Genomic DNA, 72,089 nt, shown 5'->3' with positions numbered 1-72,089 from the left:
AAACATATATAGATAGAGACACTAACTACATCAATGTAGACATCCATCCAGATTCTGACATTTGGTTCGTAAAGCTTTCATAGACAGAGACATTAAATTCATCAATGTAGAAACTCTAGTTGCTTTGACAATGAACATTTTGAATTCTTATATTAATAATCATGCCACTCTGGCACAAGGACTAACCTATTACCTATCAACAGAAGTGACTCTCTTACAGCAAATAGCAGATGTTTGGCAAAGTGTACAACTCTAGGCAAATTAGAGTGGCGATCAATAAATGTTCACTAGTTTCCAGGATTAAAACCAACAATATAAAATGGGAAAAAAACAAGCAAACTCAATCTAAACTAAGATCAACATAATCAAAGGTTAACAGTAAGGCAGCTACCTCCATCATTCCTGTGTGAACAACAGACACCATTAAAGGCTGGATGGGCAATAATGCTGCAGATGCTGCCATCAGGAACTTAGGGTTCTCATTTCTAAGAGCTCTAGACAAACACTGCAAGAGAAACCTCGGTTATTAATTGATTCTAAAAGAGAAACTGCAAATGCTTGAAGAAAAAGTTAAGGAGGTGGTGGCAAAGGAAGATCAGAAAAACTGAGCAACACAACTACTATAAAATCTATTACAAAGTTACTTGATTTATGTACATTAACAAAGCCATTGTGAAGAATTGATATTTTAAGGTGCAGTTTACCATGAAGTGATCCTCTGCCAGAAATTGAAATAAAAAAATTGTATGATAACAAGAAAATATGTGGGGTCAACATGGTAAAATTGCTGACAACAATATCCTAGAAATTATCATTATTCAAAGCCAAAAATGAATTTATCATTGTATACACTGTGCATGTTAGTGGAAGATATCCTTGTGCAAAAGTATCAAATCTAGTTTCAGAAACACTTTTCAAGTTGATAGCATATTCTCAGATATTACATAACAATAGCCTTGTGCAAGTTTTGTTCAGACAAAAAATTATTTTAGATAATTTAGTATTGCCGCTGTGGCTTGTATAACCAAACCATCTCAAGAACTCCTGATTTTTCCTCTTGAAGATAAAAACTTGAAACATTGTTCAAGTTTGTCATATATTCTCAAATATCACACATAACAATAACCTTGCGCAACTTTTATTTAAAAAAAAAGTTATTTTATACTACTTACTATTGTTGCTGCAGCTATCATTGTGTAATCAAACCATCTCAAGTACTTCCTGATTTTTCCTCTGGAAGAATGATACAAACTTGAGGCAACTCCAACACCGATTAATGAGTTAGCATACAACTTAGTATGCAGGTTCTTCCTGTATGCAAAGTAGAGCAATTTATCAGATATAGAAGTAAAATATTGTTCACATTGTCATGAAAGGAAAATATTACCTTGGAGCCTGGAGTCCTAAAGCAATAAAAGGAAGTGATGTAAGCACGTTTGCTGCTGTTTCTGCAAGATTCCTATCACCTGATGAAAGTACAAGAGATTAGAATGCACAACAAACGCCTGAATGGACAACCAAATCTTAAAAAGGCATTTCTCTTCACCATTGACACAGCACTTGATGGGCCTCAAACACTCCGGTATTTGTTCCCATACTCTCCTGGATAAGACGTATATAATAAGTTATTTTTTTATGACATTTTTCCTATTTAACATGAAGAAAAAAGAGAACATAAATGGAAACATAAAAGCTATTAGGAAGAGGAACAAATTGTTATATTCATTCTAATGATAATATAACATTTCAATTATCTGTGGATGGACAGGATTTAAACATACTGCAGTAATAGCTGCTGATTCTCCATATTAAGTAAACTTCCACATGTTGATTGAGAGAAGTCCCCTTGTTGAGTAATCTCTTCCAAAGCAAATGGTGAGTGAGGCACAACATGGATCCCATGCACACCCTCCAGAGCTTTACTAGGATTCATTGTACTCTGGGGGTTCATAATGTCGAAAAATATAATTGCCAGCAAGATTGCTGCATCAAATGGAAAATGTGAAAAACAGCACTATCACTATGCACAAAGGGAACATGTTCAAATGCCAACGAAAATAGACAGGGTGAAATTGTTTGAGGAGAAAATGATTACGATCATATAACCATATGAATTGAATTTTGAGGTCAAATTTGTTTATGCTACATGAGCAGCTACAACCCAGGCGACATGATTTAGTTGTTGAGCCATAATATCCAGACAAGGAGAATATCTGTGGCAATTGCTGTGAGCTCCACAGTTACTAAATAATTTGTTGGTAGGCTCTGCAGTTTGTACTAGACCTAGGAATCTAGTTCTGCCTTCAGTATGTTTTAAGGAATTTACAGATAACCTTTTTTTTTTTTTTGACCTGTCCTTTGTAGCAGAAGTTTTATATAACTAAACTGAAGTTAATAAAGCTTTAATCTCAAAGCAGTTAGGTCAGTTACATGAATATTTTCCCTACATTCTGTTCCTCAAGGCCAATTCACTAGAGATTCTTAGCAATCAAATCTAATTTCATTTCAGCTCACTACATTTTTGCATTCCTATCCATAATTAATGTAATCTCCTCCTACAGAGAAATTTACTCATTTCTGAAAAGCTAGAAGCTTCACTGCTAAAGCATAAATGGAAAGAGGTAATTATTTTTCCTTAGGCCTATCATTCACAAAGAAAATCCTAATATCCTTACTTCAATAGCGTGGAACTATCCACTCTTAACACCTCCACTCACTGTAAGCCCAACAAAATCTAAATTAAACAGAAAAAATGAAACTGCAAGAAGAGTTCAGCACACACCAAAATTGATCTTTGAAAATAACCATTGGATAGAAAGGTTTATACAACTTAGAAACCAAATCCAATCTAACAAATGTGAGATTCACCCAATCTAACACTCTGATGCTTACCATAATCAATGAATATGAACAAGAAGATCATAAGGTCAGTCCCTTCTACAGAAAAATCTAGCTTTATTAACTAACAAAAGCATCCCAATCCATAAAAGGAGTAAAGTTAAACAAGTAGTATTGCATGTTATACACATTGGATAGTGTCGAATCCAAATTCATATATTATTCAATTCCGAATAGATAGGAAATCATTGAAGAAAACCCGAGAAACTCCTAGCAAAACGCCTAATTGGAAAATCTGATCACAACAAGAAACTGCTTCAAGAAATTACGCAGAATCTAATCAAAGCATATATAAACACTTTAAACCAAAACCAAAGAGAGAAAGCTCCTTATCGAGCTGGTTTCATTCAACTATTCAAGAACTCGACTTTCCAAATGAAATTCACAAGAAAAACAAAGAAAGCACAACTGGGTCTTGAAAGAACGACATCAAACGAACAGAGATAACATAAAAAATCATTTTGGAGCATCAATGATGCCATATTCACATGTAGAAGCTCATGCAAATGCATATAGATAGAGATATAAATGGGTATGCTAAGTAGAGAAGGATACCTGGAAAGATGTGGCAAATGGGTTGAGCTGATAAGGTGATTAAGAGGGAATTGGGAGAGAGAGAGAGAGAGAGAGAGAGAGAGAGGAAGTTGTTTGAGTTCAGTTGGAAACTTGAGATGAAATAAGAAGGAGAGATGCGCATGACTACTGCGAATCTTCCATTTTTATGTTGACACTTAAGCATATTCTTCTTGTCCAATGAAAATGTGCTTTTTTTTTTTTTTTTCTTCCACTTTTCGTGTTTGCTTTTTTATTTCAATTTTCTTTTAATCTTTTTCCTCTTTTCGGCGGTAAGCATAATCTCAATTCTTAATCGGAAAAATATAAGATATTATCCGTACATTAATTTTTAATGTATCATATTTAGCTGTTTCGTGAATTATGAGATATAAATTTTCACTTTATTGTGAGATAAAAAAAACATTTATTTTTAAAATACTTAATAAAATTCTGACCGAATCTATTTAAAGCATTTTTTGAATTTCTATAAAATATTATCCTCTCATTTTTTTTTCCTTTTATTTAATCAAACAGAAATTTTGTTAATAAAAGAAATAAAAATACCAATAGATTTCCATAAAAAGGTATATTATGATTAATAAGTATGTGCTCATAAATTTTGAAATTTTTATTCAGTGATTTTAAATTTAATTTATGAATTTTATCATTATTTATTAATCAAATTTTGTATTTTAAAAATTACATTAGTTGATATTTAATATTTAATTTTATTAATTAGTAGATCCTTTCATCCAAAAAATTTCACAACAATATATGGACCTTGTTACTCTTAAGATGAATTATTATTATTATTATTATATAGTCTCAAGGTATTGGCATTATTCATGAGTTAATTATCATATTTTAAAAATTAAATTAATTATTACCTTAATTTTTATTTCATTAATTGAGTACAAATTGTACATTATGATGGAGATATCTAATAGTTGATGGAATTAAATCTTATGGATCAATTAATATAAATTTCAAAATAAACGAACTGATTTGTAATAATGATAATGTTTAAGGACTAAAATGTAATGATCCCATTTTTATTTTATGATTTTAAGTATTTATATATGTAATTTATGAACAATATGCAATTTTAGCACTGATTGATGGACACCCCAAGGCCCAAGCCATCGTCTTTGCTGTGGTATCGGTTTGGTCCGTCCATAAATGTCTGCAATTGATTGGGTTCGGTTCAGCTAGGCCCAAAATATTTTCATTTTAAGCCCTTTTGTGTTGTTTCCATAGAAACATAAAATATTAATAAGCTAAATAACTGATAAATTTTTACCATATTAATAAAATTAATAGCTAATTTTAGTTAAATATAAATTGAGAATATAATATTTATTAATTTAAATCTTGAGAATTTATTATTTCATTTAATAATTTTTAATATGTAAAAAAATATTGAAGCTTGATACTGAAATTATAATCTAAAAAATATATATATTGAACCAATAAATGTTAAATATAAATCCATTTGAGCGGATTTGTGGAGTGGTCGCAGGGGATGTTTGGGTAAATTATAAGTTAATCAAATACTAAAATTAACCTATAAGTAATAATTTTAAATTAATATATTTTTTAAAAATATATTTAGAAATTATAATAAATTGTGCATACAAGTTAAAAAAAAAAATAAAAGAGTTAAGATATTTATAAATTACATATTTATAAATTAGTTTAATCAAATATTTTACAGTATTATCTCATTTAATTTTATAATTTCACTATATATTCTTATTTTTATTTATTCACATATTCACACTAAAAAAATTATTTTTCTTACAGTAAATTGAATAAATTATTTATGTTAATTTTAATAAATTTAAAATTTATTTTTTATTAATTTTAATAAAATATTTAATTATTTAATTTAAAATTGAATTATAATAAAATATTTAGTTAATATAATTTATTATTTAAGAAAATAATTTAGTACCATATTTTAATATTTTAACAATATCAGCTTTTTTAAACATTCTATGCACATTATTTATACCGGATATTTATGATTTAATTTATTTTTATATAATTTTTTGTTAATTTTTCAAATATGATTATACAATCAAAGATTATTATTTCAATATAAATACTAATAAAATCAAACTAATAAAATATAAATAAGTAATAATTAAATTTAAACAATAAAAATAAAAATATTAGAATAATAATTATATTTTAATAATAATTATGATTTTTTTTTTACTTCTATCTTTAGTTTTATATGTTGTTTTGACATGAATTATTTTTAGTGAGCAATGAAAATTAAAATAAATTTATAATCAAAATTATAACCGAAAGAGAAATCAATAATCCAAATTATATTATATTAACTAATTTAACTCAAATTTAACAATAAATTAAAAAAAAACTTTTAAAACCATCCTAATAAAAATTTGAAAAAATATTTTTTTAATAGTAAGCCTTTAAATTACATATTATCATTTATTATCAATAAAATTATTTATGAGTTAGGATTTTTATCTATATAAATAGTTTTTTATATGAGAATTATAATAAATTTAATATTTTAATATGTTAATATTATATATTGTAAATTAAAAAATTATAAAATAATTTGATCATTTCGTAAATTCTTCCATTCATATTTTTATATTTACTAACTAATTATAAGAAAATAATACAATACTATGAGTAAAAAAATTAGATTATTGATTGATATTGATTTTTATTATTTATTAATTTATATATATAATTCTATGTAAGGTAAATTAAAAATTAAAAAAAAATTGAAGTATTTAAAAAAAGTATATATATAGTAAATATATTGATGAAAAGTTAAATTATATAATTTAAAAATATATTATTATAATTATATATCACGTATTAATTTTATTTTTTAATATAATTCTAAATATTCATACATTTACAGCATTAAATAAGGTTAAAGATAAAAAAAAATTAAAACCTTTATGTCAATTATTAATTTTAGTAAAAAATTTTAATTTTATCAATTCAATCATAAACCTTTTTAAATGTTTTTAATTTTAATAATAAATTTAATAAAAACAATTAACTCATCAATTTGTAAAAATAATTAAAAATTTTTCATTTATTATCAATTTTAGCTACTCCTTTTAGTTTTATTAATATATTCAATAATTTTAATATTTTTACTAATTTTAATAAACTGATAAAAAATAATAAATGAGTAATATATCTAATATTATTATTTAAATTTTTAATTTTTTTCCTCTTTCTTTCTACTTATACTTTTAATTCATATCTTTTCTATCATTTTATTTCAAATATAGGGTAAAAAAAAATAAAACATTTAAAAATAAAGTATGAACAAATAATAAAACTAAAACAAATATAATTATAGCTTTTAAAATGATAGATAAATTAATTAAAATAATATTTTACATTAATTTAAGAATAACAGCTAAAATGAATATATAAATAAAAAATTAGCTAATATTAATAATGTATACAAATATTTGGATTGCTTTTGTCAATTAAGTAATCTAATTAGGCTAATTGTTAAAATTGAAACTAATATCTAAATTTAAAACTAAATTGATAAAATTAAAAAGTTTGACTAAATTGAATTAATTTATAAAGGTTTTAGTTTTTTTTAGTCATTTAGCCTTTAATAATAATATAAAATTTATATAAATAGATAAAAATTTAAAATTAATAAGCAATAAAATTTGATATTATATTTTTTATTATATTTTAATTTAAAATTAAAATTTATTTTTATTTAAATGATTAATTATCTAAATAATGACTAAATATTTTTTATGAATAGTATTTTTTAAAAAAAAATTTAATATATTTATAAATTATAATATTTTATTGATGTAAAGAATAAAATTATTTTGAAAATAGGACTAATTAATTAAAAAAATTCTAAGTTTTTTTTTTATTTTATTTAAATTTTAGTTGATTTTATTAAAATTATAAAATAAGTGTTAGTTTCATTCTAATTTTAAAATTTTAATTTATATTAATTATTATAATATTAAAAAATAAAATTATTATGTATTTAGTGATCATTATTTTGTGGCTAAAAGTTATTGGAGACAATATTAAATATTGTAAATTTGGAATTTTAAAGGATTTTGGGATAAATTTATTATTACTAAAAGATTAGTAAAGATAATGGTGAGAAGTAATAATTGTTAAAATTATTAATGACGTATATTTTTGTCATTAAATAGTATTAGCAATGAATTTATATAATTAGCATGCTATTATTTTAATATGCATTATTGAAAACGAATTATTTATCTATTGCTATAAATATGTTTTTTATACACTTTTATAAATAATAGATAGATAAATAATAATGAATTATTTATATGTTATTATAAATATGTTTTTTATATACTTTGATAAATAATAGATAGATAAATAATATTTTTTATTTTTTAATTTCATATTTTAGTTAATTACTTCTTAAAAAATTTTATATTTAATTAAAGTTAAGTATAAATAGATTAAAAATTTTAAATTTATATAAATTTTAAAAATAATTTCAATAATAAAAATATAATTATAATTAATTTTAACAATAAAATGTAATTTGAGTGAAGCTAATATTCTCTTTTTCGTGCATTTACATATAACTAGTTTTTTTAATATGCATTGCACTTTCGTTGTACTGGTTATATATACTCGCAATTTAATATTTTTATATATAATTTTTTATTAATTTTTTATATATAATAATGTTATAATAAGTTTATTATTATTATTATTATTATTTTATTTGTTTAGAAAAAAAAAGTATAGTAATGGAAATAAAAAATTATATAAGTTAAATTTATTATGAAAATTTTATTATTATAACATAATTTTATAATTGTAAGTGTTTTTATAAATATATAAAATTAAATATTTATTATTTTGATAATTCATATGTTTTTATGTTAAATATCTTTAATATAAAGTGTTGAGTTTATCAAGATAAATTAAGTTTTTAGTATTTTATAATTTTATAAAATATATATAATTAGCGTGAAAATTTTAAATTTTTTTTAATATTATTTAATAATATATACATATAATAATAAAATAAATTTAATTTGAAATAATTTCATATAATATTACTCCTTTTTTATTTCTAATTATTTTGTATTTGATTTTATTTTTAATTTTGTTTGATAAAATTAAATGTATATGTCCATATCAATAAATATTAATATTATTAATTTTTATTTGATAAGTAATATTTTATATAATTTTATATTTTCTTATGTTATTGATAAAAATTTAAAAATAAGATTGATAAATATATTTACTAATAAATTATTTATAAATAATAAATTAATAACTAAAATTTTTCTTTTATATAGAAAATAAAAAAATAGATGCTAATAGAATAAAAAATATTGATTTTAGTATATTATTATTTTTAATTGAAATGATTATAGTAAAAATGTATAGACAATTATTCGGTTTATAATAAAATTTTTTGTCAAATTAACATATAATGTATTTTTAAATTTTTTATAATTATTTTTTTAAAAGTAAATGTTAAATTTTAATAAAAAAATTATTAAATCTAAATAAATGAAAAATCTATTAAATAATATAATGCTTGTATTCATATAAAAATTGTACTATTCTTAAATCAAAATATCACTTTATTTTTATATTTAAATATAAATTTTTAGATTGAAATAATGATTCTATATTCAAAATATAATTTATAATTTTTTTATAGGTATTCATTATTTATTAAGTTAGAAAAAATTAAAAAATAAAAATTATTATATTTTTTTATACATACACATATTAACATTTTTTAAATTTTAGTAATATATCATTTTAAAATAAAAAATCATTATTGTAAATTCTAATCATTCTATTAATTATATTAATTTTATAATTAATTTCAAACCTATTTTTAATATTTTAAAATATCATATGTTTATCTATTTAAATGTTTTTCTCATATATAATTTATTTTATGTACTCTGTATGATAATTACATATTATTTACAAATTTTATATTAAGATAATTTTAGTATATATTTCATACTAATTAAATATTTTTTATAAATCAATTAGAACTAACTTATATATAATATAATAATTAAGAATTTTTGAAATATATAATTAAAAAATATATTTATTTTATGAAATATTTTTTAATTAACTTATAAGAAATTAAATTAAAAGAAAGCTTCAAAAATTAAAAAAAAAAAAGAATTCATATATTTGACTGATAAAAATTAATTTTTTTCTTATTCTTTCACTTAAATTCAAATATAATTGTATTAAAATATTTTTATATAAATAATTATAAAATAGAGATAGAAATTCATTCCAAAATGTAATAAAAAAAAGTCATATATTTACCTCACAAAAATTAATTGTTTCTTATTCTTTTACTTAAATTCAAATAAAATTGTATTAAAATATTTTTTACATAAACAATTATAAAATACAGATAGATATTCATTATGATTCATTAAAAAATAAATTCATATAAATAAAATACCTTCCGATTTTTATAAATAATATAAATCACAAAGTTATTTTTATAAAATTTTATTTTAAATTATATTATATTAAAATTTAATTAAATATAATTTAAATATAAGTATGATTAAGAATTTTATATTTATATAAACTCTAAAATTATATAGATAATTAAAATTTAAATCCTAAGAATTTTAAATTTACATAAACTCTAAAATTAAATTAAATAATAAAAAATAGAATTGTAAATACTATAAATAATGAAGGGCAATGAGCCTGCAAATAGGCACTAGCCTCCTTTTTAATTATCTCATCCTCTTTGACCTTGAGTTCCTCTGAGAATTTAGACAAATCAGCAGCTCAGCTCGCCCTGGCATCTTCCAACTCCTTCTGCAACCGAATTACATGCTCCTCAAAAGCTCAAACTTGCTCCTCTAACTCATTCACCCTAGCAGCTGCTACGATCAAGTTGTTCTTGTAGGATATGGCCTCGCTGACTACCTTTGACATTTCATGCTTAAGGTAGTTTACCTTCTCCTTCACCATGTGTTGGGTGGCAACTGCCTCCAAGCTCAAGCTCACAGATTAGTTTAGAAGATCGTCAATACTTTCTGGTCCCATCCAAGCATGGTCTTGAGGAAGGCATAAAGTTGCAGCAGTAACCCTAGCTGAGTCTATGTTACCCTTCATAGATCGATTTCTTTCAAGAGACCTAGTTAGTACTTTAGCCCCCTTAGAGATTGATTGCCTAGATAAACCAACCCCTGATGCGGTAGGAACCGGCTACTGACTCAAAGGCCGATCTTGAATTGGAGGGGACCTATGATTGACAGGATCATTCTGAGCATGAGCAGGCAAACTCATCTCTTCAGCTTGGGCCCTCTTTTACTATTGCTGATGACTGGCCTTAGCCGCAGCAGCTTAAGCAGCGGCTTCCTTCTTGGCGAGCTCCCTTTTTCGCTTCTTAGTAGCTCTCTTAGCCTTGGTCCCGGCCATATCTGCATATAAAAAGCAGTTAGTGAGTTTATACTGAGTCAAGAGAGTAAGGACTAGGGTTTTTACCCTTTCTAGGCTCAAGATCAGAAATTTGCAATGGAACGCTCTCCCTAGCCACCCCATTGGTTAGCCACCACTTTAGCTCAGCTCCAACAACATCAGCATTCAAGTACAGACAAGTGTTCACCTGACTCTTTAACTCCGTAACAAACCGCTTCTTCATCACGGTTCAGAAATGATATCTCCCCGAGGTCTCTAGCTAAGTGGTTCCAGCTTCTCAAAACACCCTCAAACCCCATGGGGATCCCTGCTTCAGAGAACAAAAAACCTATCTTTTCAGTTTTTCAAAGAGGATGGGAGCTCCATGAAGTGCTCACAGTTCGGCTGCGCTTGAAAGAATCAGTACTCTTCATTTTTTTACCTCTCGAGGCGATGCAGATAAATAAAAAAAAAGTCTTCATGGTTGGTGTTAAATTTTTAGCTCAGCATAAACCTCGGAAGGCTACCAAAGTTCATCACGAGTTCGGGTGAAGCTGAGCCATGTATATACGGTGATAATTCAATACATTTTTGCAAAACTATTCCAAGGAAAATCATAGATCGGCTTTCAATTGCTCTTCATACACTATGATCTAATCTCCCTCTTCAAAATTGTGATTAGCACGAAAGTCCCTATGACACTTTATCAGCTCGAACATATGCCTCGAGAGGTTGAACTCCTCATTTATTTGGTTAGATCGAAAGATAGCAGAACTGATGGAACCTCCTCCACTGGAAGCGACTCTTTCCATGGCTTTTGAGCCTTTTTCTTGCTTGGACTGACAAATTTATTCGAGTTTAGCTTAGCCTATACTTCAACGTTATTTTGGCTGTTATTCCCTACATCCTCATTGGAACTCTATGAAAACTGAACAGATAGAGTACTAGCTGTCCTTTGACTGTCGGTATCACTCATCTTTAAAAAGAAAGAAGAAAAGACACAATAAAAAAGATGAAGGTAGGAAAAAGAGAGTACTACCTTTCACAGAAGAAATCACTTTGCAGGAATAACACTTAAGAAATACAAAATCTCCTACCAGAGAAATTCGAAGAAAATCTGAGAAACAGAAATGAGGGACATACCTATATATAAGATGGAGCATTAATGATTACAAAATTTGAAATGCCGCAAAAACACTGATGCCTTCAAATGACATAATCATTTATTATCTTTTTCAGCTTTCGAGACACGCCATCAATACCATCGAGTTTTGAAGAAACACTATCTACTGAACCCAAAGATTTGGACTTGACAAGGGGACTAATGATATAAAAGGCTAATAAACCGACCTAGCTAGAGCTCGCCCATCCAAGCTCGAAACCGGGCAGAACTTGCCAAACCAAGAGAGTGACAGCTTGCCCATCTGAGCTTAGCTCGGCCATCCAATCTCAAGGTCTGGCGTCCAAGGAAACCGAACTCTAAGAAGAACTCTAAGGTCATTACACACTGTTTCGAAGAGATCATAATTAAGAGATCGGTATCCTGTTTAGAGTTTGGTATCCTCCCAGCATAATTTGAGGATGATTATCGTTACAACTTAAATAGGGAATCGGCAAAGTTCAGGCCAGGATTTCTTCCCGATTGCTATGTAAATGAGACAAAGCTTCAGAAATAGGTACGCAAACAAAACTCTCACTCTTATCATATTAATATCTGATTCTTAATTCGATTACTGACTTGAGCGTCGGAGTAGTTATCAATCACCACCAGCCCTCACCTATTCTTTGATTTATAGGAGACCCTCGACCTGGTCAAATCCAACATTCAGGAATTCCACAGCAACATCAGGCAATTTGGGCAAAACCAATGTTCCTTTCCTCCCTTCATACATTTATATATTTTATAGATATAGATAAATATACTTATAAGTTATTTATGTTAATGATTTATCAACCACTTATAAGTATTTTATTTAAATACATAACTACTTAAAATTTTAATTACTTAACTTATCAGCAACTAATTTTCATAAGTTATGTTAAACACCTTGTTAATTTTAAATTTGAATTCAAGGAAATTAATTTTATAGCTCAATATATATCAATATACTTATATTTAATTTATATAGTAAAGTATGCCGATTCAAATAACTTATTATATGGTAAATGACTAATGTATTTAAATTTTATTAAAATTTAAAGTGAACTTCAATTTGATTAATCATTTAAAAATTAAATTCAATAAATGGCAGATATAGCACGATAAAATAAGGTCAATTGACTCTCTTTCTTTGAGAATTACCCTTATACGTTTATATATTTATTTAAATTGATCTCTCGTAAATTTGAGTATTGAACATTTTTTTTAATGAAAATACTATAATTTTAATTAATATGTCATTTGTTAATTGGTCGGACATATACACCCAATTATAAGGAAGACTTGCTCTTTTACTAACTTTGAAATTTTTTTTTTTCTAAATCTGTCACTGATACTATTCATTTAATATATATGTATATAGACATTGTACTTGTAGGAGTTTGCTCTATATTATCGATTACGATTCATTCAAACTCTAAAATGTTCATAGCTTTTCCCTTTTGAAATTTTCTTATCGACATGTGGAACTATTTTAATTAAATTAAAAAGTTTATTTTGATTTAATGAAAATTTAATGAGCTAAAATAATAATCATGGATTATATAATTAAAAGTAGTTTTTTTTTTAATTATAATGATGAATAATTTCATAATAAGTTGATGAAATATTTAAATTAAAATTAAACAAGGGATTTTTTTTTTGTCTGAATTTAAATAAGGGATTTATGAGCTGAAATAATGAAAATGTTAATTAAATGGGCTGGCCCATTAATAGCCAGCACGTATTAACCACCCCCACCGAGGGGAACATGCTTTAGTTTGTGAACATACCATCATTTAAAGGTATAATAACGATGCAACGATCCAAAATTGAATGCAATGAGTACATTGTTTAGCCGTTTAGCTTTCATTCCCGGTTTCTCACTCCTGCTCTCACTTGCTATAAATATTCTTAATATCACCATTATCTTATAAGGTAAAAATTTACCCATATTAAATAAAAAAAAATCAACAGATTTTGATTTCATATAGTAAAACTCAATCAATATTTTGATTAAGTATTTAAGTTAAGAGTTTGATTCTTACTAAGCGTTAACTATTCTTTTTAGTTGGCGACTTGCAAACTTTATTATAATTCTTAATGAGATTGGTAATATGCTTTGACAATCTTTTTTTTGAAAAAAAAAAAATAATTTTAAGTTCTTTTCATTTTTTTCCTCTGTAATAAAACATATGCTTTTCAATTGTAATGATATTTTTATAATCAAAATTATACTATAATTTTTATAATTAAATTTAATAATTATTTAAAAAATAATTATATACAATAAAAAAATAATTATAATACTAAAAAAATAATATCACACATTAAAAAGTTTAAAAATAAAATAAAATTTTAAATATATTTTATAATGATTTATTTTTTTATCAAAAAATATATGAATTTTTTATTTATTTGAATTAAAAAATTGTTTTTTTTATTATTTGCAGGTGAATTTTTCATATAATTTCTTAGTTTTAATATAAAATAAAAAATGGATTTAAAAAAAAAATGTTTTCTAAAAGTAAAAAGAAAATTTTAATTATTTTAATAGATATTTATTTAATAATTAGTAATTAATGATGGATGATTAACAATTGAATAATTAAAGGTTAATGGTTAAAAATTTTAATTTTCAATGATATATATAATTATAATTTGAATTGATAATTTAAAAATTTTAATTTAAAAAAAAGTGTTTACTAAACAAATTAAATCAATCGAAAATCTAAAATTAAAAATTGGATCTCAATCACTCAATTAAATTTGCATTTAATTAGAAAATAAATAATATGCCATTAAATGTAAATTTAATGATGCCCCCAAGTATCTTAACTATGAGGACAAGACAATAGGCCACATTAATTACAAATTCACAAGATATTTGGATTGCATTGAAATTTTGATTTTAAATATTGTAGACATGGAATACAAGTTGCAGGATTGATGCATAGAAGTCAAACCTAGGTTACTATATTGTATAGATATCGAGAAGCATATATATAGAATGGAAGGTGCAAGTTTTGTCATTATACAATTATGTAAGATATATAAAAATGACTAGAGTAAGCTATATATTAGGTGTTAATTTTGAAGTATAATAATTTTTAAAAAATTTATTATTTATTCTCTTTATTTTAAATAAATTAATAATTTTATTTTTATATTTTAAAAATATATTATTTAATTTTTATATTTTACTTTCGTTAAACTATTTAGTTATTATATAAATTTTTTCATTAGTCAACGAATTTTAATAAAAATCAAACTATTATTTACTCTATTTATTTTAGTGAAACTAATTATTTAGTATTTGTAGTTTGAAAAAAATACATCATCCTCTAATTTGGTATCGTTAATTCTCCCATTTTTTTAACCTAAATTGTCCTAACCCTCTCTCCCTTATTTCTCTCTCATTATATATTATTTTTTCCTTATTTAGAGCTCTTTATATTTCTTCCCCTGTGTACTCACAACCTTCTCCCTCTCTTTCTCTCTTCATTTTTCATCTTTTGATAGACGTAGGTGCAAGCTGTGTGCGTAAAAAAGGCTAATTAGTTTTCTTAAAATTTCAAGTAATTTAGACAATAATTTAAAAAAAAAAATATTTTCTTATAGAGAAAACACAAAAATAATGCTTAGGAAATTGAATAAAAATATTTAAATAATTTTAAAAAATATAAATTAATATTTAGTGTTCATACAACAAAATTTTCGTTTTCACACAATAAAATTTTTATTTTTACTTAGAAATATATTTTTCAAAATATTGTACTTCCAAATATCTTAACTATATAATTAATTTTACTAAAATAAATGAACTAAATTATAGTATTTTTCAAGATATAATAACTAAGAAATTAGTTTTACTAAAATAGAAAAACTAAATAGTAATTTAATAGACACTAATTAATAAAAAAAATTTTACAGAGTAACTAATAATTTAATGAATATAATATACATTAACTAAATAATATATTTTTTAAAATAAGGAACTAAAAAGTTAATTTTATTAAATTATAGGAATTAAATATTAATATTTACATTCAGAAATAAAAAAAAAAGAAAGTGCGAATATTAGAAAAATGAGAATTATTTAAAAAAAATGTGAAATCAGCAAAACATAAAAATAGTACAAATACAGTTTGTTTATCAATACCTTTTCTATAAAGAAAATATACATAAAATTGAATAAAAACTCCGGAGACAGCGGCTATTAATACTGGACAGACGCACAACACTCTCTCCAAGCAATATGAGAGAGAAAAATAAATAAATAAATAATAACAGTTGCCAAAAAGCAAAGCTAAAGAAAATCCCAAATCAAGAAGTGTGGTATGGTGGAAGAAACTGCGTTATTAGATGGAACAAGGTGCGAACTCCAAAGATTCAGTGAGGGAAATAAGAAATATATAAGAAGGTTCCAGGAATCAAGGGTCAAGATATCATGTGCCTAGACCCATAATATAAGGAAGTACCCAAAGTTCAAAAGCTTTTTATTTTTTCCCCCTTCTCTCTAGGCTCTAGCTGGGATCATTCTCTTGCTCTAACTTGAAGCTTGTTCTGAAAATTTCCACACTGATATTCTCAGAATTATCCAAACCCAAGTTCTGCTTTGTGCAGAAAGCCCTTTTATGCTCGGCTTGTGGTGGTCTCATTATACTATTTGGTGGCTGCACAAGATATTACAGTATTGGTTACAATGAAAGTTCATAAAGGAGGTACAGAAAGAACAGGAGGAAGGAGAAATGCTACAGGAGGTAGAGCTGCAATTGTCTTCTTCTTGTGGGTTCTGTTAATTCTTGGGCAGTTAGGTTTGTTTTATGCTGTTCATGAAGAAACTGGCAAGTTAGTGAAGTCTCTGCCAAGAAAAGTAAGGTTTCTCGAGACACAGTCGTTTCATGCTTCTCCAAGCCAAGTTCAGTCATCTGTGGATATTGAAGGAGATTCAGACACTGTATACGGAGACGATAAGAGGATAATTCACACGGGTCCAAATCCTCTTCACAACTAGCTAGGAGAGAATCAAACAGTTGGTAGGTTTCTTGTACCTTTGTGTATGCTAGTTACTATAATGCTTAATGCTAGAAGAAAAATTCGTAAGTAAGAAAATGACGGTAAGATGGATGTTTTATTTTCTGGTATCAGCTTTTTGCTCTTTTGTTTCGTTTTGAATATCAGAGAGAGAGAGAGAGAGAGAGAGAGGAGAGCATTGGCTTTAGCCTTTTCTGTCATATTTAATGAGGTGTTATGGGGCAGTGTATCAATGCGTGAGAATTAGAGAAGGAAAAATAGCTAATGAGAGGGCTAGTGTTAATGCTCGTTTCTTTTGCAGTGTTTTCTTCTGCTGTACCCTTCTGCTATATTGTTCGAATTTAATAGCTGTAGTTACTCTTATTCATCTACTTATATGGCTATCATTCAACTTTCAATTCCTTTTCTCTCTTGTTTCTTTTTCTTTACATACAATAATTAATTCTTCTGCTTCTTTTTAATTTTTCCTCAGATACGAAACCACCCAAATGCACCCAGAAATTTGGTTATACATATATGAGCGCAATTAATCAAGAATCATATAGTACATTAGAGTCTATGCTATAATTGCTAGCTAGATAAATATGGAACGTACTTATGCTAAACACTGTTTATATTCTTCATGCGAGAATCTGGGGCTATTATCTGCCTATTTTTTTGGGTTCTAAATTCTACTTAATTGCATAATTCTTTCTTAGTAAAATTTCTTCATCAATGATGGAGGTCCCAGATTCCAAACCCTTGCACTTAATTAATTTTTCCACTCAAATTTTCAACAATGCCAAAGAAAAGGTGAAAAAAGCTCTGATTTTCGACAATCAACTTGATCAGTCCCCAAAAAGGCAAAACAAAAAGTTGAACGTTGTGAAATTGAGGCATTATTTGCATGGAGATTGCTAATCATCAAGGGTTCTAGATAGCTTTGTTCCAAACTATCTAGCTATTTAATTCATTAATTTAATCCCAATTGGGCAAATAACAGTACTAATTACCTAGACATATATATCACAGATCACTTAATTTATTAAATTGTCATCTTCATCGTTCACATAAATCTTGTACCATGAACCCTATAATTTATTAATTAACCGGCAGGCATACCTCATCACCATTGATCAGCCAGGCACAATCTCAGTCCTAAAAAATGGACGGTGAACAAGTACTCCATATATATATATATATATATATGATCATGAAACAAGGCACAATAATTGGGTAATGGAGGTGAGTGAGTGAGAGACTCATTTGATTGATTATTCCTAGAAGTCCCGTCTGGTTTTTGACTTAAATGCATCCTTTTTCTCAAAGAGGATGCCTGTCTTGCTGGGCCAACACGCATTCTCAAGGTGCTTGGGACTCTGTACATATATTTAAATTTTATTTTTACAAAATCTTGTGGCCTAATTTATTACTACTACTACTGCAGAGGCACTACAGATTTTATGCATGCAGAGCACTGGTCGATCATATCCTTTGGGGGCACTCCATTTTTCTGATACATACCTCATACCATTCTCCTCAATTTGACAACAATACCCCTGCCGTCTTCCTTTAATGACAGCAATGCCCCCCCCCCCCCCCCCCCCCCTCTCTCTCCCTCTCTCTCTCTCTCTCTCTCTCTGTATATAATACATACAGTATTTGTTATTCTCAATGTCATCTATAGAGAAAGCAAATGTTCATTCTCTCAAGGTGAGATCTAATATAAGAAGCTGTAGAAACTTCCTTGGAATGAGTTTTGTCTAGATGGGCTAGATGGCTGGAGAGAAAGGGAAGATATTTTCTTCTACTGTTAAGGTTTGATGAGTTCAAAAGATTCTGTGTGTGGAAGTGAAGAGGTAATAATAAACTACTATATATTTAATTATTTGTTAAATAATAATTAATTAAGGGAAAGAGAGAAAGAGAGAGTTTTTATTTTCCCCTATGAAATGAATGTTTGCTTGGGTGCCATTAATAGAGAGATGAGAGCATTTAAATGTGAGTTAAGAGGCTGTGATGAGAGTGCAACTACCTCTTCTCTCTCTATGTCAACTTCCATAAATAAAAACTCTTGTTTATTGCTTCCACCCACCAATAAAGAAAAGCTCTTTCCTTGCTGGCTGCCTGTAGCTAAGCTAGCTAGCTTGCATTGCATACATGTGCACACATCTTAATTTGCATCATCACCATTTTTATCACCAATTTGGAAGATATAATCAATATCAAAAGGTCCCACAATGGCATCCACTGTTGTAAATGCTAAATTTATATGTATTATATCAACCACCTAAGAGGCCATGTTAATGTTAATGTGGGTCGCATTTTGATTTGTGGTTGATTTTAATAATGGTTTTGTCTCAAATCTAACCTTCAATCTGGCTTTTTTTTTGTCAAATCTAGTTGTTTGGTGAGAATTAATGTTCTTATTTCGCAGAAAGAAGAATTGTTGAACTTCAGGTTTAACCTTAAAAAGGGAAAGATGTAAATGTGCTTATGAAAAAGCTTAGCAAATGCCTTACTGCATACCAATTAATGAGTACTAAAATGTTTGAGTCACTGTATTGATTTTGGTATATATTTGACTCCTGCACTATCGAATAAAAACAAATTTAACAAAATAATAATAATAATAATAATAATAATAATAATAATAATAATAATAATAATAATAATAATAATAATAATAATAATAATGCACAATTGGAGAAAGAAAAATGAGGCTGTCGAGTGTTGATTTTATATTTTAGGGAATAATGGATTCTAATTTTTGACTACAAGTGTATTGGCTAAATAAAGAAATAAATAGATAAATAATGCATACGCAGAATTATTTTATTAATTTATCTACAGTACTTATTTTGCAATGCAATATATATATTTTTTAGAAAATTTTTTTTATTTTAATTTTCATATTAAAAAAATTCTTATGTAAACTTGATTCATTATAAATTTTTTAATTTAAGATCAATTGGATTCAGATAAATTTTTTTTTCATATTATCTAATTTAAATAATATCAAAAACATGTTTACCACTAATCACTAACAGTTGGAGAGGAAAAATCAAAAGAATATCAATAAAGACTATTTCTTTTATTTTATATATATATATACTTTAAGTTTTAATTTTAAATTAATTGGATTTGATTCTATATATTTTTTTTCACATATTTAAAATAAATTTCACTTATTAATTTATATTTATGAGAATTGATTGAGTTTTACTATGAACATTTTTATTTGAATTTAAAATTAATTATGTTTTACTAAGCTTGCAAAGAAGAAATTAGTCAATTGAAAAATACGTTATAAGGGCTGCAATATAATTTTTTTTTTATTGTTTTAATAATGTTTTTGCTGTGAAAACTTAAAAATCGAGGACGCACCACATTCCCATTAATTCAATTCTCTGTTACCACCTAACCTAAAGATTTAGGGCTAAGTTTCGGAACAGAGTAGTGTTGTTGTTCTCTCTCTCTCTCTCTCTCTCTCTCTCTCTCTCTCTCTCTCTCTCTCTCTATATATATATATATATATATTCACACCTTTAATTTTACTCCATTAAGTATTTACCTTGCAGCACAGCACCCCTAGCTAGCCAGGTCCTTAAATGTCAGTGAACCCATATTTGCATGTATTTGTGACAAAGATCTTCATCTCAGAGCATTAATATACTGCCTCAGGAGCGTTAACTACACCATTTTTGAAATCTATATTATTCTGTAAAATTTAATTTCAATTCCATTGATCAGTTTAAATTCCTGTTGTTCAAAATTCTGATAATTTCATTTTCATTTTTCAAGGCCAACTAAATGCGGCCAACTGGCCATAATAGACATCTGGCAGGAATGGAGTTGTTCGCTATCATACAATCATGGCTTGGTGGGTATGGAAAATAAATCAGTGGCACGAGTGAAATAATTTTAAGCCTGATCTTATGCCAATGACGAGAATTCAGAAGCAAGAAAAGTACAGTGGGGCTAAGCTATTAGATTCTCCAACTGTGACCAACTTTTAAATTTTTGAACTACCTGCAATCAATTTTCTATCCCTTGCTGTTCGTTTTGCTTACTGAAAGCGTGGAATTAAAGAATCCTGAGTAACTCAATTGCCATGACTGAGTATATCATTATAGCCTTAAAGAATTCAAAGAAAGAAAAAAAAAATGACAGAAAATTTTCACGCTTTGGTATGCTGGAGTAGATCGAGAGTTGGTGCGAGGAAGTAGAAGACACGTACCAGTGGTCAAAGTTTCTTTATCATCTTCATATTAGAGTTTGACTGTGGGATGATGAATAAGTGAGGTATGCAAGATGGTTAGAATGGAATTGGAACGTACGGTTCATCAGAATTTAGGCAACGACTGCTTGCATCCACAGCATTGCTAAGGGATTTAATTGATGATGACCCCATTCAAACGCATCAGTCCTTCCATTATCTCCCCATATTTTTTTTAACTGAAATTATTTCCCCACATTCCATTCAGGTGCTTGTAGAAATAAGCTCCATTTGCAGAGCTAGCTAGCCATGGGAGGACCATAAGTTGAGCTTATTTATACTTCGTCTCTGTAGCCAAATTGAGCGCCCAAGATGCTGAGAACTTGAGATGGATACCTCAACTTATGAATTTGGGCAAATTTTAGAATATACTTATCGTGTGTGCTCTTTCACTTACATAGATACATGGGATTTATTTTTTTTATTTATTAAAAATTCACATTTATGCGAATTCAAGAAACACTAAAATTTAGTGCTTTGAGCACCAAATAATTTCCCATGAATTTGAACTTTCTTTTTTATATATAAGAATTTTTTTTATTAAAAATATTTAAATCACTTAAGAGCTGGAATTGAAATAGAATGGATTTTGAAAATTTTTAAAATAAAGTAAACCTTATTAATTCACTAATTTAATGGGTTAAAAATTGAGAATTTTATAAATTTTGAAATTTTTAAAAATCTTATCTTAAAAATCCTTGCTCCAAATAAGATAATATTTTACCTCCAAAAACTTTCTTCCCATGTATAATATAGAATTTTACAAAAAAAGACCAAATAAATCTATGTACTTTTAAAGGAGGGTTAAATAAGTCTAAAATTAAGTTTTGAGTCAAATAAGCTCCATTTTTTTTAATAAGGTTAAATAAGTTCACGTCTAATAAATATTATTTTTTTAATAATAAAATATTATTTTTTTAATTTTAATATTAAAAATTATTTATAAATTTTAATTAAAATAAAATTAAAAAAATATGTGAACAAAATTTGTTTAATATTAAAATTATTATTTTTAATATTTTATTATTTAAAAAATAAAAAATAATATTTTATTATTAAAAAGTAATACTTTATTAAATTTAAAAGTATAAAATTTATTTAACTCAAAATTTAATTTTAAACTTATTTAATTATTAACTATAATTATAGGGGTTTATTTAATTTTTTTCCATAAAATTTCACCTTACATTTTTGTGAAAAAATTTCACTATTGTGATTGCAAAGAAGAAAAATAAAAATACCCGTCCGCACTAAACACCCATATAAATGTTTAGGGGGCCTATTATCAGCCCAATTATGTGGACCTTAACATTACACAAAAGGCCCAATCTAAATTAGGCTAGGCCATCAACAATCGACAAAATTGAAAGTTCTCATTGCTTGATGTGTATAAAATAAAAGAAAAGCCAGTATCGATGACCACTGACCACAGATTCGTCACGTGTTGTTTAGGACGAAGACAAAACAGCATCAAACGACGACGATTTTGACCGATAATTGGTGCTCTGAATTGCTGATTCTGTGAACGCGGAGACTGGAATCAGCAGAGAACGCAGAGACTGGTATTGAAGCTCAAGCTTTCGATTTATGGCTTCTCTACCACCATGTAAATGGTCATTAAACACAACACCCAATTGCTTTCTTTCTACAGCTGACAAATCTCCTCCTTCCTTCTTCTCATTTCGCTTATCTTCTTTTAAACGACATCGTCTCACCACTCTCTCTTTACACGATTCCTCTTCATCCTCCTCCTCCTCCTCCTCCTCCTCTTCTTCTTCTTCTTCTTCTTCTTCTTCGTTTTGTAGCTCTAATTCGGGTACTGCATTACCAAAATCAATAAATTTGCGTAATTCGACGTCGAGAAAATGGATCGGATTTGATAATGGTGCAAAAAACGAGGTCTCTTCGGTCAATTCGGTCTTCTGGAAGCGAAATCCAAATGGATCTCAAAAGAAAAAACGGACCTTAAGTTTTAAGGCCTTGTTTGGGAGGAAATCTTTGTGGCGGAGGATAGTGTTTACTTCGACGAAAGTTAGGAGCATCATTTTGCTCAACGTCATCACTGTTGTCTATGGTAAGTTAATTTACTTTCTCTCCTTTAAATTTAAGAAAAATTCAATTTCTTTGTTTCATTAAGAAAAATTAAATATAATTCGTTTTGCCCAATCCTGAGCTAAAAAAAAATTAGTGGGACTTCTGTTTGATTGAACATTTCAACTATGATCTATGGCAACGAGTGTTAAGCGGCGAGCTGATAATATGTCTAGACAAATATTAGGGTGAGAGATAAGAGAGATGTGAATGTTGACATGGAAATATGATAATTCAAGAAGAGACCAAATAAGAAATGAGTTTATTTGTAGCAACCATTGAGAATAAGTCGATGGTGGGGTGATTGAGATGGGTTTGGCATGTTCATCGTAGAGTGCAAAGAATTTTTAAGATTGAATTTCAATGTTAACAACTCACTTATGGGTAATGAATAATCATAGTTGTTGTTCTAGTTTATTTGGTGGGGTGTTGTGGGGTTCACTGAAGGGGAGGGCTACGTTGTTTATAGTCTAATATGCCTCACGACAACGAAATTAAAAAAAAAGGAGAAATTTGGTAGGGAAGGTCGACTAGGATTGAAGAAAACAAGTGGTAGACCTAGAATGATATGAGATAAGGCAACAGATAAGAATTTAGGTGCTCTAGATTTTTGTATTGATGTAAACTTAAAAAGAATCCAACTAGAATGAAGTCTGGATGTAGTTGAGTTGAGTTTACTATACTATTTTTTGTTCTTTTCCTTACATGACCATATACTTGCCTTTTACAAAAATCAGGTCAAATATAATCAGAGTTATACTGATTTTACATTTAAATTTACAATGCTTACAAGAATTATGGCCCTATGAGTTGGTTGTTTGGCTGGTTTTGATGCACATGTGACTTCTTATGGATTCATAGCTTGTCAATTTGGATGCCTTCCTTCATTTGCACATTAATATCAGTGGCAAGTTGGTTATTAGGCCATATCTTCTTAGTACTCATTCACTTTACTATAGAACCATATTTACATCACAATTTTAACTTTGGTAACTTTTATATTGTAGCTAGCAACATTCCAGTTGTCAAAGAAGTTGAAGCAATAATAGATCCAGCAACCTTTACTGTTGTACGATTTGCTGTATCTACTATTCCATTCATCCCATTTGTATTGCAAGCACGAGGCAATGTGAAAACCCGTAATGCAGGGATTGAGTTGGGTTTCTGGGTTAGTTTAGGATACCTAATGCAGGCACTTGGATTGATGACATCGGATGCTGGGCGTGCATCATTTATATCTATGTTCACTGTAAGTTTCTTTCGATGTCTAGCTGTGTCAAGAACAGTTCCTTGATCTGTGACAGTACCTGAAGTCTGAAAGTGCAATTTTGTGGCATATTGTGGGTGAATTTGTCAGGTAATTGTGGTTCCATTGCTTGATGGTATGTTAGGAGCAGTAGTTCCTGCCCGTACCTGGTTTGGAGCTCTTATGTCCATCATAGGAGTTGCAATGCTGGAATCCAGTGGATCTCCTCCTAGCGTAAGTCTTGACTGTGTGTTTCATTAGTTGTTTTTCCATGATCTGTTAGTAGTACCTGTACCATATTTGATGTTGATCAAATTGTCAGATAAAGGATTCTTACCATGTGGATGTTACTTCATTGCTTTCAGATTGGAGATCTCTTGAACTTCTTAAGTGCGGTGTTTTTTGGTGTCCATATGCTTAGAACTGAACATATATCTAGAAGCACAAATAAAAAGGACTTCTTATCTCTCCTTGGATATCAGGTGTGTCTTATTCGTATGTTCTTGCAAAGCAAAAATGCAGCCCAGTTATCTTCATGATCGGTACGAATAATCCTGAGGTTTCCATCTAGGTATGTGTTGTTGCTCTCTTCTCAACAATATGGTATTTTGTTGGAGGCTGGTCTGGTGGCATCCACGCTTGTGATCCATCATCCTGGACATGGACAATGGTTTGGCATTGGATGGTTACTTTTCCATGGATGCCTGCACTGTATACAGGAGTATTCTCAACTGGATTATGCTTATGGATTGAGGTACTCTCATAATTTGTCAACATTCTGAAGAAAAACTTGAAATTTTAAAAATTTATACTTTCTTGTATTTTACCATCTGCAACTTCTTGATTGTTGTTCTATATTATTTCTGCAACGTGACCTTCTTCAAAGAAGGGAAAAGAGAAATCAGCGTATGCAAATTTGAGGGTTTTTGGGCTTATGGTTTTCAATCTCAATCATGATTACTCGTTGTGTCATGGAAACAGGATTGAACATTATGGAGCAGTTGTGGTTTTCATGCAATTGAATTTCTTTTCAGATAAGCAAATTGTATCTTGAGCTTAGATTTTCAAGAGTTTAATAATATGCTGCGGTGTCAACAGTTCTATCGAATTTTAATGATTGTCATTCAAATATGAATTTTTTTTTAAACTTTGATTTATTATTTTAAGTGCTTTTGAATGCTACAGTATGGATTTCATGTTTAAGAATTTTGTTAATTTCACAAGTAAAAATACCATATACATGTCCAAAATAATAAATGGTTAACCATTTATTCAAAAAACCTTGAAAAGGAAATGTTACTGAAAATTGATAGAGTGTGGAGAGGGAAGGGGAGTTTTTCAAGTCTAATACCATTACATAACTCCAATTTGGCTTGTAACCATGTTTTTAAAGGCGCTGGGTGAGGCGAGGCAAAGCCCAGCTCCAAGAGGCAAGCGCCTCTGTCGCCGAGGTGCTGAGCTTAATTATTATTATTATTATTTCTCTCATCTTTCTCCCTTCTTCTCTTCTCTCTTCCTCTTCTCTTCTGCTCTCCTATTTCTCCCTAAACCCTAATCCCTAATAAAATGGAGTTAATTAATCTTTCTTTAAGTTTCATTTCCTTACCATAACCTTACTATTTTTTGCTTTTTATTTTTTTTATATTGCATATATTGCAAATGATATGTTTTTCTTTTTTTCTTTTTATATGCTTTTTTAAAAAAAAAACTTATTAAACTAGTTAAAAATATGATATTTTTATGTTAAAAGTATATATATATATATATAGATTTAGGCTATGACGCCTCACTTCAAAAAGACCTTTGCCTTGCCTCTTGCCTCTCAACTTAATAACATTGCTCGTAACCATTTTGGTAGCCATAACTTTTCAAATTCATGTTCTTTTGGCCTTCCTCATCTTCTTATATTTCCAATCATTCTTATCATTCCCCCTAACATTTGCAGGTTTGGGTAATCACTCACACAGATGCCTAGTGGCTTATCAACTATTATTCTTTTTTTTTCCCTTTTTTTGTGGGTAATGGTGGATTTGGCTTAGTAAACTATAGAGGATCGTCTCTTTATCCTTCTGGCCTGGTTGGAAGTTGCTTTCGATTGACTTTCCCTCCTTTTAAATGACAACCATTTCTCTGAATATGCTTTTTAAATTATGATCCATTGTTCTTTCATCAATTTGATATATTGACTCTGTGAAGCTAATAGTTGAGAATTTGATTGTGGCGGTGCTGTTGTTTTATCACTCAAATGTCAACACATGTTTCTAGTGATTAAGATCAAAGACATTTTTGTATTGTTCTTTTTTTCTTTTTTAACTCGTAGCTTGTTATTAAGATCCAATGTCAACACATGTGCTATTGGGACCATAATGTGAGATCTTACAACTAGGATAAATATACTTATCGTTGGCCTTGTGGGTCTCTTAAATTCACTAACAGTCTCGGAGATGTTTATGAGCTTGGCCTATGGGATGACCAATCATCAAATGGATAAAAGGCTTCAATAGAACTTTGGGAGATTGTCCTGTTTAAATTCTCCTCTTAAATAAAGGATCCCCTTCTTCTTACAAAATTGTAGCTAAACAAACATAATTTATTGATTGTACAGATGGCTGCCATGTGTGATGTATCGGCGACAGAAACTGCAATAATTTATGGGCTGGAACCAGTGTGGGGTGCTGGTTTTGCGTGGTTTCTCCTTGGTGAAAGGTGGGGTCTTGCTGGTTGGATTGGGGCTGCTCTTGTGCTTGGTAAAGAAATTTTTATCTCTGGTTATTATTCTTATAGTTAATATTTTATGCTGGAAACAAATTGTCAGAAATGATCTAACTTTGAGAAACCACATTATTCTTTTTTTTTTTTTTTGAAATTTCTATCAACAGTTATGTTTCTGCTCTGTCCAAGCTTATCCTTGTATGATTTGACTCTTCCCCCCTCTCCTCTTTTCCCTTTGCTCTCAATATTTAGATGAAACCGCTACCAAGTACCCTGCCTTCTATTTTTATCTTGCTGGGTACACACATGTAGATGCATACATACCCATCTCCATCTTCCATCCTGTTATGGAAAGTCAATCACCATGTTATGGAAAGTCAATCACTATATTATTTCTCTGTATATTTTGTATTCTGTATTCCTATTTAGGATTTCTTATTTAGGATTTCTTCCTAATTAGTAGAACACAATTATAGGAACCAATTGTATATATATACCCATGTACAGATTAATTGAAATCAATGAGAATCATCTCTTTCTACATGGTATCAGAGCCTAAAGAAGTAACAAAACACAGAGAACAAGAAGACAATTGATTATAAGAAACAAAAGAAGAGATAGGGTAAGTACATGAACGTTTACCTTTACGAAGAGCAATGGGTAAGTCTAGATCAGAATCATGATCAGTATGAGGTACAGGATCTCCCAACAAAGTAGCTGGTGGAGGATCTGAGTCAGAAATCTCCAATCTCCTGGAATAAACATGAACAACGGGAGGTCGAGTAGGTCTAGAGACAAAAGGAACAGGTTGTGGGAGAGGACTAGACATTGGTTGGACAGTATATATTAAGAGATCATCCTCCTCCCCCTGACTCTCATACACAGATGATGGAGGAAAAAATGGAGTGGACTCAAAAAATGTGACATCTGCAGAAACAAGATAACGATTAAGTGTAGGAGAGAAATAACGATACCCTTTTTGGAGCCGGGAGTACCCAAGGAAGACACATTTGAGAGATTTTGGATCCAATTTAGTAACCTGTGGACGAACATCACGCACAAAACAGGTACAACAAAAAATACGGGGTTCAATAGGGAACAAAGATTTTGTAGGAAACAAAGTAGTATAAGGAATATCCCCATTAAGGACAGAAGACGGCATACGATTGATTAAAAAACATGCCGTAGAAACTGCATCCGCCCAAAAGTGTTTAGGTACTTTCATCTGAAAAAGAAGAGCACGAGTTACCTCAAGAAGATGACGATTTTTTCTTTCGGCCACGCCATTTTGGGATGGGGTATCCACACAGGAAGACTGATGAAGAATGCCATTTTGTACCATATAAGGCTGAAATTATGCTGAAAAGTATTCTTTGGCATTGTCACTTCTTAATATGCGCACAGAAATATTAAATTGAGTTTTGATTTCATTACAAAAGGCACAAAAGATAGAAAACAACTCAGAACGATTCTTCATTAAATATAACCAGGTAACACGAGAGTAATCATCAACAAAAGTAACAAAATAACGAAATCCAGTTTTAGATGTAACCGAACAAGGACCCCAAACATCAGAATGAACTAACTCAAAAGGAGATGAAGCCCGTTTATTGACTCTAGACACAGAAGGTAAACGATGATGTTTTGCAAACTGACACGACTCACATTCTAGTACTGATAAAGACTGAAATTGAGGACACAGCTTCTTCATGGTAGACAAAGAAGGACGACCCAATCTACAGTGAGCTTCAAGAGGTGTTAAGGTACTGGAGCAAACAAGCGACCGCGGTACATGATTTTCCAGAATGTAGAGACCACCTGACTCGCGTCCTCTACCAATAATCTGCTTCGTCGTAAGATCCTGAAATAAACACTGGTCAGGAAAAAAGGAAACAGAACAATTTAATGTACGAGTAAGTTTACTAACAGAAAGTAGATTAAAAGAGAATTTTGGTAGACACAAAACAGAAGACAAAGAAATTGACGAAGTCGGGTTCGCAGTTCTAGAACCCATGACACAAGAAGTAGAACCATCAGCTAAAGTAACAGTAGAGGAAGTGAGATTAGACTGAAAAGCAGATAGAAGACTAGAATTACCTGTCATATGATCTGTCGCACCAGAATCAATAACCCATTTGGATGAAGAAGACACAAGGCATGTAGTGGATTTACCTGACTCAGCGATCACAGTGACAGGGGAACTGGTAGGCTTTAGAGATGCCTGATACTGGAAAAATTGTGCAAAATCCTCTGCAGATACCAAAATAGTTTCCTCAGAGGAAGACACTGTAGAATTCTCTGCTGCCATATTTGCCATATGTGATCGCTGATTTTTTCTCTGAAGTTGCGGACAATTATATTTTGTATGGCCAGGCTCATGGCAATAATAACAAATGACTCCTCTTGAGTCCTGATTAGAACTAGCCTCTCCATTACGTTGATTACTTCTGTTGTCTGTAATTCTTCCTCTACTTCCTCTTCTATTACCCTGTTGTCCATTTAGATTACGGCTAATAAGAGCACTACTGGCAGGCTGTGAAGATTGAGTACTCTCTGTACGAAGGACCCGTGTGAACATTTCATGCAAAGAGGAAATCTCAGAACTGGAGAGGATATGAGATTTAGCAGTCTCATACTCTGAAGGAAGGCCTGCAAGAAAACTCATAATGACCGATTGCTCTGTTGGGCTCTTGAACTTTCACATCAGGACTAAAATGCAACAATACATTAAGTTCCTCATATACCCGTTTAAAATCCATAAAATAAGCCGTGAGAGACTTATCCTCTTTCTCAGCACGGTAGAATGCCTTACAAACATCATAAATACGGGAGATATTCCCTTTACCAGAATACAGAAAATCTAAGTAATCCATCAATTCCTTAACAAATTCACAGTGATTAATTAAACTAATTACCTCACTATGAATCGAGTTCCGAAGTTGCAAAAACAACCGAGCATCCTCCCTTAGCCAAGTTTGTCGTGTATCATCAGTGGGTGGATTTTTAGTAAGATGATCATTCTTATCAATGCTACGCAAATAGACCCTAACAGTCTTACTCCACTCCAGGTAATTCGAACCATTAAATTTGTGTTCCGTGATCTTAGTCATCACCGGAATCACATCAGAAATAACATTCTTATTGTCTGCCATTTGTTGAGACAAAGAAAACTAACCGAAACGCTAATCCAAAGTGCTTATAGCAGCAAAATAACCCAAAATCACAAATCAAGCAAATACCAAAATAGGATCTGAGAGCCAAACCTCAGAAGTCCTTTAATGGTTATACTGGATCAGGCGACAGCACACAGTGGTGGAATGAGGGGGTTGAGCTGGGTAGTGAAAACAAATAGTCACCCTAGATTGATGACCTGCTCTGATACCAGTGCTGGAATGAGGAGTTTGAAGATCCAGAGAGATACAGGAGATTGGTAGGAAAATTGAACTACCTTACAGTCACTCGTCCTGACATTGCTTATGCCGTTAGTGTGGTAAGTCAGTTTATGTCTTCCCCAACTGTTGCTCATTGGGAAGCCTTAGAACAAATCTTGTGTTATCTGAAGGCGCTCAGAAGAGGTTTGCTATATGGTAATCATGGGCATTTGAATGTTGAATGTTTTTGGATGCCGATCGGATGGATCTAAGGTTGACAGGAGGTCAACTCATCGGATATTGCGTTTTTATTGGAGGAAATTTGGTGTCTTGGAGAAGCAAGAAGCAGAGTGTAGTTTCTCGATCTAGTGCTGAATCCGAATACAGAGCCATGGCACAATCAGTATGTGAGGTAATGTGGATATTTCAATTACTAGATGAGACAGGTTTTAAGACCTCCCTGCCTGCGAAATTGTGGTGTGATAATCAAGCTGCTCTTCATATTGCTTCTAATCCGGTGTTTCATGAGCGGACCAAACATATTGAGATTGATTGTCACTTTATTCGTGAAAAGATTCAACAACAGATCATCTCAACAGGACACATCAAAACTGGAGAGCAGTTAGGAGATATTTTCACAAAAGCTCTGAATGGAGCTAGGATTGACTACATTTGTAACAAGTTGGGCATGATTAACATCTATGCTCAAACTTGAGGGGGAGTGTTATGGAAAGTCAATCACCATGTTATGGAAAGTCAATCACTATATTATTTCTCTGTATATTTTGTATTCTGTATTCCTATTTAGGATTTCTTATTTAGGATTTCTTCCTAATTAGTAGAACACAATTATAGGAACCAATTGTATATATATACCCATGTACAGATTAATTGAAATCAATGAGAATCATCTCTTTCTACACATCCCAAGAAAAAAAAAACATTTGCGTCCACACTTTTGTCGCAAATGCATGTCCACACTTTTGTCGCAAATGCATAACCAAAAGATTGATGCTGTTTGCATAAATTGGCTCATGCACTTCTCTTCATCAAGCTTTTACGTATTTATTCACAACGCACCATGTGAGAATAAAGGAAAATGCGGAGTCTCATGCACTGATGGTTTTATTTTTTATTTTAATTTCTTTTGGAAGGACCGCATCTAACTTCTAGGAAATGAAGTTCTTAATCAGATTATGAACTAGACATTTTCAGGAATAATCAAACAATTCATTGAATTTCTTTTGATGACATACTTACTCGTGAAACTATATAAAGCCATAAAAATACCTAGGTTAGCACATTTTGGAATTTGGATTTGTTACTGCCCAGTTACCTAGTTATTGACGTCTCTCTTTGCATCTGATTCCTTGATTTATGATGTCCATTAATAAAGTTAAATTTGCTTGCAGTGGGAAGCCTGACAGTCCAAATATTCGGATCATCATCCCCTGGTGGGTCAAATGAGGATGAAGAGAGAAATAAGAAAGTTGATCACCATCTGGTTTCAAATAAGCAAAATGGTTTCTCTACCTCTCCAGTTCCAATCAGTTCCAGAAAGGATGTAACTAGCGTATTGAAGAAGTAAGGCATATCTCATCCCTTTCTCCTTAAATAGATTATCAGATTTTTTTTTTTTTGTTCAATTTGTAACTATATATTATACAGCACCAAACATGGGTCTTAGTTTTGAAATATCCTAGAGGCCCAAAGCAAGGACTTCACCATGTAATATCTGCGCTTAATATACAACAAAGAAATAAAAGTCCTCATCTCTTTTTCATATTTTTAAGCATCACCTGCACGCGCGCAAAAGAGGTTTCTTATTGGGCCTCTCAAGTTTGAGGAAATCCAGCTGCAAAATAATTAGATTCAAATAGTGTAGGCCCAACCTATGAATGGGGTTGAATTGTAAGGACAAAAATCTTGTTTCATAACGCTCCACATCTTTACCACCTATATTGGAAAATGTTTAAGTATGGTCGAACTGTACAATTTGGATTGTTGCTGTGCTTAGCAGAGCAGGATTTCTTTATAGTTTTCAAAGTTGCTGGGTACTAAGTGCCAACTCCATCGGACTTGCACTCATTTTGGGCAAATGGGTCCTAAGTTAATTGCAGTTATAGCCTTTACCTAGTCGGAAGAAGAAGCTTAATGTTTAATGAGTGATGGTGGACAAACTTGATAACGAAAAAAAGACTTGGGACTTATATTTTTTGGATAATTTATGATTAAGTCTCTGAAGTATAACAAAATTACCATATTAAACCCTGATAAAATTTGGTCCTTAAAGTTTAATTTTATTAACAAATTAATTTTATGGGTAATTTATTATTAAGTTTCTGAAGTATAGCAAAATCAACCGATTAAACTTTAGTATAATTTGATTCTTAAAATTTAATTTTATTAATAAATTAATTTTACAGTCTAATTGACCGTTAACTGAAAATTAATTTCTAAAGTTTGTTTCATTAATAAAATGATTTTTAAAATATTATTTTATTAACGAAATAATCTCTATATTAAATTTAAATTTATTTGTAAATCACCTTATATTTCTCCATGTAATGCTGTTTGGTTGAGGAGAAAAGGAATAGGAAAAAACTAATTTCTTGGTGTTTGTGCAAGACTTTTCTGACATTGCCAGTAAAACGTTGGACAGCCTTGATAAAGAGCGAAGGGGCGATGATTGGCTAGCAAATTGCTCCGGCCATACCCTATTTATGAATTAATTTTGTTTTACCAGTTCTGTCCTCGTAATTTTTTATTTTTTATTTTTATAAACAAAAAACCTTTTTCACACTTCAGTATAGACGATCAAACCATTTGCTAGGAATTTCATCATCCACACAATATATGGCTACGGTCCGAACTGAGTTTGGAATCAAAGTGGAAATGGCTTATGAAATTCAAGATTGAAACTGATTAAAAGTTCTTGAATTTGAGTCAAATTAAATTTAAGAGATAATCCGTTTTGCTCCCTTTTTCTTAATTTTAAAATTAAATTGAATTAAAATCGATAATTTAAATTAATTTCCTTAAAGAAAATTATGCTATTGATCTCGCTATGAAGAATTCAAAACGCTGTCCGCTCTTTTTCCTTCTCTAAATGACTAGCTCCAGTATTTCTTTTTGGAATTTTAGAGAGAGATGATTGGTTCAGAAAGCGGTGGACTTCTCCTTTTCCGTTTGCTCAATCTACTCATATTTCACGAATGAGATTAGGGGCAAATTAGGTAAAGCAAAACTTATTTTTTAATTAGGCTGTGGAACCTGTAGAAATACTCTTTCATTATTTTTTTTAATGCAATTATTGATAATGTTTAAAATATATAAATATAAAATAAAAACCTAACTCAGATTTTGCAAATCTCAGTTTAATTGACAGCCAATAATTTTTTTTCACGTGTTTTTTAAATTTTGTTTTTTTATTGAGTAAAACATATAATGATTTCAATTTGATTTGGTCCCATTCAAATTCAATTATTTGATAAGTTTTCACTTGGAAAACCACGTCCTGCGAGTGCAGGAGATGTGTTGTGCGATGCATTGAGCTTTGTTCTTGGTTCATTCTCTATACCTTGTGGTTGTAAGGAATTAAATGAGGTGGAAGTGATTTCTCTAAAAAAAAATGTATTGCAACTTTCAGCTATAATAACCCTCTTTGTAATTTGCAATCACCAGTGATTTTTGAGTCTGATTTTATGAATGCAATTTCTTGAGTGACTTTAAAATGGAAAGGACATGAAAATTAATTACATCTGGTTTTCAATGATATTGATAATCTTATTATTTCTCTATGAAATCCTTCTTTTATCCATCCCAAGGGAAAATAATTTCTTTATAGATTATTTTGCCAAAGAAATAGTTAGAAGGTCAAATGAAAACTACCAAACAGTTATTTTTTTTCAATTACTGTATTCATCGATGTGTTAAATTGCTATCATTTTACGTATTCATTTTATATGGAATAATGATGTTACTAAATAACGTGTTATTTTCTAATAAGAACTTAGTAATAAAGATTGTAATCCTTTTGAAATAGAAGATCCAAATTATGCATTGATAAAGTGAAACCACAAAATAAAGAGCACTATTTTATATATGCAATAAACGATTTTATTATACAGTATGATTAATTTTAGTTTAAGTAATTCTTTTTTCTTGTTATTAAATATATTTTAAAATTCAATCTAATAATTTAATAGTTTATAATTACGATAATATATACCTGTCTTAGATTTGGCATATCTCATTATAATCGACATGAAACGATTTTAATGTCATGTATAATTGTCATCGTCAAATATTTTTTTATTTATAATCTTTGTTTATTATTTTTAAAATAACATCAAGTGGGGCAGCCAGTAAAATTCGAATTTTTAATCTAATAGATATGCTGATTAAGTCTTATTAAATTATTAACTGTCATTGATTTTTTTTTATTTTTTTTATTTTATCATATCATATAACACAATAACAAAATTATGCAATTTATTATTTTTTATTATTTAATTATAATATTAAATTAATAATATATCTTTATATTTATAAGAGTTTTTATATTTTAATATAATTATCAAGTGAAAAAAAAAAGGCGGCAATAGTATTTGTAATGGCTTTATATTCACTTTCTGTGAAAGAGCTGGCGATGGTAGGCCACTTCTTTTTCTTCTAGGAAACTAAAGAATGACCGAGATAGATGGCAAAACCATTGGTCAAGCGATGTCTTCTAGACAACCTCCTCAACTATCAGTAAAGCAATGTAATTGACGCCAATCAAATGGGCCTCAGTGTCATTATGCATGCATTGAAGAAGCTTATTAACAGAATAAGCAATGTCAGGACAGGTCATCGTGACATATTTCAAGGCCCCCACAATTCTCTTGTGCTGTTCATCGTTAGCTAGTGGGTAGCTCGATAGTTTGGACAGAGGCAGAGTAGTGATAGAGCAGGGTTTTGAAATTTTCATGGCCGCCTTGAAAAAAATGTAATGAGTCCATGTCACGAATAGCTAGAAAATTCTTGTTGTAATTGAGAAATAATTGAATTGATCAATATGATGGAGTTTTGTACCTGTGACAATAACATTATCTACATAAATTAATTAAAAAAAAAATTCTTGTTGGGTCCATCATGTAAAATAAAAAGAGAAATATCTGCTTTTGAGGGTACAACAAAGTCAAGTTCTAAATATTCACTTAAACGATGTAATAATTGAAGTAATTAATTTTTTCTTTATATTAGTTATTAGAAACTACATTATGGGTACAAATAATATTAGTTACAATAATTTGATGAATTCCTATTTAAAAATAAACTTACAAAGTGATATATCATTATCCATCATAAGTAAGATTAATTAAGGTTAAATGAATATAATTTAAACGAATAGTAAATGAACATATGATCATTTGATACAGTCCATACCCACCCTGCATTCGTCATCCGTAATATGTAACCCACTAATTAAGTTCTATATAAGACAAGGCAACCTGATTAATTTCTGTAAACTGTTGTCTTTTGTGATATATAGCGGCTTACTTGCATTGCATCTACATCAAATTAAAGTCATACTCTTTTCAGATACTAGAAAAACAACCATGTCTCTGAAGGGGAAGCTGGAGACCGTCTTAGAACTGAAGGCAACTCCTGAGCAATTCTTCAATGTGTGGGCAAAACAAGCCCACCAAATTCCTAATCATACTCCTTCCAATATACAAGCAGTTCAAGTACATGAAGGTGACTGGGAAACTGGAGGCTCTATCAAGATCTGGAATTACACTACTCCAGGTAGCTGGGCAACTTTATCAGCTCTTATATATTAATTTTTTTTTCATTATATATATAATCGAGTGTCTATAATTTGTTCAGTTTTGTGATTTAATCCAGTAAATTTAATTAATAATAAAAACCAACTTATGCAGATGGGAAAGCTGAGATCTTCAAAGAGCAGGTGGAGTTGGATGAAGTGAACAAGAAAATAGTTCTTGTTGGCCTGGAAGGAGATGTAATGAAGTCTTACAAGGTGTTTAAGCCCATTTATTCTCTTGCACCAAAGGGCCAGGGTTGTTTGGCGACCTGTGTTATTGAGTATGAGAAATTGAATGAGAACGTCCCCACTCCACACATCTACATGGATTTCATGACTGGTTTTACTAAGGAAATCGATGCTGGCCTTGTGGGGGCAAAATAGTCAGCCCATCCAAAGCTTATATATATATATATCCTTTGTGTTCATATATAAATCCTGGAACTTCTGTAACTACGAAAGCAAGTATAGCTCTGTTGGTTTGCATAGTGTGAAATTGTGTGCGAGATATTGTGATTTTAATTATGTAAGTGTGGTGTTCCATAATATTAAATAAAAAGGAAGCTCTATCTATTGATGTTTCCTACCAAATATAATAATTTCCATCTCTTTTTCTGTGAGATTTAGTTCTATAAAAGTAATTTCAAAAGAAGTTTTTATATTTTAAAGAAGTCATTATAATGCCAATTAATAATATATAGATTAGTTTAGTGATAAGCTGATTCATGATTGTTTTTAAAAATTGATAGTTGCAGTCCTAGTTATTACAATTCAAGATAATTATTTTTAAAATTTGAGAGTTTTTTTTTTTAAAAGAGTTCACTTATTATATCTTGAAAAAAGTGAAAAATATTATCTGTTTTATAGTTATATCCACATATGGGTGCAACGAATATATATATATATATATATATAATATGAAAAAATAATATACAAATAGAATTCACCTATTTTAGCTTTGATAATTTAGATGGGTGCCTAAATTTTTTAGAGATAAATTTTTAGAGAGCATCATCACTAAAATAGAGCTTAGGCTCCAATTTGTGGACTTAATTTATGGTAAAGGTTTGAATAATGCTAAAAGTAATTGTTCTTATTCCAAAATGTAAAAGTCCGACTGAAATCAATCAATATTGGCCTATAAGTTTATATAATTTCTGTTATAAAGTTGTCTCTAAAATCATTTTAGATAGAGCTATTCAAGGTAATGTTATTATAGCCTATAAAATGTTTCATTATCTCAGATCTTCTCGCAGTAAAAAGCACTCAATGGCCATTAAGCTGGATATGCAAAGAGCATATGATCAAGTTGAGTGAGTATTACTTCATAAAGTTCTTCTGCAGTTTGGCTTTGATGCAGCATGAGTTCACCTTATAATGCAGTGTATTTCTATTGTTAGTTTTTCTGTGATGATCAATAGTACTCCTTCTGAGTTTTATTCTTTAAGGGGGTTAAGGCAAGGAGTTGTTTCTTTTTGTTTCCCAAGCCTTATCTTGTCTCATCTAGAATAAGAAGCAAGAGGGAAACATTCGGGGCATTAAAATTACTAGAAGCTGGCCTACTCTTACGAATATTCTCTTTTCTGATGATATTTTTTTATTTGTCAAAGCTTCAAGAGCTGAAGCCCATGCTATTTTGCAAGCTATATCTTTGTTTTCAGCAGCCTCAAGTCAACAAGTAAATTTCTACAAGTCTAGTTTGTTTTTTAGTAGACATTCTCCTATTCAATTAAGACAAGACATCCTTAATATTCTTAATATGAAGGAGATGAAGTCCGATGAAATATATCTGGGTCTACCATCCTTTTAGTGTCAGTCAAAATCCCAAGCTTTGGAGTTTGTGAGAAAAATTTTTTTGTCAAAGACTCGGTCTTGGAAGCAGAAGCTCCTTTCACAAACAGGAAGGGAAGTGTTAATTAAATCTGTTCTTAATGCTATACCAACTTACTTAATGGCCATCCTTCTTTATCCTCAAAGCTTTTGCAAAAGTCTCAACAGTATTGTTTCAAATTTCCAGTGGGAAGTAAGATAAAGAGAGGAAGCTGCATTGGGTTGAGTTAAAGAAAGGTTGCTTATCCAAGGTCTAATGGGGCATGGGTTTTCGAGAATTCAGGCTTTTCAATCTTACTTGTTTGGCAAAACAATGTTGGAGACTTATCCAAAATCCAACAAGTTTGTGGGCTTGACTAGTTAAAAGTATTTATTTTCCCCATAGTTCGTTTTGGTAGACTTCGTCTTTGAGAAAAAAACATAAATCTTGGACATAGCAAGGGTTTCTAGTTGGGCAGGATGTTCTAAAAGAGGGTTTCCATCACAGTATTGGGGATGGTCGGGATACATTGTTATTGTTTGATCCATGGTTACCTTTAGCTCTAGATTTTAAAGTGAAAAGACCAAAGAACTGTCCTCCCTATATAAATGTTGTTGCTAATCTTATAGTCCATCGTTCTCTTACATGGAACAGCACTTGCGTGGATGTTTTGTTTGATCCCTATGTTGCCAATAAGATTAAGAAGATCCCAATAGCACCTTTAGGTAACAAGGATTTCTTTGTGTGGCACTTTGATAAGTCTGGTGTGTATTCTGTCCGCTATGGTTATAGATTCTTGGCTCAAAAGGTAAGGAACAACTTTTCTAACTACTCTGTTTCAGCAAGTCGAGTTATGGATCAGTCCTGAAATAAATTGTGGAGTACTCCTATTCAACCTAAAATCAAAGTTTTTATCTGAAAAGCTTTGCTTGATGCCATTGCAGTTTGAGATTGTCTGGCAAAAAGGGGAATTCTTGTTGATTCGACTTGCCCAGTTTGCCGTACTAATGTTGAGACAGTGGAACACATGTTGTTTTGGTGTGATTCGAGTCACTTGGTTCTCAAGTCCATGCAGCTATAAGCCCAACCCCATTGGTTTCACATCCTTTGCTCAATGGTGGTCTAAGTTGATTTTTGAATTTCAAGATGTAGAAGCTTGGTGTTTGGCTGCTACTACGTGTTGGATGATTTGGAAAGAATGGAATACGATTGTTTTTGATCATATATCTCCTAATCCCATTAATGTAGTCCGTAAGATTAGAAACACGGTTATGGAGTTTCTCTTGCTACCAGAGCCTGTTAATAGTTCCACTCATTGTGTTTTCAATTATCTAGTTAATTCCGGCTGGGTAGCTCCTCCTTATGGCTTTTAAAAACTAAATAGTGATGTTGCTTGGAAAGGAAATCGGGTGGATCAGTAGCAACTGTTATAGTTAGAAATCATACGGGAGATTTTCTGATTAGTAAAGCCTCTATTTGTGTGAGTTCTCCATGGCAGTGAAATCAATGGCTATGATAGAAGCTTTGAAGTTAACTACAGCAATGGCAACCAAGTTTATTGTTCTTGAAATAGATAATGTGGAGCTTTTCCAGGCGATTCGAGTTCCTTCTGGAGTTATACTGTGGGAAAGTAGAGCTTCAGTGCTTGCAATTAAAGATCTCATGGCTTTTCTCAGTGGAGTTCGGTTTTCCTTAATTAAGAGGTCAACCAATAAGGCTGCTGATTATATGGCAAAACATGTTTCATCTGGATCTTTGATCCATTTTTGTATTCTGATGCTCAAGTTTTTCAGTTGCAGCTCAAAAAAGAAAAAAAAAATATATTCCTCTCCTAGATGCAACTTGCTACAGTTGACACCTTACTCGAGGATCCTCTAGCGCAAGGGATTACCATAGCAAAAGACCTCTGGAAGATGCCAACTTCCATTATTGCACCTCTTTGAACCCAGCAATGTTTGAAGCCAAGCTTGGCCATGCAACTTACCCAGCCCACAAGGCCTAGAATCTGTATATTCCCCAATCTCAACGCCAAGCAGCTCAATCCCTCCTTTGAACCTCAATCCACTAGGTATCATCCCTTTTGAGCCCTCTAAACATGTCCAACCCATAAACTTCAACCATGACAGATGCGTTAAAATTTCCCGTTTGCTCAAGCAAAGGCGAAAAAACAAATTAATCACAGACCTGCTTGGTCTGTTGCCTAAGCTATCTCGAGGTGGAAAAAAAAAGAGAAGACAAGTAAAAAAAAGAAGTAAGGTCGAACAGCCGGCTGATATGAATTTGATTCATAAAATATCAATGTGTTTGGAAAACTCGTTGGACAACATCCTTGACTCAGAACATGAAGCTTGGAAAACTGTATCTGTTGAAAAACAATTGGGTTTGTTTTTCAAATATATAAAAGAAATACATAGAGCAAGTACTAATTTAGTTTAATCTATATTGAAAAAATATATATATTAATGGATATTTTTAAGTTTTGAATTTGAGTTTTTATCAAGCTAAGTAAATAAAAAAATAAGATAATTTATTTATATTATGATAAACTTTTAAACAGATAAAAGGGTATATGATAAAATTAAATACTTCGAATTTTAATTAAATATACAAGTACCTAAATTAGTTTAAAATATTATTAATTTAAATAGTTAAAAATTATTTTAATTTAAAATATAATTAACTAGCTGAACAAATTAAAATAACATTTTTGTAAATATCGAATTTATATAAAATTTTGTATTAAATATAAAAAGGTAAAAAAATATTTATTATATTTTTTATAACTTTTTAAATATATTTTTAATTAAATATAACAAAAATAAATAAACAAAAATTTTAATTTGTTAAAATAAATAGCAGCCATATCAAGAAACACCTGATGCAGCAAGCTCACAGTCATCATTTCTTTTCTTTTCGTTTTATAATCCATGTTAACCGCTATCCAAAGCAGTGATGTCTAACACCCACAGTCATACTATCGATATCCTTCTTCACTTTGCAAATGTGGCAAAAATCACCCTGATTTAGGAATTAAATTCCCGCAAACACAGATTTGAAGAATTTTTTTTTATACAATTTTGGTAAAAATCATTGATGTTTTTTTTTTTTTTTTTTTTTTTTTTTTCCTCCAGGAGTTCTAGTTTTCATGTCTCACCTAGCATATGAGTAATCTCACTGCCTATTTTTTTTGCCTTTCTTATCCATGGCATCCGCTTGGTAGAGCAACAAAATTTAGTATCAAGAGGATGTGAAAAGGTCCCCTACAAATCTTTCCTGGGTATTTTTTTGAGCAGTTTCTTTGTTATGGTGATCGGAGTTTTTGGCCCTCCTTCCTTTGAGAAATCTTGATGTTTCTTTGGGTTGTATCTTTTTTGCTAAGGTCTGGACCTCTTCTGTCAGTTTTTTTCTGGCCTTTTTTTTTTTTTTTTTTAATTCCGGCTTTAAGCATTTAAATTATTTATTATTGTAAAGGTATTCTCCCCAACCAAATTTCATGAGCAAACCTAAACTACTGAACTGGTTTTATTAATTAGGAATCCCAATTACTCTTAAAAAAAAGAACCTTTAGCGACAGTAAATTTCATCGCTAAAAGTCCGAATCCGTCGCTAAAATCTTAATGACGGATTAGGGGCATCTAACATCTTAATGGATTTTTTTTTTCTAAATAAAAAGCGTATGTAAAATTCATCATAAATTCGTCATTAATTCGTTCCTACCTCATCATTTGTTGATATTTTTAGCGACGGAAAACATAGTGCTATTCATCCTGAACGCCATATGAGGATGCTAATTTTATTACTAGTTTTAGCGACTGGAAAAATCTTTCACTAATTCATCTTAAGCATCATACAAACAGCCATTGCTAATGCAAATCTAATAGTTCTTGATTTTATCTAATATAGGTCTTAGAATGAATTAATTTATTTTTAACAAGTAAAATTTTGATTTAAAAAAAAAAAGAAGAAAAATCCATTGCCAATTTTAGTTTTATAGCTGCGTCGCTTATTTATATAATTTTGTCACAAAAATCAATCACTAAAGAAAATATACTAAATACAATTAAATACTCCTTACAAAATAAACAATATTATGGACTCCATACTTTCTTCACACAGACATGCAAACAAAACTAGAGACAGGGCCTTTAAGATAGACAAACTCAACGACATCTAACATGACTGGTAAGATGCCTCAGAGAATGATACTCTCCTGAAAAAGTTCAACTGTATGAAGGATATATAGGTCTCCAATCATTCCACCTTGCACAAAATCATATGCAAAAATTCCAATAAAAGTCCCTATGGTTTCAGTGTAGATCGATAGGGTGTACTTATTTACAGATGAAGGCTATCATACTCACTTGGAGAAATTCAGCGTATGCATATATAGGTCTCCAATTATTCAACCTTGTATTCCGATAAAAGTCCCAAGTCCTCATTTTCCTGATGTATCTAAATCCAGCTTTGACAGCATAATAAACAGGAGGAATTAAATGAATTACTAATGTGATTACAATTAATGATTTAAGTCACAAACATGCTGAATACTCAACTAAAATCAATTAATAAAGAACCAATTGAAAGTAGTATGTATCCAAAAAGGTTTCGTTTTCTAGTATTGATTTTTGCCTCGGTGCATGTAAGTACTGTACAGAATGAAAAGGACCCTGATGTGGCTCAACAGCAAGTGCACGGGTCGTACAAGTAATATAGAAAAGATATCGTTCCCACGAGAAGTTGTGTTAATGATTGAATTTTTGATATAAAAATTCTGACTAATTTGAACTATTTTTGAAATTAAATTAATAAATTGATAGATATTGAAGTGTAAATTCTATATGTGTAACATTAATAATCTATTCAACAATGTAATGATTTAACTAAATTTGCATCAAATTAAAATAAGCAAATTGAAATATGACAAGATTTAAAATGGCAAGTAATTAAATTCAATTAGAAAGTAACAATGATAAAAAAGGCAATTCCGGAGTTTGGGAGTTCATATTCAAGTTATTTTGGGATTTTTAAATTGGTTATCCAATCTTGTGGAACTTACGGGTTTTAAGGAGATTAATTCTTAAATCCTTTGAATACCCTTTCGAGTGGGACAAAGAGTGCCTTAATCAATCTAATCCTACTTTCGTGGAGTTAAAATTAATCAAGACCCATTAAGTTCCTTAATTAATATGTAAATCCTCTTAATCCTTAGTCTATTTCTAGATCTAAGTTAATTAAGTCCAATTTCTTAATTATCTATCATAAGGCTTTCTCCTTTCGGTGCTTCAACCATGAATTAAGAACAACACTTAATGGGATCCTACACTAAGCATGTCATTGAGCACACAAGAAATGAATAAAATTCATTAAAACTACAAAATATGGATTACCCAATCAAAATTCACAAAATATCTCCAATATTACATCCTAACTCCAGAATCTAATGAAAACTACTCACTATCCATAATATTTACAAGAAATTCTGAGTTAATATGTAAATAAATCTTTAATCTAAGTTAAGAACTAAGAAACACAATACAAGAAAGGTAAGAAATATGCAAGAAAGGAAAGAAAACTCCAAATCTGGTTTAGAAAATGGAGAGGTGATGTTTTTGCTCCCCTTTTTGACTCTTCTGCTGCTGCTCCTTTTTCTTTTCTTTTTTCTTTCCCTTTCTAAAATGAGATAAGGGCCTATTTATATCTTTTTCTCTGACAAGTAGCCCTAAAATGGTGTGTTTGAGGTATGTTTTTATGAGGGAATCTTCTGCCAGCTCATTATGAAGACTTTATGGAACTGCATAAGTGGACTGCATAAGTTATGCAGTCCCTTATGCGATTTTAACAGTTCTGGGCTCTCTATGCGTCGCATGAGCAGGGTGCAAGACTGCATAAGTTATGTAATTTTCCGTGAGGTTGCATAAGTAAGGCATGAATCTGCATAAGTTATGCAGTAACTTATGCAGATTTCGGTAGGTTTGGAAAATTGTTTCTTCTTGCTGTGCAGAACTGCACAATTTATGCGGCAAGTTATGCGCAATTTGGCCAATGCATACTTCAACTTTGAAACTTGTTTTTGACATCTTTGGTTATAGAAATCACTCCTCAATGGCAAAATTTCTTTTTTTAGTCCCTCAAAAGCACCATTTTTCCTACAAAATAAAGTAAAATTACAAATTAATCCAAAAATTGACAATCATGAAAAACTATCTAAATAACTAATAAAATTAGCTAAAAGTAACTAACAATCAAATAAAATGACCATGAAATTAAGCCTAAATGACTATGTAAAATGCATGTATCAAATACCCCCAAACTCAAGTTTTTGCTTGTCCTCAAGCAAACTTTAAAATATCATTTAGGGCCCATAAAATCTATTCCCCAGACATCGAATAATTCCACTTCAAGAATATCATTTAGGGGCATTTGATCTCTTTTTGACAGATTTCCACTCCTTTGACATTTATCGCATTCTAACATAAATTTCCTCACATATTTTAAAAGATTTGGCCAAAAGAAACCAGCCTGCAGAATTTTACTAGCTGTTTTAGAGATTCCAAAATGTCCTCCATAATCAGAAGCATGATAATGATGCATAACACTCTGTGTCTCCTCATCAGAAATACATATTCTTATTAAACTATCACAACATCTCCTAAAGAGTAAAGGATCATCCCATCTATAAAATTTTGCCTCATGCAAAAACTTTTTCTTTTGTTGCCATGTCATTCCTAGAAGTAAAACTCCACAAGATAGATAATTCACCAAGTCTGCATACTAAGGTAGTTTAGCAACAAGAGAGAAAAGTTGTTCATCCAAGAAAAACTCATCAATAGGGACTTCATCCATTTCTTCATCCAATTTCAACCTACTAAGATTATCCGCAACTACATTTTCAGCTCCCTTCTTATCTCTAATCTCCAAATCAAACTCTTGTAGCATCAGAATCCACCAAATGAGCCTAGGTTTAGCCTCCTTTTTACGGAGTAAATACCTGACAGCAGCATGATCTGAAAATATAACCACCTTTGAGTCAATAATGTAAGGTCTGAACTTTTCCAATGCAAAGATAATTGCTAAGAATTCCTTTTCAGTTGTTGCATAATTTGTTTGAGCCTCATCCAATGTTCTACTAGCATAAAAAATAGCATAAGCCCTTTTGTCTTTTCTTTGACCAAGAAGAGCTCCAATTGCATAGTTGCTAGCATCACACATAATTTCAAAAGGTAGGCTCCAATTGGGCGGTTGCATGATTGGTGCAGTAATAAGAGCATGCTTCAACCTACAAAAGGCATCCAAACACTGTTGGTCAAATACAAATGGTATGTCATGACTTAACAAATTAGACAAAGGTTTGGCTATTTTAGAAAAATCCTTGATAAAGCGTCTGTAGAACCCGGCATGCCCTAGAAAACTTCGAATTCCTTTGACATTGGTAGGAGGAGCCATCTTCTCTATCACTTCAACCTTGGCTTTATCAACCTCTATTCCTCTGTTAGACACCAAATGTCCAAGCACTATCCCTTCCTGAACCATGAAATGACACTTTTTCCAGTTTAACACAAGGTCAGTATCTACACACCGCTGCAAAACTTTAGAAAGATTAGCCAAGTATATGTCAAATGAAGATCCATAAATAGAAAAGTCATCCATAAAAACCTCCATTATATCTTCAATGAAATCTGAGAAGATTACCATCATGCACCTTTGAAAAGTGGCTGGTGCATTACACAACCCAAATGGCATGCAAAGGTTCCATATGGACAAGTAAAAGTGGTTTTCTCTTGATCATTTGGATGGATAGGGATTTGAAAAAATCCTGAATACCCATCTAAATAGCAAAAATAAGAATGCCTAGCCAGTCTTTCTAACATTTGATCAATGAAGGGAAGTGGAAAATGATCTTTTCTAGTGGCAATATTTAATTTTCTGTAATCTATGCACATTCGCCAACTAGTCACTATTCTGGTGGGAATTAATTCGTTATTTTCATTTTTGATCACTGTCATTCCACCCTTTTTTGGGACAACATGTACTGGACTCACCCAAGTACTGTCTGAGATAGGATATATGATTCCTGCATCAAGCAACTTCAAAATTTCCTTTTTAACAACTTCTTTCATATTTGGGTTCAACCTCCTCTGATGTTCAATAGATGGCTTACAATTTTCTTCCAAAATAATTTTGTGCATGCAAAAGTGTGGACTTATTCCCTTAATGTCATCTATGGTATACCCTAAAACTTTCTTAAATTGTCTCAACACTCTTAACAACTTATCAATCTCTAAAATACTCAAGTTTGCATTTACAATTACTGGATAAGTGTTATTGGTGCCAAGAAATTCATACCTGAGCTGAGAAGGAAGTTGCTTAAGTTCTACCTTAGGTGCATCTTCTTCCTTGAATGATGGTTGCTTAGATTCGACTATTTCCTTTTGTGTGAGTTGAAAAACTAGAGCAGAAATGAATGGTGGACTGCCCTCTAAATGTTGAGCATATGAGCCACATGAGGGTTGTCATAGTCTATGCTTCCTCCATGAACCAAGCAATTTTCAAGTGGATCTTCCGGATATCTCTTTCTGAAGTGTTCTTCAACCAGCTCATCAATGATATCAATTCTCAAACAAGTATCAGCTTCAGAATGATGCTTCTTCATAGTGTTATTAATATTGAAAACCAATTGATCTTCACCAACTCTAAGAGTCAATTTTTCTCCCTTAACATCAATCAATGCTCCTGCTGTAGCTAGAAAGGGTCTTCCCAAGATAATTGGGATATTAGAATCCTCTTCCATGTCCAAGATGACAAAATCAATAGGTATATAGAACTTCCCAACCTTCAGAGGCACATTCTCCAAAATCCCTTCAGGATACTTAATTGATCTGTCAGCTAACTGAAGAGAAATGTGGGTTGGCTTAAGATCTCCCATATTGAGCTTCTCATAAATGGAGAGGGGCATAAGGCTAACACTAGCCCCTAAATCACATAAAGGTTTTGTAGAACATGATTCCCCAATGTGGCATGGAATTGAAAAACTCCCTGGATCTTTGAGCTTTAAAGGAAGTTTCCTTTGGAGGATAGCACTGCATTCTTCTGTCAAAGCTATAGTTTCATGGTCTTCAAGTTTACTCTTGTTTGAGAGAATTTCTTTTAAGAATTTTGCATAAGAGGGCATTTGTGAAAGAGCATCAATAAAAGGCACATTTATGTATAGCTTCTTCAAAACCTCTAAGAACTTTCCAAATTGCTTATCAAGCTTGGCTTTTTGAAATCTTTGTGGAAAAGGGAGTTGTGGTTTGTAAGGCTCTGGAGGTATATACTTATCTTCCTTCTCTTCAATTTTCTCTTTACCTTTTTCTGCACTTTCTTGTCTTTCTCTCTCATCAATTTCTTTCTCATTTTCTCTCTTCTCACTATTTTCGCTTTTCTCATTTTTTTCACTCTTCTCATTATTTACAACTTTCCCACTTCTTAAAGTAATAGCTTGACACTGCTCTCTTGGGTTTTTTGGTTGACTTAGAAGTTTTCCAAAAGACTTGGTACCTGAGGAAGATGCTTGTTGTGCAATATGATTTTCTAACATTCTGTTATGTGTTTGCATCTGTTCTAGCCTTGCTTTCATCTTTCTCATCTCTTCATCATGCTTAGTTTGGTTAGCAAGAATCTGTTGTAATAAAGCTTCTGTGGTGGAACTTTGTTCTTGCTATTTTGGTGGAGGATTCATATTTCTCTACTGAAAATTAGGCAATGGTTGCCTATTTTGCTGATATAGAATTCCTTGTTGCTGTTGTGGCTGAAGATTCTGATTTGGGACTTGACTTTGCTGATTTCCCCATGAAAAGTTGGGATGATTCCTCCAAGTTGGATTATAAGTTTGAGAGTAAGGATTCCCCATTTATTTGTTTCCATAATTACCAACATATGCAGCTTGCTCTCCATAGTCTACTCCATAGCTGGTAGTTCCTTCTGCATAAGCAACTTGTTGTGAACTTCCAGATGATGATGATGAACTAACCAACATACTTAAATCTTCCATCTTCTTAGCCAAAACATTTGTAAGTGCATCAAACTTTGCATTAATCATGTTGAATAGATCAAGGTCATACATTCCAGCAGCTTGCCTCTTTTGAGTTGGAGCTGGTCCTCTTGGACTACTCCAAAGATGAGTATTCTTCGCAATTTTCTCCAATAGCTCATAAGCTTCATCTTCATGCTTCATAATAAATTCTCCTCCTGTTTGAGCATCAATAATCCCTCTAATTGTAGGAGTAACATTGGTGTAAAAATTCTGGTTTATCATCCATTTTAGAATGGCATGATGTGGGCATTGTCTCTCTAATTCCTTCCATCTCATCCATGATTCATAGAGAGTTTCATCTTCTCTTGGTCTAAAAGCTGTCATTTGATTCCTCAATTCTTGAGTTTTTCCAGGTGGAAAATATTGTGCAAGAAATGCATTAGTGAGTTGCTCCTAATTTGTAATGGAGTTGTGAGGTAAAGAGTCAAGCCAATCCAATGCTCTATCCTTCAAAGAGAATGGGAATAGCTTCAATCTTACTGCATCATCAGATACTCCAGGTTATTTTTGCATATCACAAATCATAGCAAACTTCTTTAGATGTGTGAGGGGATTTTCAGAAGGATGTCCCCCAAATTGAAAATTTTAAATCATTTGAAGAACCCCAAAATCCATCTTGTAGCTATTTGCATCAATTCTTAGTCTTGCTATACTCTCTCTCAAGTCATCAAAACGAGGAAAAGCATGATCCATCATACTTCCCCTAGGCACATTAGCATTTACAACCTCTTCACCTTGGGCTACATTTTCATTGTTTCGATCATTTCCAGCATTACCACCACCAATTCTAATTCTTTCATCAGCCATGTCTGCTTCAATTTCAGTTTCTCTCAAGGCTTCTTTCCTTTTTCTGGTTTCTTTCTTATTGGCTCTACAAAATTTCTCAATTTTAGGATTAAACAATAAGGATGTGTCACTTGTGCTTCTAGCTCTTCTCATAAAAGATTAAGAGTACCTAAAAAGAACAAACAAACACAAAATGAAAAGATAACAAAGATAAAACTATAAAAAACTAAAATAATCAAGAATTCAATCTTAAACAAACAACTCCCCGGCAACGGCGCCAAAAACTTGATGTAGCCCAACTACAAGTGCACGGGTCGTACAAGTAATATAGAAAAGATATCGTTCCCACGAGGAGTTGTGTTAATGATTGAATTTTTGATATAAAAATTCTGACTAATTTAAACTATTTTTGAAAATAAAATAATAAATTGATAGTTATTGAAGTGTGAATTCTATATGTGTAACATTAATAATCTATTCAACAATATAATGATTTAACTAAATTTGCATCAAATTAAAATAAGCAAATTGAAATATGGCAAGATTTAAAATGGCAAGTAATTAAATTCAATTAGAAAGTAACAATGATAAAAAGGGCGATTCCGGAGTTTGGGAGTTCATATTCAAGCTATTTTAGGATTTTTAAATTGGTTATCCAATCTTGTGGAACTTACGGGTTTTAAGGAGATTAATTCTTAAATCCTTTGAATACCCTTTCGAGTGGGACAAAGAGTGCCTTAATCAATCTATTCTTACTTTCGTGGAGTTAAAATTAATCAAGACCCATTAAGTTCCTTAATTAATCTGTAAATCCTCTTAATCCTTAGTCTATTTCTAGATCTAAGTTAATTAAGTCCAATTTCTTGATTATCTATCACAAGGCTTTCTCCTTTCGGTGCTTCAACCATGGATTAAGAACAACACTTAATGGGATCCTACACTAAGCATGTCATTGAGCACACAAGAAATGAATAGAACTCATTAAAACCACAAAATATGGATTATCCAATCAAAATCCACAAAATATCTCAAATATTATATCCCAATTCCAGAATCTAATGAAAACTACTCACTATCTATAATATTTACAAGAAATTCTGAGTTAATATGGAAATAAATCTTTAATCTAAGCTAAGAACTAAGAAACCTAATACAAGAAAGGTAAGAAATATGCAAGAAAGGAAAGAAAACTCCAAATCTGGTCTAGAAAATGGAGAGGTGACGTTTTTGCTCCCCTTTTTTACTCTTCCGCTGCTGCTCCTTTTTCTTTTCTTTTTTCCTTCCCTTTTTAAAATGAGATTAGGGCCTATTTATATCTTTTTCTCTGACAAGTAGCCCTAAAATGGTGTGTTTGAGGTGTGTTTTTATGAGGAAATCTTCTGCCAGCTCATTATGAAGACTTTATGGAACTGCATAAGTGGACTGCATAAGTTATGCAGTCCCTTATGCAGTTTTAACTAGTTCTGGGCTCTGCATGCTGCATGAGCAGGGTGCAAGACTGCATAAGTTATGCAGTTTTCCGTGAGGTTGCATAAGCAAGGCATGAATCTGCATAAGTTATGCAGTAACTTATGCAGATTTTGGCAGGTTTGGAAAATTATTTCTTCTCCCTGTGCAGAACTGCACAACTTATGCGGTAAGTTATGCGCAATTTGGCCAATGCATACTTCAACTTTGAAAATTGTTTTTGACATCTTTGGCTGTAGAAATCACTCCTCAATGGCAAAATTTCTTTTTTTAGTCCCTCAAAAACACAATTTTTCCTACAAAACAAAGTAAATTACAAATTAATCCAAAAATTGGCAATTATGAAAAACTATCTAAATAACTAATGAAATTAGCTAAAAATGACTAACAATCAAATAAAATGGCCATGAAATTAAACCTAAATGACAATGCAAAATGCATGGATCAAACCCTTGCTGCGATACCCTGATTCCCTGAATGAACAATAACAAAGAAAAATTACAGGTTTCTCTTTTAGAATGCAAGTTTGGTGGCTATGGCATCTGCGGGTAGCTTTTCTACAGAATTTTGCTTTTCTACCATTAGCTCCTTTACTGCATCCCTATTTTGGTTCTGTCTAGTGTGTAATTTTGGCTTTTGTTTGCTGTCATTTTTTTCTGTTCCTCATTGTTGTTTTGCAAGCGTTGTTTTTGTTGGGAAATAGAGTTTAAAAAACAGGAAACAAGAAATTATCTTTACAGAGGAATTTAAACAGACAAGTGATGGGCACAAATGTGCTGTAAAATGATGCACAACAATTTTTTTCTATTATTCATGGTTTGTAACTTGCCTTTAAACAGGCGTTACACAGCAACTGAAAAAGTAACAAATAAGCAGAAATATTTGGCACTAACTCAACATACCTTAACTAAACTAGAAAATAGAAAAATCAGGAAAGAACATAAACAAACTTAGACTGAGTCAATAAGCAATAAAAAAATGAATCTGCAGCAGTTAATTTTGAATCAATTATTCAACACTCCCCCTTGATTCAAAATTGCACACTCCAAGCTGATTTTTGAAGTAGACATGCTTATTACTTGGGAGAGATTTGGTGAAAATATCAGCTACTTACTCATTTGTATTGCAGTACTGCAATCTAATTAATCCTTCTGCTTCTCGAATTAAATGAACTCGAATATCTATATGTTTCATTTCTTCCATGGTAGACTGGATTTTTTGTTATAGCAATTGCAGTTTTGTTGTCACAGAAAATTTCGGTTGCTCCAATTTGTTCTTGATAAAGATCTGCAAGTATTCTCCTCAGCCAAATTCCTTGACATGTCGATGACATCGCAGCTACATATTCACCTTCTAATCAAGACAAAGCTGTTGTACTTTGCTCCTTAGACCTCCAGGAAATAGCACCAGACCTAAGACTAAAAATGTAACTTGATGTACTTCGAATATCCTCCAAGCATCTAGCCCAATCATTGTTGGTGAACCTACTCAACCTGAAATCTGATACTCTTCCATACCATAACCCAAAATCAATTGTTCTAGCAACATAACACAAAACTCTTTTTGCTGCACTGAGATGATTTTTGAAGGGCTGTGCATAAACCTGAATATTACTCCAACTAAAAAAGCAATGCCTGGCCGTGTATGCGTTAAGTAAATTAAGCCACCAACACAACTTTTAAAGTGACTTGCATTTGCTTGTTCAGTTCTATCATCAACCTGTAACTTCTCATTTAAGTTCATAGGAGTGGCTGCAATCTTGCAATTCAACATGTTAAACCTTTTAAGCAAATCAATTGCATACTTCCTTTATGACACAAAGATTCCATCTTCAACTTGCTTCACTTCTAACCCGAGAAAATAGTGTAGCATCCCTAAATCTGACATTTCAAACTTTTTCTTCATGGTGACTTTGAATTCATTAATGAGAGAGAAAGAAGAACCCATATAAATCATATCATCAATGTAAAGGCAAATGATGCGTCCCAACCGCAAGTGCACGGGTCGTACAAGTAGTATAGAAAAATATCGATCCCACGAGGAGTTGTGTTAATGATTGAATTTTCGATATAAAAGTTGACTAAATTGAAGTATTTATGAGATTAAAATGATGAATTAATGGGTAATGGAGTGTGAAATCTAATTGTGCAAAATTAATATTCTATTCAACAATGTATTAATTAAACTAAAATTGCATCAAATAGAAATAAGCAAGTTCAAATATGGCAATATTTAAATTAGCGAATGATTAAATTCGATTAGAAATTAACAATGGTAAAAAGGCGATTCCGGAGTTCGGGATTTCATATTCGAGCTATTTTGGGATTTTAAATTGGTTATCCAATCTTGTGAAACTAATGGGTTTTAAGGAGATTAATTCTTAAATCCTTTGAATTCCCTTTCGAGTGAGACAAAGAGTGCCTTAATCAAACTAATCCTACTTTCGTGGAGTTAGAATTAATTAAGACCCATTAAGTTCTTTAATTAATCTATGAATCCTCTTAATCCTTAGCCTATTTCTAGGTCTAAGTTAATTAAGTCCAATTTCCTGATTATCTATCACAAGGCCTTCTCCTTTCGGTGCTTCAACCATGGATTAAGAACAATACTCAATGGGATCCTACATTAAGCATGTCATTAAGCGTACAAGAAATGAATAAAACTCATTAAGACCACAAAATATAGATTACCCAATCAAAATCCACAAAATATCCCAAATATTACAACCCTTACTCCAGAATCAAAAGTAAACTACTCACTATCCATAATGCTTACAAGATATGATGAGTTTAAATGGAAATAAAGCTTTAATCTAGGCTAAGAAGTAAGTAATTAAACACTAGAAGTGTAGAAAAGTGTAAAGAAAGAAAGAAATCTGCAAATCTTAGTTGAAAATGGTGTGGAAGGTGAAATGACTCCTCAAATTCTTAGCCTCCTCCTTTCTTCCTTTGCTCCTTGCCTCCTCTTTCTAAAATGAGAAAATGGGACTATTTATATCATTTTTCGACATGGAGCCCTAAAATAGTATGTTCTAGGAGGAATACATTAAGGGAATCTTCTTGACTCATTAATGAGCTCTTTTGGGATCGCATAAGTGGTGCATAAGTTATGCGATCCCTTATGCACATTTCACGGTCTGGGTTACTTATGCAGTTGCATGACTTGGTGCATAGGTTATGCACAATTTCGTGAATCTGCATAAGGGAGGTGAGAATGTGCATAAGGTATGCGATCTCCTTATGCACATTTCACTGGTTCGAAGCAGTGTTCTTCCTCCTTATGCAATCGCATAGCTTATGCGGCAAGTTATGCAGATTTAAATCAATGCATATTTCAGCTTGAAAACTTGTTTTTGGCATCTTTTTGCTGTAGAAGACACTCCTCAATGGCAAAATTCTCTTTAGTCCTTCAAAAACACCATTTTTTCCTACAATACAAAGCAAAAATTACAAATTAATCCAAAGTTGACAATTATGGAAAACTAACTAAATAACTAATGAAATTAGCTAAAAATGACTAATAACCAAATAAAATGATTGTGAAATTAGACCTAAATGACTATGCAAAATATGTGCATCAAATACCCCCAAACTCAAGCTTTTGCTTGTCCTCAAGCAAACTTTAAAATGTGATGCAAAGTTTTTAGGGGTGCCTTATCCAAAGAGTTATGAAAATCACTCATTAAGGTAACTTAACACACCTTTAGCCATACCAACAATCCATATACCCATCCTTCAAAATGCAAAGAATTTAATGCTTATCCAAGCTTTCACCGCTTAGCCATCAAGTCAATTATCATTCAAATCCCCAAACCAACTAGTCAAAAGAGAGAGTCATGCTCAAAAGGAATTCTAGGACAATTGATAACCAAAGTATCTCAACATGGAATGATAGAATTGAATGAATAGATGAATAGTTTTCCAATCCCATAGGCAAATTCCCTACTCCTATCTCCACTAATGTAGCAAGTACTATCAAGAGATCAAAGGTCTTTTTAGGGATGTAGTGGGGCCATGGGGTTCAAAATGAGACTAAGAAGAAAGATAGGTAAAAAGGATTCAAAGCATGAGAATATTTTCAATTTTGAAACATAAGGTACACTTTATTATATATATATATATTTTTTATATGGGAGAGAAGAATACACAATGAGGACTGTCAAGTGCTAGCATAGTTTACAAAACACATAAAATGGAGGGACATTTTGATACTTTAACTTGTATTTTGTATTTTCTTTTGATGATTGTCCCTAAAATTGCCACCCCCAAACTCATTTCTTTTGATACTTTGGGTGGATTTCTTTCATTTTGAATGGCAATAGTGAAAAGCACATATACTAGCACTTTTACAAGGTGACAAGTATTTCTTCTCCCTTTTATTGTATTTTTTTTCTTTTCTTTTCTTTTTCTCTCTTTTTTTTTTTTTTTTTTTTTTTTTTTATGTACCTAATATTGTAAATAATTATTCTCATGAAAAGGGTTGGAGTGTTTGGTTCATTGGCTAGGTAACAATAAGGATTTCAAGAAAAATTAGAGGTAAAAAGGCTCAAAGGGGTTTGCAAGGGTCAATTTTAATTAGGAAAAGGGCCAAAGGTTTAAAATGAGAAGGTTTAAATCAATGAATGCCTAATCATCTCTCTTTTCAAGTACAAGCTGGTATTTCGCCTTGAAAGGTTTAGAAAATTTGTTCTAGGATTGGTGAGACATCATTTGACTACCTTATATCCAATAATTCCCTCTAAACACTTCCATCTCCAAATGACTAATTGGGTGGCTTTTTGGCTAAGAAGATATAGGCAAGAGATAGACACTTCAAAACTTTGCACCTCTTAGGAAACTTTCAATCCACAAACCCAACTAAAGGTAAGTCAAATCACTCTCATAGGCAACTTTTCAATACTCAAGGGATTTGGCAAAAGATTTTAATGCATGATGCATGATTCCTAAAATGAGTAATGCATGAACTAAATGGAGGAAGTCTATTTGTATGCAATTTGTATAATTTCTAAGTGATGTATAATGTGTGTGTAGATGTGTTATGTATATATATGTATGGATGTATATGTAAAATATTTACAATATATGTAAATGAAATGGGATGAGATGTTCCTATACTCAAAATGTAAAAAAAATGAAGCAAAAATCAAAATGAATGTGCACCCCCAAACTCAAAATTGGACATTGTCCTCAATGTCTCAAGTAGTGCATTATCAAAATTCAAAGTAAAGAGAAATTACCAGGAATTGTGAAATTTAAGAGCAAAAGGAAAGAGTTACCTGGTATAGAGCATTCAAGGTAAAGGGATGCATAAGAAGCTGCACAGGTTATGCGGAGTTAAGTGCTGTCCAGAACATGTGCATAGGTAAGGTGCATAAGCCATGCAGTGCTGCATAAGAGGCAATAGATGTGGCATAGGCTATGCAGGACAGTTGCATAAGGGAAATACAACCTGTGCAGTTCTGCAGAAGTAGCAGAAAGGGTTGCACAGGCTATGCAAAGGTTATGCATGAGGAAATTCATAGCTGTGCAGGGTATACAAAAACTGCTGCATGGGAATTGGCAAGGGGAAATGTACAACCAGCAGTAAAAGTATGGGAATATAGACAGAGTATGGGCAAATATGTACAAAAAGGCAATAAGTGCAATAAAAATCAAAGAAGACGAATGTAATAGCTATTCAATAAAACTTCAAAGGAAACAGAATTTAAAAGAAACTAATTCAGAGCAAATCAACAAAATCCAAAACAAAGTATAAATGTTTGAACATATTTACAAAGAAAAGGTCCTACAAGATTGAACAAAAGTAAACTAAACACTAATCTATGTCTATTGTTTTTCCTTTGTCCAAGGATGTTGCTAAGTAGGTGGTCGCATTTGTCGAAATGATGGTGCAGGAGGAGGTGATGGAGGTGGGGGTGGCATGCCCGGAAAATCATGAGTTGCTTCACCATTTCCTTGATTCTTCTGTTTGTCCCTGGTTTCCATGACAAGGTCAAACAGTTGCTCATGACGATCCTTTAGTGTATCAAGACCACTGTCAAGCTTCCTATCCACAAAGTAGATATCATCACTAAGCCTGTCGAGGTAGGTGAATAAGGCTTTAGTGTTGAATGGAGGAGGTGCTGTGGATGAGGTAGGTTCACCAGAGGGAGGAATGGGTGAGCAGAGGTACTGGAGTGTCTGAGTAGGTGAGGGGTGGGGTAGGGGTAGTAGGGTGCTGTGGGGCTGGTGTGAAAGGTTGGGTTTCTGGTTGTGCAATAGGCTCAGTTTCGGCTGCAGGGTGGCCAGTGTCATCAAAATATGATAAATGGAACCCTGTTTTGGTTAAGTGTGCAGTATCAAAATAGGAAGTGTCCTCAAGTGCTGGGATTGAGTGCTCTGCAGGATTAAAGCCAAAATGTTTGGCTATGACAGTGATGAGTCCACCCAAAACAATATCACCAATGGATTTGGTGGCAATATGCAGCACATGTTCGCAAAAGAAGTAACCTGGAGACACCTTAACTTTGTGAAATGCACACCATAACATAAAAAGTTCAGATTTGCCCACAAAGACTAGTCCCTCTGCCCAATATGGTGCTAGCCATCAACCTATGAATAAACCTAAGTGCAGGGTCAAGGATTTGGGATGTTTTGGACCTACCAGCAGAGAAGGTTTGGGGTTGATTTGTTATGATTCTCCAAAATTGGGCAGGATTCCAGATGCCTTTATTGGCTACCTCTACTCCAGTATGTGGTACTCTAAAGAACCCATCAATTGCAAAACCAAAAATGCTATGAAATTGATCCAATGACAGCTCTCTATGTTGCCCCAAGCATCTAAATGTCATAATTGGCTTATGGTCTACATCATGCAAGTTGAGGGTAGCAGAGAATGAAGAAATAAACTCCAAAACTAGAATTGGATAAACTACCTCTTGCTTATGCACAAATTCTGTCCAATCCATACCGTCAAGAAATGCAACTACATTATCAAATAAACCCAGAGATTGTAGAGCATCAGCAGATATATACCTAGTAGGTTGTACTTTCCTATCCTTGAGTCTTTTGAAAGCGGCTTTTTGAATTGTATCAGGGAGAGGCCAAGGCAGTTTGGATACAAATGGGGTTCTTTAAACTGTCCTTCTACTGGAAGAAGGTGTAGAGGCTGGAGCCTTTGGTTTTTTAGGAGGTGGTTCCGAAAATGGGGTGGGTGGGTCTTTGCGTTTGGACAGAGGAGGAGCAGAGGGCATGGGTCGCACGGATTTGGACCTAATTTTGCGTTTGTATGTGGTTGATGGAGGTGGTGGTGGTGTCGTTTGTGGTGGAGGATTGGAAGGGGGATGTATCGAAGACAATGGAGTGACTTCAAGTGGCGCGGGGGGGGGGGATGGGGGTGGGGAATCCATGGTCGATTGGAGAAGAGATGGAAATGTAGGGGGATTTAGGGTTTTTGTGATTAGAGCGCTGGAGAAGATGGGAGAGAGACGGCGAGAATGCCGGAAAGAAATGGAGGATGAAGGGCGGTCGTGGGGTTCAAGAGTCGGGAAGTGGAGGTGGTGGGAATGGCTTTTGCTGAAAATGAATTTGAATCGGGTTGTAGGAGATTGCATAAGGAGAAAATGATTTATGCATAACTTGTGCGTGTTTCAAAAAGGATTTATATTTCACAAAAGTGCTTATGCACAAGTGCATAGGTTATGCATCGCCCTTATGCATGTTTGGTGACCACTGAAATGGTGAGGAGCGAAGTCATGCGGGAGTGCATAAGTTATGCACTCCTTATGCATCTCTCGGCAATAATTGTTTTTCGAAACTTGGGTCATGCGGATGTGCATAAGCTATGCACTCGCTTATGCACTCGCGCAATTTTGGGATTCGAAATTTTGGTTATGCGAAGTGCATAGGCTATGCACATTCCTTATGCAGTGTCTCGGCAACTTTTGGGATTTTCTGTTTTGGTTATGCAGGAGTGCATAGGCTATGCACTCAGCTTATGCACTCTTCGGCTGAATTGATTTTTTCGAGATCTTGGTTATGCAGAGGTGCATAGGCTATGCACCTTCCTTATGCACCCCTCGGCAAGGATGATTTTTCTGGGTTTTTGGTCATGCAGAAGTGCATAGGTTATGCACTCTGCTTATGCAACCTTCGGCTGAATTGGAGCTGTGGGATTTTGGTTATGCAGAAGTGCATAGCTTATGCACCTTCCTTATGCAAACTTCTAGAGAGAGAAAATGAAGGATTTGAAGTTATGCAATTGTGCATAGGTCATGCACTCACCTTATGCAAGTTTTGACAGATATGAATTTTGACAAAATGAGGTTATGCAGGGTTGCATAAGCTATGCACTCTCCTTATGCACTTGCAATAAAGGTGAAAAATGGCAAGAATTTTGGTCATGCAGGATTGCATAAGCTATGCAGTTGCTTATGCACAAGTTTAACAAGATCAAGAATGCAATAGAACATGGATTGCAAGTGTGAAAGATACCCTGGAATGATGAAATATAATTCTATGAAGCACAAACCATGAGAAATTTTCACCAAAAACACATCAATATATTCAAAATTCATCAAAAGTGCATCACATAAGCATGTAAAAATGGATCCTACATAAAAGACCTTTGAGAGCTATGCCATTTTGACTCAAATTCTGCAAATCAACATTTAGCACATAAAACTCCATAAAAATCTGTATAAAGTTGCATCAAACCACAAATGAGAAATGAAATCTCCAAGATTTGCCAAGAAAATTCAACATTTCTACTTTGAATCCTACAACCCAAAGAAGCTCAAAACTGCAAAAATGACTCACTTACCACCATATTAAGATTAAAATCACACATACTTAAAAGTCTCACACCCAACCTCACCAAAAACACAAGCCATCTGCTGCAAACACCCTCTTTGCTGCAGAATTTCTTCTTCCTCTCTGCATAAACCAGATTGCAGCTCAAGGACAGAATCTATCTGCTGCAGACTTTTCCTTTTCTGCAGATTGCATTTTTCCTCTGCAATAACCAGATTGCAGCTCCCAATAGTTCACCAGCCTTTCTTCATTGATATACATCTACAAGGGACAAGATTTAATAATATCAAAAATTGAATTTGAGGAAATTTAAGATAAAAACAAAATTAATGAAAATGAAAGTAAATCAACAAAAGCAAAATAAAAGGACTTGGGATGCCTCCCAAGAGCGCTAATTTATAGTCCTTAGCTAGACTCTTTTCATGTTTCATGGTGGCTGAAATTGGAATTTGTTGCCTCTGTTTCCAATAGGTGCTTCAATGAATCTATACTTCATTTTCTTTCCATCACATGAGAAGATCCTTGTTGCTTTGTCTAAAAATCCGACCATTTCTTTCTTGACAACCTTTGGTGCATCTTTTTCTTTGAGAGATGGTTGCTTTACTTCACTTTTCTCCATTTGCTCAACTTGAAAGATTGGTGCCATAGGACAAGGTGGATTACTATTCAAATCTTGTGCAAATGCAGCATCTTTTGGATTTTCATCATTGATACTCCCTTCATGGATAAGACAACTTTCAAGAGAAGCCTTCGGATAGCTCTTTCTAAAGTGCTCTTTTACTAACTCATCAACTATATCAATTCTCAAACAAGAGTCTACATCTTCATGTTGCTTCTTCTTATCATTGCCAATATTGAAGACTAACTGATCCTCTCGATTCTAAGAGTAAGCTTTTCACCTTTCACGTCAATCAAAGCACCAATTGTAGCTGTGAAAGGCCTCCCAAAATGATTGGCATATGAGAATCCTCTTCCATGTCCAAAATGACAAAGTCAACTGGGATGTAAAATTTTCCAACCTTCAGTGGTATATTTTCCAAGATCCCTTCTGGATATTTAATTGATCTGTCTGCCAACTGAAGAGAAATGTGGGTTGGCTTAATATCTCCCATGTTAAGCTTCTCATAGATGGAGAGGGGCATAAGGCTTACACTAGCCCCTAAATCACATAAAGCTTTTATAGAACATGATTCCCCAATATGGCATGGAATTGAAAAACTCCCTGGATCCTTGAGCTTTGGAGGAAGTTTCCTTTGGAGGATAGCCTTGCATTCCTCGATTAAGGCTCTGATCTCATAATCTTCAAGTCTTCTTTTGTTTGAGAGAATTTCTTTCAAAAACTTAGCATAAGAAGGCATTTGGGAAAGAGCATCGATAAAAGGCACATTTATATATAGCTTCTTCAAAACCTCTAAGAACTTCCCAAATTGCTTATCAAGCTTGGCTTTTTGAAATCTCTGTGGAAAGGGAAGCTGTGGCTTGTAAGGCTCTGGAGGTATATATTTCTCTTCTTTTTCTTCAAATTTCTCCTTACATTTTTCTGCACTCTCTTGTTTTCCACTCTCATCAGTTCCTTTCTCATTTTCTCTCTTCTCACTGTTTTCACTCTTCTCATCATTTATAACTTTACCACTTCTTAAAGTAATAGCTTGACAATGCTCTCTTGGATTTTCTGGTTGACTTGGAAGCTTTCCAAAAGATTTGGCACTTGAGGAAGATGCTTGTTGTGCAATCTGGTTTTCCAAAGATTCATTGTGTGTTTGCATTTGTTCCACCTTGCTTTCACCTCTCTCATCTCCTCATCATGCTTATTTTGGTTGGCAAGAATCATTGCAATAAAGCTTGATGGTGGAATTTCGTTCTTCTTTGTTTGGTGGAGGGTTCATATTTTTCTGTGAAAATTAGGCAATGGTTGCCTATTTTGTCGATATGGAACTTGACTTTCTTTGTTGTGGTTGAAAATTCTGATTTTGAACTTGATTTTGCTGATTGCCCCATGAAAAGTTGGGATGATTCCTCCAATTTGGATTGTAAGTTTGAGAATAAGGATTCCCCATTTGCTTGTTTCCATAATTACCAACATATGCCGCTTGTTCTCCTTAATCTACTCCACGGTGGTAGTTTCCTCTGCATAAGCCACTTGTTGTGAACTTCCGGTGATGATGTTGAACTAACCAACATACTCAAATCTTCCATCTTCTTAGCAAGGACATTTGTAAGTGCATCAAACTTTGCATTAATCATGTTGAATGGATCAAGATCATACATCCCAAAGACTTGCCTTTTCTCGAGTTGGAGTGGTCCTCTTGGACTACTCCAAAGATGAGTATTCTTTGCAATTTTCTCTAATAACTCATAAGCTTCATCTTCATGCTTTATAATAAATTCTCCTCTGTTTGAGCATCAATAATTCCTCCGATTGCGGAGTGACATTTGTGTAGAAATTCGATTTATCATCCATTTTGGAATGGCATGATGTGGGCACAATCTTTCCAATTCCTTCCATCTCATCCATGATTCATAGAGAGTTTCATCTTCTCTTGTCCGAAAGATGTCATTTGATTCCTCACTCTTGAGTTTTTCCAGTGGAAAATATTGTGCAAGAAATGCATCGATTAGTTGCTCCCAATTTGTAATGGAGTTGTGAGGTAAAGAATCAAGCCAATCCAATGCTCTATCTTTCAAAGAGAATGGAAATAGCTTCAATCTTGCTGCATCATCGGACACTCCAGTTGTTTTTGCATGTCGCAAATCATAGCAAATTTCTTCAAGTGTGTGTGTGGATTTTCAGAAGGATGTCCTCCAAATTGAGAGTTTTGGATCATTTGAAGAACTCCAAAATCCATCTTGTAGCTGTTTGCATCAATCCTTGGTCTTGCTATGCTCTCTCTCAAGTCATCAAAACGAGGAAAAGCATGATCCATCATACTTCCCCTAGGCACGTTTGCATTAACAACTTCTTCTCCTTGGGCTTCATTTTCATTGTTTTGACCATTTCGGCATTACCAACACCAATTCTAATTCTTTCATCACCATATTTGCTTCAATTTCTGTTTCTCTCGAAGCTTCCTTCCTTCTTCTGGTTTCTTTCTTGTTGGCCTTACAAAATTTCTCAATTTCAGGATTGAACAGTAAGGCTGTGTCACTTGAGCTTCTAGCTCTTCTCATAAAAGATTAAAGTACCTGAAAAAGAACAAACAAACACAAAATGAAAAGATAACAAAGATAAAACTAAAAACAACTAAAATAATCAAGAATTCAATCTTAAACAAACAACATCCCCGGCAACGGCGCCAAAAACTTGATGCGTCCCAACCGCAAGTGCACGGGTCGTACAAGTAGTATAGAAAAATATCGATCCCACGAGGAGTTGTGTTAATGATTGAATTTTCGATATAAAAGTTGACTAAATTGAAGTATTTATGAGATTAAAATGATGAATTAATGGGTAATGGAGTGTGAAATCTAATTGTGCAAAATTAATATTCTATTCAACAATGTATTAATTAAACTAAAATTGCATCAAATAGAAATAAGCAAGTTCAAATATGGCAATATTTAAATTGGCGAATGATTAAATTCGATTAGAAATTAACAATGGTAAAAAGGCGATTCCGGAGTTCGGGATTTCATATTCGAGCTATTTTGGGATTTTAAATTGGTTATCCAATCTTGTGAAACTAATGGGTTTTAAGGAGATTAATTCTTAAATCCTTTGAATTCCCTTTCGAGTGAGACAAAGAGTGCCTTAATCAAACTAATCCTACTTTCGTGGAGTTAGAATTAATTAAGACCCATTAAGTTCTTTAATTAATCTATGAATCCTCTTAATCCTTAGCCTATTTCTAGGTCTAAGTTAATTAAGTCCAATTTCATGATTATATATCACAAGGCCTTCTCCTTTGGTGCTTCAACCATGGATTAAGAACAATACTCAATGGGATCCTACATTAAGCATGTCATTAAGCGTGCATAAGAAATGAATAAAACTCATTAAGACCACAAAATATAGATTACCCAATCAAAATCCACAAAATATCCCAAATATTACAACCCTTACTCCAGAATCAAAAGTAAACTACTCACTATCCATAATGCTTACAAGATATGATGAGTTTAAATGGAAATAAAGCTTTAATCTAGGCTAAGAAGTAAGTAATTAAACACTAGAAGTGTAGAAAAGTGTAAAGAAAGAAAGAAATCTGCAAATCTTAGTTGAAAATGGTGTGGAAGGTGAAATGACTCCTCAAATTCGCTTAGCCTCCTCCTTTCTTCCTTTGCTCCTTGCCTCCTCTTTCTAAAATGAGAAAATGGGACTATTTATATCATTTTTCTGAGATGGTGCTCTAATTTAGTATGTTCTAGGAGGAATACATTAAGGGAATCTTCCACGACTCATTAATGAGCTCTTTTTGGGATCAGATAAGTGGATCGCATAAGTTATGCATCCCTTATGCACATTTCTACTGATTCTGGTTACTTATGCGAGTTGCATGACTTGGTGCATAGGTTATGCACAATTTCGTGAATCTGCATAAGGGAGGTGAGAATGTGCATAAGTCGTGCGATCTCCTTATGCACATTTCGGATTCTGGAACAGTGTTCTTCCTCCTTATGCAGAATCGCATAGCTTATGCGCAAGTTATGCACAGAATCAATGCATATTTCAGCTTGAAAACTTGTTTTTGGCATCTTTTTGCTGTAGAAGACACTCCTCAATGGCAAAATTCTCTTTAGTCCTTCAAAAACACCATTTTTTCCTACAATACAAAGCAAAAATTACAAATTAATCCAAAGTTGACAATTATGGAAAACTAACTAAATAACTAATGAAATTAGCTAAAAATGACTAATAACCAAATAAAATGATTGTGAAATTAGACCTAAATGACTATGCAAAATATGTGCATCAGCAAACAATGAGAAGATCATTTTTACCTTGTCTCTTCAAATAAAGCTTGGGTTCATTCTTCTTTCAAAGCCATTATCAAGAAAGTAGGAGTCAATTTTGTTGTACCATGCCCGTGGAGCCTGCTTCAATCCGTAAAGTGCTTTTCGTAGCTTGTACACTTTCTCTTCTTGGCCTTCAACTATAAATCCTTCAAGTTGAGTAAAATATACCTCCTCTTGCAACTCTCCATTTAAAAACACTGATTTAAGATCAAACTGATACACTTTCCATTGCAATTGTGCAGCCAACGCCAAGACGATTCTCAACATTTCAAAATGAGCAACAATAGAAAATGTTTCTTCGAAGTTAATACTTTGTTGCTATGAGTAACCCTTTGCCACTAGTCGAGCATTGTGGTTCTGTATACTCCCTTCTGCATGATACTCAGTTTTGAACACTCACTTTAGGCCAATTGCATTCTTATCATTGGGCAAATCCGTCAACTCCCAAGTTCATTCCTTTGAATTGCTGCAATTTCTTCTTTTATGGCATTGCACCATTCTTCCTTCTTTGCTGCTTTTTCAAATGTTGTTGGATCAGCTATAAACAAGGCTTGAGTAGCCTCATAAATTTCCCTTAATGATTTAAATTTTGTTGGAGGTGTTTCTTTGAAAGACGACGTTGAAGAAGATAAGCTTGATGATGACAAAGGACTTGATAAAGAGGGCTACTGAACATCAGCTTGTGGAGCTTTATTTTCAGTTGAGATTTCAAGTTGAACACCATCTGAATTCTCATGCCAAGTCCATCTTACTTCTTTATTGAAAACCACATTCCTGCTAATAATTACTTTGCCACCAACAGGATTATACAACCTATATGCTTTAGGTTGAGAGCAATAACAAAAAAAAATACATTTTGTTGATTTATCATCAAGTTTACTATGATTATGAGAATCAACCAAAACATAAGCAATATAGCCAAAAACTTTTAAATGGCTTACCCAAGGTTTTCTACCACTCTAAGCCTCATATGGTGTTTGGTTTAGAACAGCCTTTATTGGTGATAAATTCAGCAAATAGACAGCAGTTGCAACACATTCTGCCCAAAACTTATTTGAAAGTTCCTTGGCCTTTAACAAGCTCCTTGCTATCTCAATAACGGTTCAGTTCTTTCGTTCAGCAATGCCATTTTGCTCCAGTGCATTTGGAGCAGTCAGCTCTCTATGTATGCCTTGCTCTTCACAAAACTGAATAAATTCATGAGACAAAAACTCTCCACCTCTATCTGTATGAAGCACCTTGATGCATTTTCCACTTTGCTTTTCAACAAGAGCTTTGAACTTCTTGAAGGTCTGAAATGTTTTTGACTTGCGAGTATAGTCATCTGTAAACAAGAGAAAATATCTACTCCCGCCAAACGATTTTGTTTGCATAGGACCATACAAGTCGGCATAAACAATCTCAAGACAACTAGACACCTTTCTAGACTTCCCCATTGGAAATGGTTTTTTACATTGTTTCCCATATATGCACCCCTCACAAACATCTATTGACTCAATTTTGGGCAACCCAAACACCATTTCTTTTTGACCCAACAATTTTAGACCTTTCACATTTAAATGCCCATACTGCAAATTCCACAATCTTGATTTACTATTATCTTTAACAATAAGTGCATGATTTTCAACACTAGACACTTCAACTGGAAATAACTTATTTGGCGTCATACGAACATCAACTATTATCTAATTAGATTTTTTTATCTTTAATCACACAAGAGACATCATCAAACAAAATGGAATACCCACTAGCCATAAGTTGCCCAGCACTCAACAAGTTTTGAGATAAATAGGAATAAAATAAATATTGTAAAGAAGCTTTCTATTAGCATGACCATTATTGATCGCCATGGTGCCTTTACCTTCTACTTGCATCTGTTTGTCATCTCCGAGTCTCACCTTTATCTTGTATGACTCATCAAGCTCCTTAAACAATGACTTTATTCCTGTCATGTGATTAGAGTAGCCGCTGTCTAGAACCAAATGTTGTCAGAAGCTGTTGTACCATCATGAAAGGCTATGAAAAGCTTAACCTCCTCTTCTTTCTCTTGTTTTGCATAGCTTGTTTGCTTTTCCCTTTTCCAACATTCAGCTTTTACATGCCCAAACCGTTTGCAATAGTAACATTGAGCACCACTTCTATTACCCCTTGGCTTTTTAATTTGTTGCATTTAACCATTTTGCTCATCACCACATCCTTTGCCACATCCACCTCTTCCACAGAATCCTCCTCTGCCACGTCCTCTACTTGCAACCTCCCTTTTTTATTTTTCTAATTGGAAGACTCTCTCGTGATATGAAAAGCTTTTTCTTCATTCTTCTTATCCATCCTATTCAGTCTTGCTTCATGGGACTACAATGATCCCATCAATTTATCAAATGAATATGTAGCAAGGTCCTTGGACTCCTTTATAGTTGCAGCTACATGGTCAAACTTTGGAGTCAAACTCCATAACACCTTTGCTACTATAGTCTGATAAGAAACTTCTTCTATATAGGACCTCATTTGATTAACAATTGTAGCCACTCTAGACAAAAAATCTTACACTGATTCTCCACTTTTCACCTACAAGGTCTCAAAAACACGACAAAGTGATTGAAGCTTCACCATGATCACCTTCGAGGAGCCTTGGAACGCTGTTTGCAAAGTTGTCCAAGCTTCTTTAGCTCTATTTGCCGTTGCAATTTTTGAAACAATGGACTCATGAACTACTTGTTGAATGAAGAATAATGCTTTGGAGTCCCTTTTCCTGTTTTCTTTCAACCTGGCCTCTTCATCTGGATCAGGACACCCATTCTCAACCAAGTCCCACGAATCTTGAGACATGAATAAGGTTTTCATCTTAATGCTCAAGAATTCATAGTTTTCACCTTTAAAGATAGGAATTGATGGTTAAGAAATGCTCACTGCATTGCCGTTACTTGCCGTGAGTTTTACGCCTAGTTACAAATGAACCAAGCTCTGATATGACAAATATTGGGAAACAAAGTTAAAAAAATAAGAAACAAGAAGTTATCTTTAAAGAGGAATTCAAACAAACAGGTGATGGGCGCAAATGTGCTGTAAAATGATGCACAACATTTTTTTTTTATTATTCATGGTCTATAACTTGCCTTTAAATAGGCGTTACACAGCAACTGAAAAAGCAACAAATAAGCAGAAATATTTGGCACTAACTCAACATGCCTTGACAAAATCAAAAAACAGAAAAATAAGGAAAGAATATAAACAAACTTAGACTGAGTCAACAAGCAATAAAAAATAAATTTGCAGCAGTTAATTTTGAATCAATTATTCAATAGTTTTTACCCACTTAGCATACCATTATGTTTACGTTGGGCGTAAAGGGAACGCCTATTGGCCTACTTCTACTTGGCTATGTCCATACTAACTTTTTCCTAGACTTCTATTTAATAATTATAATATATCTTTACTACTACTAATAATAATAATAAACGACCTGTGTTTTCAAAACAATCCACGCCAATATGAAAAAAACGAAATAACAAAACAATAAGTAAAATTTTGCAACCTATTCCTACTAAATTCCAAAAAAAAATGCTAATTTTGTTATAAGATGTCAACTGCTTTTAACTTTTGTTTGAAACAATTTTAAGAGAACCATAAGTTCTTGGAGGGATGGCCAGATTTGGATTGAGCTGGTGTAAAAATCAGTGTTTGTGCTTGAAAATGACTACTGCTTCTCATTCAACAAATGAGCTGAATACTAGAGTCTACAAGCTTGCTTTTACAAGTGAGAATAATAGAATCCTAAGTCAAAAAAGTCTGCTAACAACTATGCTAACCAACTAACTGATCAAGTAATAAATTAGCGTCTGCAATCAGCTCCAGCTCACTACTCTGTAGCCATCTCCAGCTTACTGCAGCTGCAGTAGAATCCCAGCTCACTTTAGAGATTCAGCTCCAAGAGAAAGATCACTTATTCACAACAATGTTGGGGTTGGTCTCATTTTCATGCTTTTAAAGAAGGAAAAAATTATAAGCGGCATGGTTCAATCACCAATATCACCTCGACAGTGCTGTGAAAGCTTGGCCTGTATTCTCCAAAAGCAAAATTAGTATTGACAGGACAATAATGGTGAGCACGGAATGGCTAAATATAACTGCTTGGACTAACAAACTTCAACTACCATGAGAGTACCAATAAGAGCCAATTATGTTACATCTGTTTGACAGGTGTCCTCAAATATTAATTGGATGTCTCAACCTGTGAGGAAGATATCATGACCCAGCATCCTCAATTTTAAGGGCATTTGAAATAGTTTCAATGTGCCGAAGTGGACCATGGCATTATTTAAAAAAGAAAGTCAATAAACACACACGCTTGATTGCAATACATCAATATATATATATAGCCATGTTTTTTTTCACGAATTTGTGGCTAGCTTCGGAAAGACTTCTGCACTTGGGGCACAACTTTGGGCCATTTAGGAGGGACTCAAGTTAGTCCACAGGTTGAGGTTTGAGAGTATTATCGTACTGGCATGCGGCAATCTTTTGGCTGTTCGGCGTGCGATGGGTGCAACTGAACCACCTAGTACTCTTCAATCGTTAGTTTCTCTAGTACTGTTCGATCATTAGTTTCCCTAGTGGGAGTGGAAAGTTAATATCATATCCCGTATCTACTGAGAGTCCAACTTTTGGTTTACTAGTATTGTGCACAGTGGCGGGATTTATCTTAGAAGGCGTAAAAGTAACTTCATTTGTCCGTGCATCATGTAAACTATTTATTATTTTATTTTAATAATATAATTTAACAAAAAATTTTTATATTTTATATTTTTAATAATTATATTATAAATTTTTTAATTATAATTTTATTTTGAGTGTTAATAAGTAAATAAATTGATTAATAAATTATTTTTAATTATTTTAAAAAAATCTTTTAACATTTAATAAAATTATTGAAATGTGAGAATTTAAAATATATATATATATATATATATATATATATATATATATATATATATATATATATATATATATTTATTTATTTATTTATTTATCAACCGCTGTCAATCAAAGTGAGAGTGGAGGGTCTTCTTTGGCACACAATCCTTTTCCCTCTCTTTAAGGTTCTCACCTCTCTTGGCCTCAAGGGCTGACAGTAGCCCTTTGTCATTAATTTTTTTTTTTCAATTTTTCAATTATTTTTTAATTAATAAAGATAGTAATTTTTCATGTTCATGGAATTATTTAGTTTAATTTTTTTTTTCTTATGGAGATTGGGGCGTTATATGGCTTTTGATTTTGTCCCTTTGGTGGGATTTCTATGCTTAGAAGAAGTTTTATTTTCACAATTTCTTAAAAATTATTATATCTATTTATTTGATAGACAAAATGATTATTCAGCTGCTATACCTATCAAGATTCTTGAAGATTTTTACTTTAGCATATTTAATAGATAAGTTGATTTTTAAATAATTTTAAAATGTTAAGGTGAACTTATATGATTCCATCAATTTGTAGATAATAGCGAACCTTTATCTTACCTACTCAAATATGATCAAGATTCTCACCCATGCATACGATCAAGATTCTCACCCATGCATACGTGTGTAAAAAAAAAAAAAAAAAAAAAAAAAAACTATACTTATATTTCCCAAATCCTTATATTCCTCGTTCATTAAGTTTTATTGATGAGTATAGATCTATAAATCGATTAATGTTTCTTATGTTATGAGTTTTATTTTTATTTATATTCTTATTATATTAATGAAATTTCTTTATCTTTAAATGGAGGCATTTTTTAATGCATTATGTGCATATGCTTCTTTACTCACATAGAAGTAAAGTCGATTATCCTTAATTCATAAAGAATTCACTTTTATATAAATAAGAAAATACTAAATTTATATATTTGCTTCCGATGTACCATATAATTTTCTGCAAAGAAAAATAACTGCACTCGCTCACAGCCACAATTTTTATTATTTTTATGTAAATTTTCTCACATTTAATAATATGGGATAGTAATTTATGTTTTTATAATCTAAATATTTTTTTATAATATTATAAATTAAAAACTAATAATATCTAAATATGTATACTCTAAATATTAGAAATTAAATAATTATTTTTTATTTTGCAATGTTGTAACCCAATAATAAAAATAAATTATTCTTAAAATTTATTTTTATAAAATAAATTATTGTTTTTCCAGGAAGCCATATATTTCAACTAAATGCAATAATGCATGTACGTATAGAGGCATAGAAAAATCCCTGTTAAATATAGTGGCAGACCTAGAAATTTTTTTTAGGGTCAATCCATAAAAAAATTTATATAATAAAATATTATTAAAAAATAAAACATAATTTTAATATCTATTCAATATCTTCAAAATTAAAAAAAAAACATTATTATTAATGATGTTAAATACATATTTTTTTTATATAAATATCTAAAAATTATTTATTAATTTACTGTATATGCAATTATATTATTTTATCCCGATAAAATTTTTTATTATTGAAAAAGATATAGTAAAATTTTAAAAATAAATAAAATTTTCAAATCAAAAGTGCCTTTTTTTTTTCAGAAGATAGGGATACCATTAATAAAACTTATACGAACAAAATTATTGAACCTACAACTGTCTTCCACATGCTTTGCCATTTTTTCTTAGCTTTTTTATTTCATAAGTTAAAAGTGTAATTAAATGAATTTTATTTTAATAATAAAATCATTTTATAATTATAAGTTATGATTTTAATTTTAAAATTAATTAAAAAATATAATAAAAATTATTATAAATAATAAAATTTAATTTAGTGATATTAAAATATTTTCTGAAATTATAAAATTCTTGGTTTGAATTTTAATTAGAACCTATATATATATCTCCACGAAAAACGCGAAAATAATAATTGCTCCTTACAGCTAGAAGGGATACCAATAAATTGTACATGAGCACATATAATGAATATGAGCCACAATTTAATTTGCCCTTACGAATATGCTCATCATTTCATAAAAGTAAGAAAATGGAATATTAATTACTTAAAAGAAAATTGAAGCATACATGTGATAATTTTTAAAATTTTGGTATTTAAATATTAGAATTGATTTTTTTTTTAATTCAATCTTATTATTATATCAATATTTAGCGTTAAAGAATAAAAAATAAGTTTATATATGTTAATTTTTTTTGCATAACATTTTTTTTTCTATGTAAATTAGAGATAAAAGGATTATGTTTGAAGAAAAAAAAATTCTCCTTAATTAAATCCAAAACTTGATAACTATTTTTCTATTTATCAAAATTGGATTGTGTAGTCTCAAATATGTAAAAGAGCTTCAATAATAAGTTAAAACATGTCTTCTTCCTTTATTTATTTTTTTTTTGTGTTTCTTTTTTCTATATTTTCTTTCAATAACTTGTAGATATGTGCCATTCTAAAACAAACATTGAGAATTTACTCTCAAATTTATTCTTCTTGATAAATTTTAAATTTATTTCTCTCAATTTTTATTTTTATCCTTTTATTGTGAGGGTTTAATTTTTAATTATTATAAATAAATGTATGATTATTGGTTTTATTTGATTAGAGATTTTAAATTTTTATTTGCAAATGTAAATCTTCTATCAATGGAGTTTAGTAGTGCGGTATGCTCCTCTATTGAT

At 31.8% G+C, this 72,089-nt stretch overlaps 3 protein-coding genes and 2 non-coding genes across 6 annotated transcripts in view; 4 read left to right on the top strand and 1 right to left on the bottom strand.

The window, feature by feature from the left end:
• LOC110651001 (uncharacterized) overlaps positions 1 to 3,610 on the bottom strand; it is a 4,243-nt gene extending 633 nt beyond the window's left edge. For both annotated transcript variants that reach the window (XM_021806179.2, XM_058141060.1), the window contains exons 1-6: positions 3,454 to 3,610; positions 1,782 to 1,983; positions 1,547 to 1,602; positions 1,388 to 1,466; positions 1,173 to 1,311; positions 392 to 505 (exon numbers count right to left, since the gene is read on the bottom strand). In XM_021806179.2, coding sequence (XP_021661871.2) covers positions 392 to 505; positions 1,173 to 1,311; positions 1,388 to 1,466; positions 1,547 to 1,602; positions 1,782 to 1,983; positions 3,454 to 3,595 — 732 coding nt within the window. In that variant the 5' untranslated portion in view covers positions 3,596 to 3,610. The remainder of the gene's footprint in view (positions 1 to 391; positions 506 to 1,172; positions 1,312 to 1,387; positions 1,467 to 1,546; positions 1,603 to 1,781; positions 1,984 to 3,453) is intronic.
• Positions 3,611 to 22,753: 19,143 nt separating this feature from the next.
• Positions 22,754 to 32,537, top strand: LOC110652473 (uncharacterized). The gene is made up of 7 exons (XM_058140634.1): positions 22,754 to 23,406; positions 24,431 to 24,672; positions 24,781 to 24,903; positions 25,035 to 25,151; positions 25,241 to 25,423; positions 27,275 to 27,416; positions 32,165 to 32,537. The coding sequence occupies exons 1-7, from the start codon at positions 22,920 to 22,922 to the stop codon at positions 32,338 to 32,340; spliced, it is 1,470 nt and encodes a 489-aa protein (XP_057996617.1). The 5' UTR covers positions 22,754 to 22,919; the 3' UTR covers positions 32,341 to 32,537.
• A 3,741-nt stretch (positions 32,538 to 36,278) lies between these two features.
• LOC110639753 (MLP-like protein 28) lies at positions 36,279 to 37,163 on the top strand. The gene is made up of 2 exons (XM_021790830.2): positions 36,279 to 36,545; positions 36,680 to 37,163. The coding sequence occupies exons 1-2, from the start codon at positions 36,356 to 36,358 to the stop codon at positions 36,946 to 36,948; spliced, it is 459 nt and encodes a 152-aa protein (XP_021646522.2). The 5' UTR covers positions 36,279 to 36,355; the 3' UTR covers positions 36,949 to 37,163.
• An 11,515-nt stretch (positions 37,164 to 48,678) lies between these two features.
• On the top strand, positions 48,679 to 48,785 carry LOC131176279 (small nucleolar RNA R71). The gene has a single exon (XR_009146402.1). It is a non-coding gene; the product is annotated as a small nucleolar RNA R71 (small nucleolar RNA).
• A 13,170-nt stretch (positions 48,786 to 61,955) lies between these two features.
• LOC131176263 (small nucleolar RNA R71) lies at positions 61,956 to 62,061 on the top strand. Its single transcript, XR_009146386.1, has one exon. It is a non-coding gene; the product is annotated as a small nucleolar RNA R71 (small nucleolar RNA).
• The last annotated feature ends 10,028 nt before the right edge of the window (positions 62,062 to 72,089 follow it).

This window comes from Hevea brasiliensis, chromosome 18 (assembly GCF_030052815.1).
Source record: "Hevea brasiliensis isolate MT/VB/25A 57/8 chromosome 18, ASM3005281v1, whole genome shotgun sequence".
NCBI lineage: Eukaryota > Viridiplantae > Streptophyta > Magnoliopsida > Malpighiales > Euphorbiaceae > Hevea > Hevea brasiliensis.
This window is presented reverse-complemented; position numbering and strand designations above follow the sequence as displayed.

What these genes read in the sequence shown, in the direction of transcription:
- LOC110652473 (XM_058140634.1), top strand. Translation starts at nt 22,920, where the DNA reads ATGGCTTCTCTACCACCATGTAAATGGTCATTAAACACAACACCCAAT. An exon ending in CGTCATCACTGTTGTCTATG is followed by an intron (nt 23,407 to 24,430) that starts GTAAGTTAATTT and finishes TTTATATTGTAG; the next exon opens with CTAGCAACATTCCAGTTGTC. An exon ending in CATTTATATCTATGTTCACT is followed by an intron (nt 24,673 to 24,780) that starts GTAAGTTTCTTT and finishes TGAATTTGTCAG; the next exon opens with GTAATTGTGGTTCCATTGCT.
- LOC110639753 (XM_021790830.2), top strand. Translation starts at nt 36,356, where the DNA reads ATGTCTCTGAAGGGGAAGCTGGAGACCGTCTTAGAACTGAAGGCAACT. An exon ending in CTGGAATTACACTACTCCAG is followed by an intron (nt 36,546 to 36,679) that starts GTAGCTGGGCAA and finishes CAACTTATGCAG; the next exon opens with ATGGGAAAGCTGAGATCTTC.